Source organism: Copadichromis virginalis, linkage group LG3 (genome assembly GCF_057382275.1).
Source record: "Copadichromis virginalis isolate Kocher_CV1m ecotype Utaka linkage group LG3, C_Virginalis_male_GT1.1, whole genome shotgun sequence".
Classification (NCBI taxonomy): Eukaryota; Metazoa; Chordata; class Actinopteri; order Cichliformes; family Cichlidae; genus Copadichromis; species Copadichromis virginalis.
Genome location: NC_140620.1, coordinates 14,178,852 through 14,240,712, shown reverse-complemented (window position 1 = coordinate 14,240,712; position 61,861 = coordinate 14,178,852). Strand labels below are relative to the sequence as shown.

General features: G+C 42.9%; 2 protein-coding genes and 2 long non-coding RNA genes across 7 annotated transcripts; 2 read left to right on the top strand and 2 right to left on the bottom strand.

The window, feature by feature from the left end:
• Positions 1 to 2,525: 2,525 nt before the first annotated feature.
• Positions 2,526 to 12,792, top strand: LOC146712953 (uncharacterized). 3 transcript variants are annotated; one of them, XM_085445971.1, is made up of 3 exons: positions 2,529 to 2,949; positions 6,371 to 6,480; positions 9,098 to 12,792. In XM_085445971.1, the coding sequence occupies exons 2-3, from the start codon at positions 6,463 to 6,465 to the stop codon at positions 9,914 to 9,916; spliced, it is 837 nt and encodes a 278-aa protein (XP_085302097.1). In that variant the 5' UTR covers positions 2,529 to 2,949; positions 6,371 to 6,462; the 3' UTR covers positions 9,917 to 12,792. The 3 variants fall into 3 exon arrangements, 2 of the variants coding, with proteins under 2 accessions (XP_085302097.1, XP_085302106.1); XM_085445980.1 differs by lacking the exon at positions 2,529 to 2,949 and adding an exon at positions 5,803 to 5,952; XR_014917480.1 differs by lacking the exons at positions 6,371 to 6,480; positions 9,098 to 12,792 and adding an exon at positions 4,182 to 4,818 and having other exon boundaries at positions 2,526 to 2,949.
• Positions 12,793 to 16,452: 3,660 nt separating this feature from the next.
• LOC146712952 (uncharacterized) lies at positions 16,453 to 17,388 on the bottom strand. Its single transcript, XR_014917489.1, has 2 exons — positions 16,817 to 17,388; positions 16,453 to 16,723 (listed from the first exon to the last, which is right to left on the bottom strand). It is a non-coding gene; the product is annotated as an uncharacterized LOC146712952 (long non-coding RNA).
• A 5,366-nt stretch (positions 17,389 to 22,754) lies between these two features.
• Positions 22,755 to 26,354, bottom strand: LOC146712951 (uncharacterized). Of its 2 annotated transcripts, XR_014917469.1 has the most exons (9): positions 26,043 to 26,352; positions 25,828 to 25,917; positions 25,620 to 25,739; positions 25,394 to 25,543; positions 25,011 to 25,083; positions 24,636 to 24,747; positions 24,447 to 24,555; positions 24,291 to 24,361; positions 22,755 to 23,767 (listed from the first exon to the last, which is right to left on the bottom strand). It is a non-coding gene; the product is annotated as an uncharacterized LOC146712951 (long non-coding RNA). The 2 variants fall into 2 exon arrangements; XR_014917468.1 differs by having other exon boundaries at positions 25,011 to 25,543; positions 26,043 to 26,354.
• Positions 26,355 to 26,429: 75 nt separating this feature from the next.
• On the top strand, positions 26,430 to 56,746 carry LOC146712950 (uncharacterized). The gene is made up of 3 exons (XM_085445959.1): positions 26,430 to 26,690; positions 52,573 to 52,678; positions 53,806 to 56,746. Exons 2-3 carry the CDS (start codon positions 52,661 to 52,663, stop codon positions 54,628 to 54,630), a joined length of 843 nt encoding a protein of 280 aa, XP_085302085.1. The 5' UTR covers positions 26,430 to 26,690; positions 52,573 to 52,660; the 3' UTR covers positions 54,631 to 56,746.
• Positions 56,747 to 61,861: the final 5,115 nt, after the last annotated feature.

Here is a 61,861-nt window from a genome sequence, read left to right as displayed (position 1 = left end):
TGGCCACAGCTACCGTCAGCATGCTTGCGACTTGTAACGACTTGTAACGACTACACGTGGCTACTGCAGCATTAGCCATTTAATCCAACGATGATGGATTAAATCTATTACAAACGTTAGTGTTAAGACACCCAAATCGAGGGTTGATGGTGTCATCAGTGTGTGCCACTGCTCTCGCTCTCTCTCTCGCTCTGGGATTATGAGGACACGTGCCTTCACGCTCGTGCTTAACGAGGGACGGACTTATGTTTTCTTTTCCAGACCCTTTTTTTGTTTTGTTTGCAACGCTTGGGTTGTATGAACGCTGGGCATTTTGTTGTTGAGCCGCAGCCGTTCAGCCGGGCTTTTATATGGTTGCTGAAGAATGCGTATTAAAGAACCACCGTGGATTACTGATACCAGTGTGGGTGTGTATCCTTCCGCCTAGCCTGCTAGGTGTTTTGCCGCCTCTTCTCAACCACACAACACAACCCAACGTTACAGTACCTTAGGCGTCAGCATGAGAAGTTAAGGGACGTGACAAATCGTCATTATTTTACGCGTCGGGAGTGAGAACGGGTTGTATTGTCACTGCTACATTTCTGTAATGCTACCAGAGATTATTTCCACTAATTAATTACCGTTGAGCTCAAAGGTTATATTAATAAACGGTTAACGAATGTGTATTTATGACGACGATTTGTGAGACTGGTAAACTTACCTTTGTTCGTACGATGGTCTTTCGTTCTACACGGTGCATTTCAAGGTCCTGCACCCATCCGTCGGTAAACTGTACCTGGGCTTGTTACAGTGACCTGAAGTTACTAAACTTCATGAGTGTATGCACTCACTCCAAGAACCGTATAATTATAAATCTGAGCGTGGTGAAAGTTGGGCAGCACGCTAATGTCTTTTGTCCCTCTGTGTGCTCGTAAGGGTCTGACACTTTCACTCCTTTGATTTTTTTCCTCGTATCTTTTCTTTGTCTTTTCGTCGAGTCTGTCTTTGTACGGACCGGCATTGTTCTCCTTTTGTTTTGTACATTCCTTTTTTGTGCGGCAAAGAAAAAAAAAAGAAGGTATTGGAACCGGAGAATGAACATTTTGCGGCGCTGCAAACGCTTGCATTTGATGCGGTACTTGGATTGTTTTGCCACGAGTTCCCGGCATGCAATGCGCGAAAATCACGTGATTGCTAAACAAGGGGGAGGGTGCATCCGGCCTCCTCGGCTGTAATTGGTCCAGCCCAGAGTCGATCATGACCAATTGGCCAATCCAACACCTTTCATTATCTATACCCTTCCTAAAAATAAAAAAAATCCATCGGCCCATAAAGACAAAAAATCGCCAGCGGCCCACCGGGCAAATGCCCGGTATGTCCGATGGCCAATCCAGCTATGCACACAATGCACTCTGTTTAGACCCAGACCAAACAATATTTCGTCTTGATGCATTCTCAATCATCCAGCAAAGTAAATCTCCAAAAGTTGAATCTGTTCATCTGGACGTAGCGTTTTGTGGGTTTTCTATAATGTTACATCATATTCTATAAGGATGTTATGTGTTTGTAGACTTTCTGCCCAGTTTGACCCATTTAGCAGAAGTCAGCATGTTTAAGGCTCTGATATCTATTCTGTATGACTTAAAGCATTTATGACATGGTCTGATTTTCTCACCCAATAAAGGAATATTTCATATATCAGTCTACTCTTCATTTTATCAGAAACAGTTATCACAGCTCGTACATTTTCATTTTGCACATATATGTAAGCATTGAGCCAAATTTAGTAATGCCAACAAATTAAATGAACAATATTTGTCTCTTACATATGATACATCTATACGTATTTATACACTGTAAAAGATTCTTGTCTTTGAGTGAAGATTTATGGTGATGGGAAATATAAATAACTGAAACTTGAATCTTTACTGAAGCTCAGTGTTTGACACAGAGTTCACTCACATGTGCTGTACCAGTGTACCTGCACATGTGATGTGACAATAAAAGTGAATTGTTCACGTGAATTGTTCAAGTTCACTGCTGTAATAACTAATAATGATTAATATAATAACTATAATATTATATATATATGGCCATATCATATTTACACTGACTTTAGTCTCATAAACAACATTAGCTAATTGTTATTTACTAGCTAATCTTAAAATGACTGTTCAGTACAGAAATGAAGCCCAACAATCATGTTTTACAGTCATGTGGTCTCAGCCTCAGATACTTATTAAATCACACAAAGCTCGTGTAGAAACAAACGAACAAATGAACAAAATATGTTCTCCTTCATTTCTCTCAAACAAAGCTGTATGAAACGTTTACAGCGGTTAGTATCATGGTTGCTAGGCAACCTGGGCAGCGAGACGGAGCTCGACCGGCATTTCACAAGCCTCGCACTTCCGGCCTTAGCGGTCTTTGAGTACGCGGCCCTTTTGGACCGTTAAGGCTGCGTACTTTAGGGCTGCAGAACCTGAATTGGGATACAGCCTAAAGCTGTTCCAATTCTCAGCACCGGTCCTCTCTTTCCCTGAGTCCTTAGCAAATCTCCTTCCCACGATGACGTTTCCATCGAGGGCAAGAAAAAGAGCTTAGGAAAAGGAGATAGGCGCTACTTTTGAAATAACACCCCACATGGTTACGTTGGTCTGCTTAGTCACGTGACCGCACAGCAACAAATCACAGCAGAGCCGGAAAAGGAGGCGGAGCAAAGTGTGTGTGCAGGAGAGGAGTCGAGCAGAGAGAGCTGCTTTTTCATGAAACGGGAGTAAAGTAGTGAACTTACAGGAACATATACCACTGCCAACGTTGGGATTAATTTCTGCATCGATCTGCACACCCTTGTGTCCTGGATCGTAGCCGAGATCAGCGTGAACCACGTGGGTCTCTGCTCCCTGATCTGTTTCTTAAGACTTTCAGCTTCATCACGGAGTTTCTCTCGGTTTGTGGGCTCATATAAAGGTAAGCACCGAGCTAACTTTAATGTGGGTTCAGTTTATGTTGTTGCTGTTAAGAATAATAGATTGCTTGGTATACACTGGAGTTAGACAGACTGTAGAGTTTGTGATTGTCTGCAACATTATAATCTGGCGGTTGCTATGGGGTAAGAATACATACAGAAAAATAGTCTTTGAATATGAACAAAGGGCGCAGGGCAGGAGAAGAGCCATCCCTCAGGACAGGAAGCCACGGGTACAAGCGTGGGGGAGGGCAATCAGCCTTTAGGACTTCATAGGGCTTTGGAGTTGACGTCACGCCACAAAGCATTGTGGGAGCGCAGCGTCGTTTTCGGGGTCTACGAATCAAAACAAACACACTGTGTTGGAACGACGACTACAAGAAAGATGCTTAAAAGCAGCTTAAAAGAGAATGGACTGTATAGAGACCGATTGCGTCCAGAGGCGAAGCAGCGGTACTTGCAGAAAATAGCGTGCATTGGAAATGTGGACCCGTATGAAATACGGCCGTGGAGTAGAAACCCTGAAGACCAACCGCTACTGACGTAGCCTGACATATTTTCGGACCTTGTCTGTGGAGTCAGCGCGTACAAGTCGTCATTCAAACAAAGGTAAGTCAGCTCGAGTACTGCGAGTGAAATGCGTTTGATTTCCCTGCAAACATTCAGATTAGTGCAGCATAAATTCATTCATGAGGGGAAATTACAGTGAGAACATGTGGAGGCTGTTAGATGGATAACATAGTGAGTTCAGTGCATTGATGTGACATTGTCCTGAAGGATTGTTATTCTTTATGGTTAAAGAAATTGCACTATTCATATTTATTATAAATAATCCTAATTACACATCTTGCTTCCATGTTTGTATCCTGTGTCACTAAAAATACATTTTATTTTAGTTTTATACTTTGATCAATGACCTGCAGAATCTCCTTATCATATTAAGTGATTCATAATTGTCACTTTATGCTTTCTCCATCTCTAAAGTGATGACATCCTTGCATTACATACTTTAGGTTCATTTTCTGCAGGCAGGTTTCTGACAGAGAACAGGCAGATTTACACTATAACATGCAGCGTTCTATAGATGGACACATAAAGAAATGAAAAATCACATGTTTGTGCTAACTTTCTAAACACTTTGTTACATTTATGATAAAGTAGATTAAACACATTTACGTCGGCCTTGGCTCATTAGTTCTTGTCTTTAAATGAACTTTGTCTGTGTGTGTTTCAGGTCCTGCACTCTTAAAGACTGAATTGCAGCATCGCAGCCATGGGTCACTGTGAGCATCACAGGGAAGGTTGAAGCCGCCCACTGCAGCTGTATGGCCGGAGTCGCAGAGACCTGCAGCCATGTCGCTGCTCTTCTGTTTAATGTAGAAGCAGCAGTGTTGATCTGTGGCACAAGGACTGTTACAGATGAACCTGCATACTGGGTTTTGCTGGGTAATATGACCAAGATACAGCCAGAGGTTGGCCATAAGATGGACTTCTCTTTAGCTGCCCAAAAAAAGGCTCTTGATCAAAACATAAACAGACCATCTGTAGTGACAGGTAAAAGGAGCCGTCCTCAAAACAGAAAAATCCCACCTGCTACTGTGGAGGAGTTGTCACTGCTATTGGATACTTTGCTGGAACACAGTAAAGCTGTGGGTTGTGGGAATGACCCATAATGTTTTATCTAGGGGTCTAGATTTATGCCTGTAGTGCACTGCCGTGTAAATAATTTGCATTTACTGAATATATACTGACTGAGTCCCACTGTTCAAAAGTTGAATAAAGAAACAAACTAATTTTTGCCTCTTTTTTTAATTTTATTAAAACCACTTTATAGAACATCACATCAGTAACAGTGTAGAATCCATGTCCTTTATAGTTTACAAATGACAAAATGTTTACACAAAATCATGAGTGTTTACATGATATCATTCACTACTAACATTAGTTTATTTACTGTATCTTTTGAAAAAATACAGCAAATTTAACAGCACAAGACTTAAGAGTATTTAACAGGAGCGGGTTTTATTCTTCCCTGGTTTTATTATCACACTGTTCACCAAACGCAGCAAACCTTCACCATCTTATCCAGGAGGGTCACCTCTTCACCCTCACATGGAAGAAGTAATCTGATTGGCATGGTGGTATGTTGGAAGCAGGTCCCTTGAGTAGTGCTGGAACTCAGTCATGATGTTTCATCCATTTCATCGGCTGGTTTGCTGCAATAATGCCAAATAATTAGCAACTCTATAAATAGAAGGTAGTTCTGCAAAATCACTCAGTAGGATGTTTGTTCTAATTTGCTATGAGCTCAGAGCGCATAGAAAATAAAACTAATAGGCTATAAAGAGTGATATGAACATATTGCCTACTGGTGTTGGCCAGAGGGGCCGATGGCACGATATGGCAGCCTCGCTTCTGTCAGTCTGCCCCAGGGCAGCTGTGGCTACAACTGTAGCTGGCTACAACTGTAGCTGCCTCCACCAGTGTATGAATGTGAGAGTGAATGAATAGTGGTATTGTAAAGCGCTTTGGGTGCCTAGAAAAGCGCTATATAAATCCAATCCATTATTATTATTATTAGAACTTACCGGAATGAAAATGTCTGGAGCACCAACAGATATTTGGAGATGGAAGAGAACGTCAGCTCGTCTCACAGCTGCTCTCCAGGCTAGACGCCTGAGTTTTTTGCTAACATCGATACACGAGCTGCCTCGTGTTGCTTCCAGGTTGGGAAAGAATGAAAAGATAAACCATTTTCAAGCTTATTCTCTTGCCGGTTGTGTGATCGAACATTGCAGCTGACCACACAGCAAATACGAACCATGGCTGTTGTGTGTGACTTCGCTCCCTTTTCACTTGCGCTAGACTCCCAAAATGGCGGATCGGGCCAAAATCCTTTCCACGCCCACCCCCGTGACATCACGCTCCAAAGCCCAATAGAGATTGAAAATGTGACGTCACTCAGGGGTAAAACCGCAACGAATTCTGGGAACTCGTGGCAAGAGGTACTAGCGCATGCAGGCTTTCAATTGAAATCAGTTATACAGTGTTAGATTATAATATTATTTTATGCCATGTTATACCCCTAATTAAAGATTGTGAATTATTATGTAGTTTTAGTTTGCATCATTCTCCTGAATTAGAAGAAGCTGACAACTATTCCATTAGTTAAACTGATTTGCATTACATTAAACTGCTGACTTGTTGTGAATGAATGATATTGTTTTATGATGCAGTATACTGCTGAGTTATAAGAAATACTGTTTGCAGAAAGTCATTGCCTTATTATATATTAAATTATAAAAAGAAACAAAAAATGGCAAGAAGCTGTTGTACAGTATTTGTGTACATGACAGCATTGCTGTCCAGCATTGTGTTTATCAAAACTCTTTTTACAAATCCTGCTGTGCGTGTGTCCCCCAGGTGATTAACAGGAGGAGAAGAGTCTGGTGGTGCAACGGAGGAACAATTTCATCCATTTGGACTCAGCTCAGCCACTACAGAGGAAACAATCAATGACTTCAACACAAAAGGTGAGAAAAATATCACAGTTACAATTAGGGATGCACCGATACTGGTATCGGGGCCGATACTGTAAAATGTGTGTGTACTCATACTTGTAAAAGTTAAGCGATACCATGAACCGATAATAATGTAGCCCGGATGGGAATTTGGGAGTAGATACTCATAATTCCCATGGACTTAAACGCCACGGTAACATAAGGTGTTCACAGTTGATGTTATGTGATGTAACTGTACCCAGAATGTAATTTGCCCTGTAATATGTCACAAGGTAAATACAGGTAATTAGAGCAATCAAACTGTTATGTTAATCATAAAGTATTATTTTATGGTATGTAACTCTGAATGGAGTTTAAATATTGTTCAGAGTTCTAATTTTCTGGAGGCCCGTGAAGGTATCATAAAACGGGACCTGTGTATCTGTTGCAATGGAGGAGGAGAAGAGAACGGCATAGAGAGATGCACGAGGTTAGCTGAACCAAAGTGAGAGACTGGGCTAGTTTTACTGAGGTTAACTAGCACAAAAGAGTGTGTGACTAGAAAGCTAACCGTGTGAGAGCTTCGCAACAGAGTGTGGGTGAAGTGACTTTTTGTTTCAACGGTCGCACCACCGTGGAGTGGATTTAGTGTGGGACTGGTGAACGGTGACCTACCGAGCAACGGAACTGTAAGTCAGACTTTTGTGCTCTTACTGGGGAGAAGAGGATTTTTCTCCATCATCTGGCGTGAGCAGCAAACAGGCCTGCAACAAGTGTGAATGTGAGTGTGTGTGGGGCCCATGTGTGAATATTGTGTGTTTAGTGGATTTATATAACGTGTTTTGGAGTGTATATTAGTGAGTCACTTACCAAAAGGTGATAACATAAGTTGGGTTGTGTAATATAATTTGAAAGGGAATTATTTCATTTATACAGTACAGTGTATTTCATTTGGTTAAGGAATTGGAATATTATTTGAGTTTAAAAAAGGGAAGTGTTGTGATGTGTTCAGTAAACGTTTCGTTTGTGTTAAAGAGTTGTCTGGGGTCGTTTCTTTACTACTGGTTAAGTTTAACTTGTGTGTGGTAGAAGTATCGGTTTTTGTACTCAATATCTGCAAGTACTCAGATCCAAGTATCGGTATCGTATCGGTTTGGAAAAATGGGTGTCGTTGCATCCCTAGTTACAATATTACTGAAAGCTGGTGTGTTTTTAAAAACATGATAACAGCAGGTTTATCTTTTGCATCCTGGGCTCATCCATATATATGTCATCCAGGGAAGGACGGACGTTGTTTTGCTGTGCTGTATTTTAATGTGAAGTGTACATATTTATTTTTTATATTGCATGCATTGGTTATATTTTTGTGCAGTGTTTTATTTAGTTTGCATGTTTTAGTTGCCGGCAAATTGTCCTGGAGAGACTCCGCCTTTTCCCCCGTTTTTACTAATTGGACACACCTGAGAGAAAAGAAAAGGTAATTTACAGAGTGCTCAAGGACACATAAGAGGTTTGGAGCCGGTGTTCAACGAAAATGTAACACGGAGAATGCGAGACAGACAGAGGAAAGACACAGACGATCAGAGGGGAGAGCGAGAGACGATCAGAGAGTAGAGATGATCAGATGGAGCAGACGACCAGCGACTGGGAAGAGAGATTACCAGCGACTGGAAAGGGGAAACGATCAGAGGAAAAAAAGGCAGATGACCAGCGACTAGGGACGCGTAGCGGCAGTCTGGTGGCAATAACGACAAGAGCCAGCTCGTGCACTGCGGGAGAACAGAAGCAGTGAGACCGCGGTGCCGATTGCAGTTTGAGGAAGCGGCGGGCGGAGTTGAGAGCTCTGCCCACCCGGTTAAGTCTTTGACTTATCCTTTTTATAAAGTAAACTGCCAAAGGAATAGTGACTGCCGCTCCCTCCCTTTCTTCAGTGCACCAGGACGTGGAATGCGGGGAGGAAGGCGAGGACTCTGCTGGGTTTCCCTCTTTTAATACTACGCTGGACCTCTTAGTTTTCTGTGACTTTTAGGCCGTGGTGGATTCCACTGGACTTTTAATGTTGTGTGTTATTGATTTTTATTGTGTCTTCCCTTGGCCAAGGTTGTTTTAATTCATTTTATATTTTTAACTATTTAAACATAATAAATTATATTTTTAATTCTACAGTTTTGTTTCGTGTGCTTTTCCCTCGGCGGCTCCATTGCTCTGCCTGTTTTGAGGAAGGTTTCCTTCCTTTAAAAAACACAAATCACCTGTGGAAAGAAGATAAGAGAAAGATAAAACTCAGCCTTTCCGCACCGGTGTCACATATACAGAATCTACATTCGAATCAGAAATCACAGAAGTCACAAGAAAATACAAAGATCATATTTTATAAGCACACATTGAAACAACAATATCATCAGTTGAACTTGAAATTTCTTATGCGTAAAAGATTTTCTCTGCTGATCAATATTTCTTCAATAAGGTAATTTTCATTACAACTCTCATTGTAGCACATCATTGTAATGTCATACTGCCACCAGAAGGTGGTGGAAACACACCAACAATGTGTTTGTTGACATGTTTGATTCCACCAATGGAGGGAGTTTCAGTTTGTTCCACGACTGCATTTCACTCACTGCCGCTGTTTGTATCTCTGTCACTGCAGGACCAACATGGAGTGAGAAGTCAGCGCTCTCAGGAGGCCGACAAACCTCACAGAAGAAAAGGAGAGAAAACCTACAGCTGTGATGAGTGTGGGAAGTATTTTACCCGGGCTGGAGACTTAAAAACTCACCAACTCTTCCACAGTGGAGTTAAAGCGTACAGCTGTGACTTGTGTGGAAAGTATTTTACCCGGGCTGGATACTTAAAAACTCACCAACTCTTCCACAGTGGAGTTAAAGCGTACAGCTGTGACTTGTGTGGAAAGTCTTTTACCCGGGCTGGAGACTTAAAAAGACACCAAGTCATCCACAGTGGAGTTAAACCTTACAGCTGTGACTTGTGTGGAAAGTCTTTTACCCAGGCTGGAAACTTAAAAACACACCAACTCATCCACAGTGGAGTTAAAGCGTATAGCTGTGACTTGTGTGGAAAGTCTTTTACCGAGGCTGGAAGCTTGAAAACACACCAACTCATCCACAGTGGAGTTAAAGCGTACAGCTGTGACTTGTGTGGAAAGTCTTTTACCGGGGGTGGAAGCTTAAAAACACACCAACTCATCCACAGTGGATTTAAACCTTACAGCTGTGAGTTGTGTGGAAAGTTTTTTACCCAGGCTGGAAACTTAAAAAGACACCAACTCCTCCACAGTGGAGTTAAAGCGTACAGCTGTGACTTGTGTGGAAAGTCTTTTACCGAGGGTGGAAACTTAAAAATGCACCAACTCATCCACAGTGGATTTAAACCTTACAGCTGTGAGTTGTGTGGAAAGTCTTTTACCCAGTCTGGAACCTTAAAAAAACACCAACTGATCCACAGTTGATTTAAAGCACACAACTGTGAGTTGTGTGGTAAGGCTCTGGAATTAACGTGTACAGCTGCGACTTTTGTGGAAAAAGGTTCAGAGACAAACAGTACCGAAATATTCACTTACGGATTCACACTGGAATTGATGTTTCCTGCTGTGATCAGTGTGGGAAACTGTTTACAACAGATGCACAGTTACAACAACACATTGAGGAGAGACCTTATAAATGACCTGTGTGAGAAGACTTTTAAAGCTCCAAATCAGCTGAAAAAACACCAACAGATCCACTCCAGAAAGTAACTCTAGACGTGCAGTTACTGTGAGGATGTATTGATTTTTTATCTTGTAATTTTAACCTGATTGTTTGGAAAAATGAAGAAGTAACCCGAGTTTTATAGTTTAAACTGTAAAATTCAATTGGACGTTGGCAGAGATGCTTTTTATTTCAGGCGACGTTCAGGATAAAATTGTTGAAGGAATTCCCTGACATACAATGTCTTTGTTTAGGAGTGGAGCAAAGCACACTGATCCATTTCTCAACCCTGTCGTCACTGTGGTGGTGGGCAAGCGTTTCTCTTTAACCTTTGTGGAAAAACCTCCAATCACGAATGGGACCTAAAACCACATCAACGTAGCCACCCTGGAGACAAAATGAACTACTGCAAAGAATGTGGGAGAGGCTTCCACACACCAAGTACATTAAAACTACATGACCTCTTCCACAGTGGGGTCAAAAAGCACATCTGTGACCAGTGTGGGTCATCCTTCACCACTGCAGGAGCGACACCATACAAGTGCAGACACTGTGACAAAAGCTTCTCACAATCAGGTCATCGTAACAAACATGAACGTACACACATGGAAGTGAACTTCAGCTGTGACCAGTGTGACAAGAGCTTCAGGAATCTCAGTTCATACTCCGAACACAAACGATCCCACGCTGTAAATAAACTGTTTCACTGTTACCAATGTGCAAAAACCTTCACTTCATTGTCTGCTCTGTGCAAACATCAGCCTGATCATGCAGGACTGAAATCACTGGATCACAATGAATCTGAAGAGAGAGAAAGATCCTCTTCTGGTTTCAGGGTCAGACTTAAAAACCTTGAGATCAGGCTCCACAGAGTTCAGATGGAATCTCCTGTAAAGAGTGTCAGCTGATGCCACACTAGGATCTGATGAGTAGTGATGGGCAGATGATGCCTCATGAAGCACTGAAGCTTTTCATCCAATTGGTTCACCCCAACGCGAAGCTTCTTGAAGCTTCATTTGCTCTAGCAGGACACCTACTGGACGTAAAAATATTAGTTGGCATGAATTTGAAGCGTGTGGCCTTTTGCACACAGCCTGTAACTGTCAACAACAAATGGAGTGTGTAAAACATCTATATTGTAGTGATGGCAGTATACTGTGTATAGTTATGCTGGCAGTATGGAAAATGATTATTTGCGGCAAAGTTCGAACCGCTTCCTGAACCAGTCATGTGGTACAGCCGGGCAGCGAGGCTTCGGACGTCATCATTTTCAGCTCCTCCCATAAATGAAGCAAGCCTCGATACGCGCTTCGCGGAAACGCCCCCTCCATTACTCGACACACGCTTCGAAACCTCGATACAGAACGTCACATCACTACTGATGAGGTAGCTCTGATTTCTGGACCTGCAGTGAATAATTCTGAATGTTACATTTAGGAAGCTGCATGTATAGATATGCATATCAAGTTTATTTTTTTTCCTTTTAGGGGTTTTAATTCTCTAAAATGTTATCCTTGTTACATTTTATTCTTTGTTTCCTTAGGATACAGTAGTGTTTAGTAGTTGTATTCATTTTATGTGTTAGCTAAGTTAAATTTCAATCCTTCATTCATATTTAATCTTTTGCTGTTGTAAAATCTTCTCTTAAATCATTTTCTCCCCAAACTGCAAATGTTTTCAAAGCAGTTGCTCTTAAAACCTCCAAAATGAACTAAATCTGTCCACCAGCTTTGAAACAACACCTGCTGTGACTTTATGTCCAGAAAAAAGAAACTCAAGCTAAACTGGTTTTGGGCTGTACTTCCATGTAATGCCAGTTTGTACCAGAAGATGGAGCAGTGAGTCAGTGTAACCTTTATTCAATTAGGCAAAGACCACATTCGTATTCACAGTGGCAGCAAAGAAATGTTGAAAGTTATAAACAGCAGCACACATCAGGACCATTTTAAAGATCACAGGTGACTACTTTTACTTAATTCAAATTCCTTCAAATTTTGGCTCCTCCTTTCACTTTAGTGTATTTACTGTATCTTTGAAGTCCACATGTTGTTTTTTTAATGAATTCATTTTGATCCACATGTTCTGCAGCTCTTTCCCTGTTGATTTGAAGTTTGTATTATGAAATCCTGATAATATTAAAGTGTTAGTTATATTTGATGAACTCTGTGTAAAGTTTGTCTTATTAAACAGTTTGTTGTGAAAATGAAGAAATGGTCTCAGAACAAGTAGTTTGAGCCATGATTTCAGATTCAAACTAATTTAACTGTTTTCAGTGGTACATGTGGAGGTGTTACAGGAAAAATGATTCTATGTTTCTTTACCTTCTTTTAAATGTACAAAGATGCCTTTTGTCTGCCCTCTGCCTATGGTTAGATTAGTTTAGAATTATCTTTTTAGACTTTCCCAGCAAACACATCTTGTTTCTGGGACATATTGTTTTAGATTGTTTTATCTTCCCTAGCTCTCTGCTGACGAGACTAGCACCATATATGGAGTTGTTTTATTTTATCTGTTTATTATTTGTTATCCTGTTCTCACTGTCTCTGTGCTCTGTGCCTATAAAAATTACCAAGCCACTGTGCATGGTGTGAGTTGTTCTTAGCAGCTCACCCGTGTACACGTTTGATAAAGAAAGTAACTTTGTCTCATTGTGTCTTTATTTCTCCTGGGTTTTTTACAGAGTTTTCCCCCAACATTTCTTGGTCCTTCGGAGCCGGAGCGCCTCCATCGTGTCCCATCTCCGTGACCAGTCCACGTTGCTCGCCTGTCGACAGCTCACATACTAGGTGTGTGATAAAAGACCAAGAGCGTTAAATTCGAGTCTTGGCCAACGTTCTTAGAAAGCGACCTACGGTGGTGGGGCCCGATCGAGGTGGACCAGACCCGGCGACACTGACCAGGTAGATACAGACACACTGACACAATCTTGCGTAAAAGCGCATTTTGAATTCAGGGAATTTAAAATAGCGGAAGTAGCTTGTCGACTGGTAGCGTAGCTCGTCGACTGGAAGCTTTGGAAGCTCGTCGACTGGTAGCTTTGGAGCTCTGGGTAGCTCCCCCAGCTGGGTCTAGACTGGGTCTAGGGAGTAAGTAGCTCTGGGAGCTCCCCTTATTATAAGGGTTCCGGTCGCGCGCGTCGAAGCTGTGAATGTGTGTGTGTGTATTGTTTTAATTAATGGAGCAAGCTGAATTTTCACGGTCCAATAAGAGACTGAGCTGCTCCTACTGTGTTTTTCTTTTACTGCTATTCACTGACGTGCTGGTGAGTTGAGAGAACGGTCGAGTTCCGTCTCGTAAAGTTCACACCGCTTTTGGAAATAGTCCGAAAGTAGAAGGGCGTGTGAGCAACCACTCTCGTCTCTAATACCAGCGAAGGTGATAGCAGCTGTATCGTGTATATATTACTTAAACAAAAATAAGTAAATACATAAATAAGATGGGTAATCAAGCAAGTGAACTTAAAACTCATTCCTGCTGACGAGCAGTGGTGAGAAAAGAAAAGTCCAGACGCCGGACAAAAACAGTGTCTGTAAACTGAGAGATTTAAGAAAACAAAATATAAACAGTCAGAAGACCAGGGGCCCGTTCTTCGTACCTCGCTAAGTAGGTTAGCCGGATTAGATTGTTGACGATTTCGCGTGATCCTGGATCAGTCGGTTCCCCGAAGCTCATCCGGGACTTGCTGTCATAGCAACAGAGCCGTAAGCGTAAACCTGCTCGGGAGCAGGTTTACTTTATGTAAACAGGATTAGATCGCGGCCACGCAGGTATGTCCGCTTCATTTATACGAAAGCAACAGCGATATTTTTCCACTGTTTCACCATAAATAAATATTATCAATGTAACTAAAGATAATGCAGCACTTGATCCTTTTATTGATGTCACACAGATACATACAGGTCATTTCCTAAAAAAGGGAAATGTACTATTAACATTCTATTACATGTATGTGATTATTACAGATGTAATTCATATTTCAGAGTAGTAATTGTAAATTACTTCGTGTAATCAAGATGAGAGACCACGGCTATAAAAGCGAAGGTGGATTTGGGAAGCCTGTCGCAGCCATGTCCTGTCCGTATACGCGACCAACCCATTGCGGAAGGTGCAAGATTGATAAGGAGAGTCCTCAGAATTCAGCGTATATTGCGGAACAGACAGGATCCTTTAGCTCAGCGCGACAGTGTGCTCATAGAGAGATATCGATATTCCCGTGAGGGTATTATTTACTTAACCAACTTGTTGACGAGGGGGTGCAGGACCACCACCTGTCTTTTTTTGCTCTGCCCTTTTCTTGGTTGCTGTTATGAACAAACTAACAGAGTATTACAGGCCAGTATTACCTTGCCAAGAGACGCAAAGCAATCTAAGAGATAAATATTACCATTCTGTAGAATACTCCTGTATTCCACTTTTACTTGTTCCCATGTTCTTGTGGGTCCTGTTGTGGCTCTAATGTGAAAGGGGATATAATATAACATATTATAATATAATATAATGCCATATGATATTGGACAATATAGTGTCATATGATAGATCTACCCTACCGCCTACTGGTGTTGGCCAGAGGGGCCGATGGCGCGATATGGCAGCCTGGCTACAACCGTAGCTGCCTCCACCAGTGTGTGAATGTGGGAGTGAATGAATAGTGGTATCGTACAGCGCTTTGGGTGCCTTGGAAAGCGCTATATAAATCCAATCCATTATTATTATTATTATTAAATTACCTACGAGTTTGATTTGTCAGCAACTTTCTGCCAGCCCTCTCTCCTTGCTTTTGCAGCCTTTGCAGTGTTCCCTTGCGTTTTAATTAAACTCTGAAACTCCTGAAATCCCTCACTCATGAGTTCATGCTCTGCTGCCGGAAAATACCGAGCACGCCCCTTGGACATTTTCGCCGACCAATCAGCGGGTTGCCGATCAATGTTTCTACTATCGATGCGTAGCCCCTTTTACGACACCCAGTGATGTCACATTCCTGCGTCCAGCTGTAGTAATCGTCAACAGCAGGTGTGTTCGGGGAACCGGATTAGCGAGCTCACGGTTAGCGCGATGATTTGATCTTGGATGTGTCATTTGATCTTGGATGTAGTAAGCGACGTACGAAGAACGGGCCCCAGAACTCAACTGCCAGTTTAGTAAAACCAGAAGACGAGACACTGTGCAGTTCCCACAATCCTTTTAGTAAACCATCACTCATTCCTGCAGCCGCATCTGCAGCACCACCCATATCAGGAAGAACTTAATAATCCCTTATTAAGTGAAAACTAGAGATCACAGTAGTTTGAAGTAGTTTAAAAGGGTTGAAAACAGACCCCACTGAGTAGATATAAATATAAAAAGTACGAAATAAAGATGAACAAAGGGAAAGTTACAGTAGAAATTATCTTTAGAGTATTTGAAATTAATAATAGCAAGGATAACAATGAAACACAGTTGGCATGATGACCATGCCCAGCATGTATAAAATGAATATAAAGCAAATAATTCACACGAAAATATTTTAATAAAATAAATAAGGTATATTAAGGCTGTGTCACTGTTCAGCCAAGGACAGTGTGTGAAAAGGTAACTGTCTCCACCTTGGGAAAAGGATGATTCTGCAGGTCATCTGAAGCCCTTGATGGATACAAAATAAAATATAAATAATATATTATAATAGAACTGCCTGGTCCGCCATGCAACAGAGAGAACAAATGTGACCGCAGATTGGATGAATTCTAAATTATCTGTTTGCTGAATAAGATGATCCTAACTAACAAATTGGCTCAGTAGTAGTATAGTGGTACACGCTGATAAAATATTATAATATGCTATTGCTGTTATATAAGACAAAGAGGATAATATTAACAATGACATAATATTAATATGAAGAGGCACCTTAATCGGTTATGATGTGAGGTGGATAATTGTTAAGCAGTAGTCTGCATCAAGCTTAAGGTTTGCTGAAACTCAGTGTAATGACATGTGAGATGAAGACAATATGGAGAATAACTAAACTAATGAAGTGCATAGAGGCACTTGACCAGCTTGAAACCTATCATCCTAGAATGACACATTGCTGAGATATAGAGCACACCTATAATAACAACCAATAAGCAAAACCCTGTAGACAACAGCTAAAACTACAGGATTGAGAAGCTGAATTAAATATGTAGACACTGCTAAGCTGATGAGCATGTTACACATTTTCTTTTCTTTTTTGTTTCTTTAAGAGCAGAAGCTGCTGTAACACACCCAAAGAAAGACTCTAGGTCTGACCAACCGTCTCAGTCGTGGGCAAAAAGATGTCAGTCAATAAAATTCTAAAAGATAATTTATTGATGAAAAATATATCAAGAGATAAAAGATAAAACAGTCCAGTGTCCCACTTAAGAATTGTATAAAAACACACAGTCCCAAGGCCAGAGCCAGCTATGCCACACGGCCAAGTTGCACCCCACATGTTGCCTTTAACAGGGTTAGAAGTTGTCCTTGGAGACCCACCACCCTGCAAGCATATAGTCAGTGGTCACTCAAGCCTCTGCAACCCTGCTGCCTTTAGGCTGTGGCATATAATAGGCCCTGGCCTGCACAGAGAGACAAAACGACACACCTAATATAAAATTCATAGGGCAAAACCCGTCCATCCCAAACATATCTGATTTCATCACATTACATACCTGCACAGAGAGACAAAACAACACAGCAGTGTTTGTAGTGTGGGCTATAAGTAGACCGGTGTATCAGTGCAATCAAGTACACCTGCCTCTAATTAGTCCAACCTCATTCCAGCCATTGGCTCACCAAAAATGTGACACACACAAAACCACTCCCAACCCAGTGCAACTTCACACAATAATATGGAGCTGAATTAACACAGGCACATTAGTCTACCATGTTACAAGCTGCATGCTATTACAAGCCAACATATGCAGACTTCTGCCTTGTTCGGGTGGCAGCATTTTTCTTTTTTCTTTTGTGTCCTGACACGTTTTATGTTTTTTGTTTTTGTTTGATTATTTTGTTGGTTTTGGAAACGAATTTAAACGAACTTGTGACAATACTTGAGAGTCACAGTGACACATAGTGATTAGGCATATGATTGAAAAATGCCTAGGTTTAGAGCTGTGAGCTATGAGCTGTGAGCAATGCAAAGTTAAATATATATATGTATAAATGGGAAACAACCCTAACTTGAAAGTTTGAAATGTGTGAGATCCATGCATTGTTTGAAGAACTAGAAATTATCTAAAACTGCCTTAAGTGAAAATGTAGTGTTGCATCTTTTCTCCCAAACCAAGACGAACAAAAAAGAAGAAGCTTTCTGTAACTTCAAAATAAGGCTGACTGTTGACAATAGACTAAAACACAAATCCACAGGTGGCTATCAGGAACAGAGAGGCGAGCAAAGTCACAAACACCAAGGCTGCAGACAGCCACGCAGAAACAGCAGATAACATTGAGACAACGCCTGCTAGAACCGTGGAGAGGAAGGTCACTTCCCACGAGATTGTAGGAGTAGAGGACAAATTAGTTGTAAAGTCAGCTTCAGGCCACACAACTGTACAACAATTAACTGCCCTTTTAGAACTAGTACACACAGCAAGTGGCCGCAGGTGCTTTATTAAATGCATATATGACCCGTTGTGTCCAGTAAATTTGCTAGGTAGAGACGCTCTGACAAAACTTAAGATAGCAGTCATGCCATTCTTTTCTGGTATTACACCTGAGTGCCAGAAACCGACCGAGTATCACAACATTCTGAGATTTAAACAAACTCCAGGCCCAGATCCACCTTATGATCAGCAAGTGTGGAAGCTAGGAGAACAGCATTTGACCTTACAGCACAGGCCGAAATTGTGTAGGTTACGCAGTAACCACAGATAGTAAAATAATAGAAGCAAAACCACTTTCTTCTTCATGTCCTGCACAGAGCGCTGAGCTGATAGCTGTGATACGCGAAAGCTAAATACACAAAGACAAACTAATAAACATACATACAGACAGCCAGTATGTTTTCTCTGCTGTGCATCATTTTGCAAAAAATTTGGCATAACAGAGGAATGATTACACCAACTGACAAACCAGCATGCCAACCTCTTACAACGCCTACTGACTCTTTCATTACTACAGGCAACAATTTTGCTGACAGAGCAGCAAAATAGGCGGCACAACAGGCAAACATCACATTGATGGCAGTGAACACACATCAGATTCCACTGGATGTGTTGAAAAATGAACAAAAAGCAGCAAGCACAGCAGAGCAGGCAAAATGGCTAACACACGGTGCAGTTCTGACAAACGACTTAATGATGTGTTATGGCAAGCCAGTGCTGCCAAAATCGCTCCACAAAATGGCGGCATTAGTGACTCATGGCTGTACGCATTTGTCAACGGGGGGACTGACCAGTATTGTCAACTCTCTTTTCTACACTGTAAATTCTACACTGTAAATTTTGAAACCTCAGCAAAACAATTTGTCAGAACATGCATGACGTGTCAAAAATATAATGCTCAGGGAAACCTGAGACCACACAATCCATATGGACTTTATTGAGCTAAATGAATGCCAAGGGTAAAAATACACCCTAGTGGTTATAGATGTATTCTCAAAGTGGCCAGAAATCTACCCAGTGAAAAAGGCAGATACAATTTCAGTAGCAAAATGTATGTCTAAGTTGTAGGAAAATAAAGAGATGATTGTAAATGACGAAGAATGTAATGATGTCTATCAAGTGTCTTGCAGATCACAGCCCGGTGACTGGGTTCTGATCAAGGTGCTCCAAAGGAAAAACTGGAGCACACCCAGGTGGGAGGGGCCATACCAAGTCCTCCTCACTACACCGACCGCTTGCAAAATTGCGGAACGACCATCCTGGATCCATCAGAGTCACTGCAGGCGAGTCAGTGAAGCCATCTAAACACAGCTGACGGCAGGCTTGCCCACTTGTTGTGATCTCGCCCGGTGGAGGGGTCAGCTTTCCTGGCCGGGGGGTCTACTCGCGACAGGAGGGTGTGTCCCGTCGTCATGAGGTGGTGGCTCTTAACAACTGCAGCGGCCCTGACCATGGCCGGGCTCCTCATCTTTGCTTCCGTGAGGGACAATAAGTCACGCTATATGAAGAAAAGGCAGACACTGTATGACAAAGGAAAGTACACCAAGTTTCCCCATGGCTATGCCACTAATTTCTGGTGGCAGTTTATGAACACTACAGCTTACTTGAATAATAAAACTGACTGCTATGCAAATACATATACACTTTCTGCCCACCAAGGAACGAGAGGAAGTGTATGGACTGTTCACTCAACGAAACCTGTGCCAGTAACGCGACACTGATGAGCCTCAACTGTCGCTCCAACTACAGCTACCGAATGATACTACAAACAAAGACTCATTACCAGACAGGATGTGCACGGACGGCACCAAGCAGTAAAGGAACCAGAGTTTCGCATCTGAGGAGGAGTGAAATTCTTACAGAGCTTGATCCCCGGCATTGGAGTTGCCGAGGTGCGGGATCACGTGGAAATCAACCGATATGCTCTGCTACGACACATCAACTTAACTAAGGCCCTGGGAACGGCCTTAGCAGGAGAACAGCAGGCCATCAGAACGACGGTGCTGCAGAACAGACTGACACTAGACCTGCTAACAGCATCACAAGGAGGAGTTTGCAAGCTGATCGGGGAAACATGTTGCACTTTTATCCCTGATGGATACGAAACTGGAGGAGACATTTATGAAGCTTTGCAGAATTTGACCGCTCTGCAAAAATATGTCACTGACCACACACCTGGAGCAGCTACAGCACAAGGCTGGCTGGACTGGCTGTTCAGCGGTTCATGGCTGGCTGCTGTAGCAAAGCCATTTTTCCTTCTAGGTCTCATCATGATAGCACTGCTCATATTAGTGTTGTGTGTGTTGCCATGTCTAAGAGTAATGATTTCACAGATGATAACAACTACAATGACTGCTTATGTTGCCGTGCCTCAAGAAGACCAGCATCCCGTTGCAATTCTGTTAGAGGAGAACTTGTAATAACTGCTAATGAATGACGTGGTGATTAAAAATGACTTGTCAAGTGATCATGCACTGATTAAAACATTAGTAGGTTATGCAGGTTTTCATCCTTTTATTTTTTGAAGTTTTCATTTTAAATATGAAGTTTTCATCATTTTTCATATAAAGTTTTCAATTTAAGGTTTGCATCATTTTAAATATAAGGTTTTCATCCTTGTATTTTTTGAAGTTCTCATTTTACATATTAGGTTTTCATCATTTTTAAATACAAAGTTTTCATTTTAGTTTTCATCCTTTTATTTTTTGTAGTTTTCGTTTTAAAATATAAGGTTTTTATCTTTTATTTTTTGTAGTTGTATTATTTTTTCTTGTTTATTCCACTTGTTATTTCATTTACTATGATTTTCATTTACTATGTTTTTCTTTTTATTATTTTCTTTTGTTTTATTCTTTAGACCAGATGACTTCCATTTCTGCTATGCTGACATTTTGAAAATTAAAAAATTGCTTAAGATACTTAATAAATAACCTTCACAGACAATTGTTGTATACATTTAAAATAAGTTAAAACAGGAGGGAATGTTACAGGAAAAATGATTCTATGTTTCTTTACCTTCTTTTAAATGTACAAAGATGCCTTTTGTCTGCCCTCTGCCTATGGTTAGATTAGTTTAGAATGATCTTTTTAGACTTTCCCAGCAAACACATCTTGTTTCTGGGACATATTGTTTTAGATTGTTTTATCTTCCCTAGCTCTCTGCTGACGAGACTAGCACCATATATGGAGTTGTTTTATTTTATCTGTTTATTATTTGTTATCCTGTTCTCACTGTCTCTGTGCTCTGTGCCTATAAAAATTACCAAGCCACTGTGCATGGTGTGAGTTGTTCTTAGCAGCTCACCCGTGTACACGTTTGATAAAGAAAGTAACTTTGTCTCATTGTGTCTTTATTTCTCCTGGGTCTTTTACAGAGTTTTCCCCCAACAGGAGGTTTATCAGAGGAGGCGACTTGGCTGTTCTCCACTCACACAGAACAGGGTTCCTGTAGTTCATTAAAAACTCTGAAATGATCTTCAAGGACCAAAATATTTGATTTTTCTCAAAAACCTGCTGTGGGCATGACGTTTTTAGAGAGTGTGCATTGTGATTAACATCTCACACATTCCAATAAAGCAGATGTTCCTGCATTGCAACAGCGCTTTGCAGATGTGTTCTCCCCCCTACCCGTGTGCACGACTCTCATGGAGCACCACTTTGAAACGCAGCTGATTGGCAGATTCCCTTGTCTGCAGAGTCCAAAGACAAAAACCGCCTCCTCCACTCTGTGTGGTTCGTACCAATTCGTCACACTTCCGTTTGGCTTGTTTGAAGCCCCGCCATTTTTCAGAACCTCCTGTAGTGATAGCTGAGTCCTCACACTGCATATGCTGTTTCCTACCTGGATGATGTTGTCATTCATAGTGATACCTCAGTGGAGCATGTGCAGTGGTTGGTCACAGTCCCGGATTCCCTGAGGCAGGCAGGGCTGATGGCAAAACCGAAGAAGTGTGTGGTTGGATGGAGGGAGGTACAGAGTTTTTGGTACAATTTTGAGACCCCATTTGGAGGCTGATTACACCACAGCGACGTGATGAAGGCTGTCCCAATTCCAAATGCGGCCGGAAATGCGCACTTCATTTCCCCGGACTTGAAGGATGAGTCAGGTGTATCATTTGTGGCACAACATATCCCAGAATTCATAGCGCAGCCTTTACTGTGGCTAATTTTTTTTTTTTTTAAAAATAAGAAAACGGCAGATGGCAGAAGAGTAAACTTTTAAATGTAAGTATTGAATTTTCAGACCTCATCAGTTAACGCTGTCCATGCAGATATTATAGATTTGTAAATGATTACCTAACAATCTTGTCAACACAAAGTTCTTTATTGACAGGCAGTGGGGAGAGGGGACACTTGGGCAGTGCATTTACTGCATATAATGTGTTATCAGCCTTTTCATCTTTTCTCATTACCCACAGCTGCATCCACTTCTGTTGGGCTTAGGCTACTCACTAGGGCTGGGTATCATCACTGATTTCTATAATTGATTTGATTAAATTCAATTTTGACTCAGTAACTGTTTCAAAGTAACTGAGGATAAAACACAGACAAACAGCAAGCTAAGCGCTTTTAAATTTGGCATAATTTAAAAAAAAATGTATTAAACAGCAAAAATGAAGCTTTCTTTTTGCCGGAGAGGAACAAAAGCTGCAGCTCAGAATCAGTGAGATGTTGACTTTCTGCCCCGACGGCGTGTCTGTCAAGTTTCAGTGCTTCGTTTAAACTGTATGATACTTATGTATTTAATTTTATATGTGATAGAAGTGACAGATTTATAAAGCGAGGCAAATTATTGTGATGTCACAATTGCAGGATGATCTACTAACAGTGTGTTTTATATCTCTCTAAGAAGAAGCCACTTCAGTTCAGTAAAAATCAGCTTTCTGCTGAGAGCAGCACCAATTAGTGGCTCAACAATACAGAGTAAGCTCGTGATTCATGCAAGTGTTTCTCACTATCACAACCACAGCAAGAACAAGACAGGATTCTGTGGTAGATTTTGTACGTTACATTTGTGTCACTCGTTTAAATCTTCTTCTCCTGGAAGTAAAACTCTTACAAACACATATGTCATAACTTCAGTCACAAACTGACACTAAGTCTCTTCAGTAAATCCAGCAGCTTTTTAACATCAAAAGATGTCTTTGAGCTGCTGCAGATGTTAGTAAATCTGACCCTAAATGTTCCTTCTTCTTTAAAATTCAAACTTTGTAATGAAAGGATATTTTGAAAAGGCTGTTCTCGTTTATATGACCTCCATAAAACAACAGGGTTAGAACACATTGTGACGAAGTAAGATGTTTGTTTTGTAGTCCATCTTCTGCACAATGTAGTTTCAACAGGCGGACATCCGGTGTTCTGACAAACCATCCTACTTTGGCAAACCGTCCTACCAGTAGGATAATTTTACGCTGCCATATGACAAACTGCCCTACTTTGGCAAAATGTCCTACTGTATGTAATTTATGCACATTTCTGCTGCCAAACAATAATTCCAGCACAAATTTAAGTAGGTATGACGGTTTGCCACTTAACTTTGCCCATCAGAGTATGTTTGTAGCTGATATTCATAAAGCCAGTTCGGTTTGACACTTCTTTTTACCCATTAAAGTGTGCTTGTAGGTCACATTCACAAAGGTAGCATGTTTTGGCACGTAATTCTTCCCATCAGAATTATGCTTCTAGTTTATAATAACAACAGTAGCATGGTTTGGCACTTGTTTGTAGAAGCAGTCTGCATGCCAAGGTGCTTAAGTTATACAGCTGTCACCACTGAAGTGATTGGAACACCTGACTATATAAACTTTGACAATGAACTCACTCCATTATAGTTACAGTATATATTTACAGATACATATATTTCACATTTATAGATCCAACAGAACACAGGGAGAAAGAACTGAAAAAGAAACAGTGTACAAATTATGTACATTTGTTGCACAGGTACTTGACCAGGCTGCTCTCATATTGAACACATCCAAAATGTGACCATCTGGAACAAAACTCGCACTGCACCTGAAGAGGGAGAGGGGGGGGGGGGGGGGGGGGGTGTAAGTGTGTTAACCAACATTATGAATTTGATGAGAAAATAATTACTACAGTGGCTTGCAAAAGTTTCGGCCCCCGTGAACTTTTCCACATTTTGTCAGATTGCATTCACAAACATGAATCAATTTTATTGGAATTCCACGTGAAAGACCAATGTCTCTACCAGTCTCTAGCTGGTAGAGACACACCCTAAAAGACTGGCAGCTGTAATTGCAGATAAAGGTGGTTCTACAAAGTATTGACTCAGGGGGCTGAATAATTACGCACACCCCACTTTTCAGTTATTCATTTGTAAAAATTGCTTGGAATCATGTATGATTGTTGTTCCACTTCTCACGTGTACACCACTTTGTATTGGTCTTTCACGTGGAATTCCAATTAAAATTGATTTGTGTTTGTGGCTGTAATGTGACAAAATGTGGAAAAGTTCAAGGGGGCCGAATACTATTGCAAGCCACTGTATATTGCATTTGTGGTTTATTTGTTTTACCATTTAAATCATACTGGACTCAGGATCGGCTTCCAGCATGGAACAAACCACACAGTAGTCATCAGCATTACCTAGAAACACACTGACATTAAACCTAACAGTTTTAAACAAAACTGAAAGTGCTATTGCAATACAAAAGCACATGACTCAACTTACTTTGATGTTCTAGCAGTTCGCAAGCAATTTCAGTGCGGTGCAGCCCAATGGCTTCTGGAGTGGACAGCACCCTAGTAACCTCTCCACTCAGAAGGTAGTGTTTGGCAAACTGTAAAATATGTTACAGTAATTGCAATTGATTAACTTAATTCTAGTTAAATACGTTAAATACAATTGCTTATTAAATACCTTCAACACTAAAACTCCACAACTGCTGGAGTCCATCTGCTTGTTATGTGGCAGAGTCTCCATTTTCCAATCCACTCAGGACTCTTCCTTTCCTTTCATCTTCAGAAAATTCCTAATAAAAACAAAACAAGTTTTTAAAATGTAGCCAGCATTTTGCTCTAAATAAAAAGAAAAAAAAAACCCACAAACCAAACAACCTAAAACAGATAATTAATGAATGATGAATACCTCCAGTTACGCATAACTTTCCTTTCATAACAACCTTCATTTCCAAGAGGGTCTAACAGCAGTACAGATTGTGAGGAGATTTTGACTACCTAAAATAAAAATGAGCTACAAGCATAGTTTGATGGGTAAACGGGGCATAATATTTACCTGAATACACTGCAACGGTTGCACAGCAGTCAGTGGTTTCCCCAACTTTTTGACACTGGTCACATTCCTGAATCTTTAAGGTAAAAATATTTATGGAGTTCACGTAAATGTTCAACATTCTCATTTGTAAAAAACAAAAACACTTAATGACATATTCTCTAACGAACAAACTATTTAGCAACAATAGTTTGTGTGTGTGTCTTCAAATCTCTGCCAGGCCTACAGGTTATTACTGTAATATCACTAATTAACCATATTTATATATTTTGCAAGTGTACAGTTTCTCTTTTAACTGATATCAAAAAATTTGCTTATTTTAAACGCTATTTAACAACAGTACAAACAGTTAATACATAACCATGTTTTATGGTCAACTGTCATACCAAACCAGTAAAATCTGGAACACACTGCATTTAGCGTTTTGTGTGTGCCAGTGTGTCCTCCAATTGGAGATGAATGAAACTCATGAAATATCTTCCTGGCATCATCCATGGTTTTTACTACTCTTCTGGTTCCAACAAAGAGTTCTCCATCTGCAGTAAAACAATATATATTTAGAAATTAATTTAACCACATATGAGTTGTTAGTATTAACAATAAATTACTGACCCTTTTGTTTGAATTTTGAGGCATATCTTCTGAGGTTTTGCCTCTGAGCCTTGTCATATCCTGAAGGGTAGAAGCCCGCAGAAATGAACGCGTAAATCTCTTCCCACTTCTTCTCCATATCTACGAATGTCAGTAAACATTTTCTTATGAGCTTCAATATGTGCAGTTGACAATGCAAATAATTTAACTTATTAAACAACGAGATTACCGAAACAGCCTTAAAACACCGAAGCTGCGGACTCAAAAGTGTTGTGCAAATACCACGCGTCCAGTAACTTGACAGCGGACTTCACCGAATCTGCAAATTCGACAGTTTTGTGCAGAAAGCAGATAGCGACTTCACTTTAATATTGACAAACAATCACAAAGGCTTAAAAAATCAAGTATCAACGTCTATAAAAAGTACTAATACTTACTACTTACCTATTCTCCTGCAAATATGACAATTGAGTAGCGTGAAATCACAGCCGGATGCGCTTAGCTTCCCTTTTTGTGTTGTGCGCATGCGCGTACATGCTCAGGAACAACGGGTAGGACGGTTTACGGGGTAGGAGAAATTCCCAGAACACCGGTGTCACATTGTTACAGAGTGTAAGGCTGTTCCAATTCTCAGCATCGCTCCTCTCTTTCCCTGAGTCCTTATCAAATCTCCTTCCCACGATGACGTTTTCATCGAGGCCAAGGAAAAGTTTAGGAAAAGGAGATAGGCGCTACTTTTGAAATAACACCCCACGTGGTTACCTTGTGAAGCTCGGTCACGTGACCGCGCAGCAACAAATCACAGCAGAGCCGGAAAAGGAGGCGGAGCAAAGTGTCTGTGCAGGAGAGGAGAGTCGAACAGAGAGAGCTGCTTTTTCATGAAACGGGAGTAAAGTAGTGAACTTACAGGAACATATACCACTACCAACGTTTGGATCGATGTCTGCATCGATCTGCACACCCTTGTCTCCTGGATCGTAGCTGAGATCAGCGTGAACCACGTGGGTCTCTGCTCCCTCATCTGTTTCCTGTGTTTGGAAAGAGTTCCAGCTTCATCACGGAGTTTCTCTCGGTTTGTGGGCTCATCTAAAGGTAAGCACCGAGCTAACTTTAATGTGGGTTCAGTTTATGTTGAGTTTAGCTCTGTTGAGAATAATAGATTGTTTGGTATACACTGGAGTTAAACAGACTGTAGAGTTTGTGATTGCTTGCAACATTATGAAATGGCGGTTGCTAGGGAGTAAGAATACATATAGAAAAATAGTCTTGGAGTATGAACAAAAGGATGGGCTGCAGGCAGGGCTCTAGAGTGCGACCAAATTGGTCGCTAATGCGACCAAATTTTTCAATGGTGCGACTAAAAAAAATCTTTGGTCGCACTACAACAACAAAAAAAAATCTCCGCAACTCTCCGTGTGGTCAACAACAGACACACGTTATGCCCCTATCGTGGACTAAACCAATCAGAGATAGTCAGGGGCGGGACCTCTCTGATTGGTCGTGGTCCAGTTGAAAGTGCAGGTGGAGAGAGGGAGGTGAGTAGTTTGAATAAAGCGATATCGAATCATTAAATCCTGAATTGACTTTTAAATATAACGTTGTTTTGCCAGAAACGCCAGATTCTCAGATTAAACTATTTCAACATCCACCAAACATTAAGTGAGAGCAGGTACACGGATTCCACACAAAGACGTAAACACACACCCGACGCATCATCAATCAGTTTTGTCTCTTCGATCAAAGGAGCTTGCAAAGAAAAGCGTCTGGACTCCTATAAGTTGCTTGAAGACGTCTCACCTCTCATCCGAGAAGCTTCTTCAGTTCTTTGTCTTTCTCGCCTTTCTCACCTGACACGGCAGACGGACTGTCGGAGCTCAGTGATTCTGCTGCGTCGGGTCAGCTCTGTGTTTACGTCTCCAACCAAAATTGACCGAGGCAGCAGCAAAAGAAGCAGCAAACTAACTTCACATTTGATAAATGTCATCATGAATTCCCTCTGACATTTGCTGTTTTGCTTCCACCACGATAAAAATCACACTTCATGCACAGCTCTCTCTCTCTCTCTCTCTGTCAAGGGCATAGATTTGGCATGGACGGAAGGGACATGTCCCCACCAATATCCAGCGATTATTGAATTGTCCCCACCAATAATTTGATCTCTTTGAGTAAAGAAAAACAAACCTGATAGGAAAAAAAAAAAAAAAAAGATCTGTCATTGTCTCATTCACCCAGCGGTGCAGAAAAAGTTAAATTATGCTCTCTACTGGAGTGTAACAGGTATTACAATTAAATAACATGAGATATGCATTAAATTATTGTCTTGACAACTTTGGACCAGTATCAGAAAGTTCCAGGTAAGACCAGAGATGGGCAGTAACGCGTTACAATTAGCGTCCATCGTGCATGGGAAGAAAACTTCTTTTTACAGTGAAAAAAACCCCTAAACTTCCAAGCAAGCACCGAGTGCGCAACGACGTAATGGGAAATTCACAGAGAAACTCGCGGATTCTTCAACTGACCGCAGCACACCTGCACCAGGGTAAACCGCCGCCTACCGCAGTCCTGCTTTACAGGTGAAAATAGAGTAACAGGACCGCTGAGTTTTTGACTTTATTTATTTTCTGCTGTGTTTTACGTGCATCTATTTGAAAGAGTGAGTGTAAACACAAAAAATATTTTATTTTATGTGCTGGAATGTGCAGAAAATAGGTTTAAATGTTAAACTAATTTATTCAAGTCAGAGAATGTTGCATATAATTAAATCTTTGCTTGATGCATGAAGTTAAAAGATTAAAACTGATAAAACAAGTTAAAAAAAAGAGACTTTTCCATTTGATTACATTTTGTATGAAGGATTATGTAGAAAAAGTAGAATTGGGCTGAAAGATCTATCGCTTTATCACCTCTTCAGGTTGTAAATCGTGTTTTTAAAAAGTAACTAAGTAATTAATTACTTTTGAAAATAAGTAATCAGTAAAGTAACGGGATTACTTTTTGGGGGAAGTAATCAGTAATTAGTTACTGATTACTTTTTTCAAGTAACTTGACCAACACTGGGTAAAACTATGGAGCCTTGAAAGGATCAGCAGAGAAGGAACCACTCAATGATAGATAAGATGTGATTTGAATAGAAACTGTATTGAAAGTTGTAAAGTTTACAAACCCTGCCTGTCTAAAGCCGGCATCCTACAGTGCACAAACGCACATTAAAGGGCTTAAAAATAAAATCAAAACCAACATCCTCTTCAAGGAAATTCTCCAAAGAGTTTCAATTAAAGAGCTTCTGCTCCTGTTGCTCAGTGCACTTCTCTTTGGAAAGAGAAATTAGAGTTCCTTGTGTGTGTGTGTGTGTGTGTGTGTGTGTGTGTGTGTTTCTGTCCATTGGTTCTAACGCTACCCGGGTAGATGTTTAAAGTGTTAGTCTTATCTGTGTCAAGAAATGTAGTAATAGTCCTGAGGTTCGCGGAAGATGGATCCCACGGCTGGCCACACCGCACCCGGGTCCGTCAACAGTCACTCTCTTGGGATTGGCTCGCCACTTAACCCACAGGGTTCAGATCTCGAATGATCCTGTCCTGGTCAAAAACCAATCTATGCACACAGTTCAGAGTGCATACATTACTATTTTATCTATGCTTCTTCCATCACTCATCTTTTAGCCAAGTATTGCTCAAGTATAACAAATTATTTTAGTTATACAGCGTCTCAACCATCATGAAATAACTTGAGTTACATCACACAAGGTCTTAGTGCAACAGAAAATATACCTTATATTTACCATTTTTAAGAATAAATAAACTTGTAAGACTCTCCCATATTTATCCTTTTAACAGCTCGCTTTTAACTGTTCTTCTTTTTAAGATATTTCAACTTGAATTATTTCTCAGAAAAATATATCAACTTCTTTAAACATTAATACGTTCAACAGAGTAATGAGATCCCTCACATTTTATAATCACATTTTATGAACTTTTTGCATCTTTATCAAATGAGTTAACTTTTAAGTCAACAAAACTAAAAGCTGTGCATTTAAGCACTACATGACGATATTACTGCTTCTCCAACATTTTGGAAAGCTAACTAAATCAACTGAATCACAGTAATGTTAGAACACACAGAAATACACAGAAATCACTAAGCAGTAGCTTAATACTAGCGGTTAGCTGGGCACATTTTAATATATTCTTTAGCACTTAAAATTAAACATCTGTACATCAGTGATGTTACAGTACTTTAAACATAAATATCACAACTCCGATTGGTTGTTTTTAAACAGGAAATATATTAACAGCAGTCAACTACATGTCTTCATGGCGCTTACATTCATGTAGCATCCCTATCTAGTGGTGAGATAGCTCGCCCGGCTGACGCAGCTTCCCACGACCGTATTTCACAGATTTCAGATCCTAATAAATAGCCATCTGTTAACAGCTAGTATGTGAAGATAAATTGCGAATTTAACTTTTATTTCAGCTTTTCTTACCAGGATCTTCCAGCTAATTTGGCAGTTGCCTCTTGAGTAATGGCTTCCACAATAGGAAATGTTGACTAACAGAAAGTCATCTCAAGGCATACTCGCCTCCTAGCGGCGGGGAGGGAAAATTACACCTCCAACCTTATGCAGCAGCACAATCCACAAATCTGATGTGGGTTACAGGAGTCCTACCTCATGTGACAAATATGGCCAATGCGATTGGCTGTGCCTTTCAGGGAGCTTTGTTTAGTTTTAGCAGCGGCAAGCCTGCGCTGCGAGGACCTGCAAAAAGGACAGGACGGCAGCAACAAGGAAGAACCTGGATATACACTCAACAAAAATATAAACGCAACACCTTTGTTACTGCTCCCATTCCCCATGGGATGGACGTAGAGACCTAAAATTCATTCCAGATACACAATATAACCATCCCTCCCAAACAGTGGTCACAAATCAGTCCAAATGTGTGGTAGTGGGCACATCTGCTATATTGAGATAATCCATCCCACCTCACAGGTGTGCCACATCAGGATGCTGATCTGACATCATGAGTAGTGCACACCTCAGACTGCCCACAACAAAAGGCCACCCTGGAATGTGCAGTTTTGTCTCACAGCAAAATGCCACAGATGCCACAAGCAATGAGGGAGCGTGCAATTGGCATGCTGACAGCAGGAATGTCAACCAGATCTGTCGCCCGTGCATTGAATGTTCATTTCTCAACCATAAGCCGTCTCCACAGGCGTTTCAGAGAATATGGCAGCACATCCAACCGGCCTCACAACCGCAGACCTCGTGTAACCACACCAGCCCAGGACCTCCACATCCAGCAGGTTCACCTCCAAGATCGTCTGAGACCAGCCACCCAGACAGCTGCTGGAACAATTGGTTTGCACAACCAAACAATTTCTGCACAAACTGTCAGAAACCGTCTCAGGGACGCTCAACTGCATGCCCGTCGTCCTCATCTGGGTCTTGACCTGACTCCAGCTCGTCGCCGTAATAGACTTGTGTGGGCAAATGCTCACATTCGATGGCGTCTGGCACGTTGGAGAGGTGTGCACTTCACGGATGAATCATGGTTCACATTGTTCAGGGCAGATGGCAGCTGAGAATGTCCCAGTTCTTGCATGGCCAGCATACTCACCGGACATGTCACCCATTGAGCATGTTCGGGATGTGCTTGACCGGCGTATACGACAGCGTGTACCAGTTCCCACGAATATCCAACAACCTCGCACAGCCATTGAAGTGGAGTGGACCAACATTCCACAGGCCACAATTGACAATCTGATAGACTCCATGCGATGATGTGTTGCACTGCATGAGGCAAATGGTGGTCACACCAGATACTGACCGGTTCTGGGTCCCCAGACCCCCAATAGCTCAAAAAACTGCACATTCCAGGGTGGCCTTTTGTTGTGGGCAGTCTGAGGTACACCTGTGCACTACAATTGTTCCAGCAGCTGTCTGGGTGGCTGGTCTCAGACGATCTTGGAGGTGAACCTGCTGGATGTGGAGGTCCTGGGCTGGTGTGGTTACACGAGGTCTGCGGTTGTGAGGCCGGTTGGATGTGCTGCCATATTCTCTGAAACGCCTGTGGAGACGGCTTATGGTTGAGAAATGAACATTCAATGCACGGGCGACAGATCTGGTTGACATTCCTGCTGTCAGCATGCCAATTGCACGCTCCCTCATTGCTTGTGGCATCTGTGGCATTTTGCTGTGAGACAAAACTGCACATTCCAGGGTGGCCTTTTGTTGTGGGCAGTCTGAGGCACACCTGTGCACTACTCATGATGTCAGATCAGCATCCTGATGTGGCACACCTGTGAGGTGGGATGGATTATCTCAATATAGCAGATGTGCCCACTACCACACATTTGGACTGATTTGTGACCACTGTTTGGGAGTGATGGTTATATTGTGTATCTGGAATGAATTTTAGGTCTCTACGTCCATCCCATGGGGAATGGGAGCAGTAACAAAGGTGTTGCGTTTATATTTTTGTTGAGTGTAAGAAAGTATTTTTCAAAGAAACCTGTAAGTCACTTAAAGCCAAGTTCACTCATAAAATGTGTCTGTCATAATAACTTTACAGGCTATGCTAGGCTTTGGCCAGCATCAGTCTAAAATTGTATGTAACCACGAATAACGTGTTTTGGAAACTAACTGCACAACAGGCAGCACTATTAGTTCTCTCAGTCTCAGAGCAGCATTTCTAATTTTGATTGAAACTGTCAGAGAAAACGGCAGCTTCGAGCAAGCCAGGATATTAGTTTACTTAGGCTGTTAAAATTGTATGTCTAACGTTAAAATGTTGGTGACACAATAATTTCATCCTATGGCACTGACATATTCATACGGTTAATTTTTGAGACAAATATCTTGAGGTAGTCATGATTTTGCAACTATTCCACCTTGTAGTGCAGTTTGCACAAATTGTTTTAAAAATGCACTCACCCTGCAAACATTACTGATGAGTCACGATCTGCACAAATTGACAGAAACACTGAAGCAGCTACCCGTTTTATTCTTATTGTCATGTATGTCCTAATTGTCAGGTAACAGTGCAGCTCTGCCATGCTGTAGCTCGGACAGAGGTGAAGAGGCCAGGTCACGGGTGACTGAGTGATGATTTGGTGCTATAGATTAACTAGTATTTATCATCATAACAATTGTTAGGCTGCTGATGTAAATTGATTCATTAGTGTATATTTGACAAATAATCTGAATTGACAGGTCTCACTTTTTATATGGCACGAATCAATGTGTTATTTTATCAGGTGGCACGGCGGGGGAAAAGTCACTCGGGTCAGAACATGGGGTGCCACCATCATCCCCTGCCCCGGCGTCTGCCGGAGCGAGCGGTCGGTACGGTGAGAGCCCTTTCCCGGTGCAACACCACCATGCGCCCCGGGCCCGGCATGCGGATACGGTACACCACGTCTGTTAGCTGCTCCACGACCTCCGCCGGCCCTTGCCAGTGACTGCAGAGTTTGGGGGACACTCCTCTCTTGCGAACCAGGCAATACACCCAAACCTTGTCGCCAGGCATGAAAACCCCCCCTCGGCACTTGGTGTCGTAGGCTCTTTTCTGTCGTACTCCGGCGCTGGCCTGGGCCTGGCGGGTGTAGTCATGAACCATCTGCAGCCGCTCCCTCAGCCTCCTGTAGTAGTCCATCTCTGGCCCACCATCAATCTCCAGCTCGGGGGGGGGGCGAACACCAGATCCACAGGCGTCCGGAGCTCCCGTCCAAACATCAGAGCGGCAGGTGTGCACTGGCTGGACTCCTGCACCGCAATCCGATACGACCAAAGGACCAGGGGCAGATGTCGGTTACAATCTCGCTGGTGAGAATGGCGAGCTGGGTGGCCAGCGTGCGGTTGAAGCGCTCAACCAAGCCATCGCTTTGTGGGTGGAGCGGTGTGGTTCTCGTCTTCTCCACCCCCAGTTGCCAGCAGATCTCCCCGAAGACCTTCAATTCGAAGTTACGCCCCTGGTCACTGTGGAGCTCAGCTGGGACCCCAAAACGGGTGAACATCTCCTCCACCATCTTCTCGGCCGTCGTCGTTGAGCTCTGGTCCAGCACCGCGTAGGCCTCTGGTCACTTCGTGAAATAGTCCATAGCTACCAACACATACCGGTTCCCTGACTCGGTGACGGGGAAAGGCCCTAGGACTTCCACTCCCACTCTTTCCATTGGGGCCCCCACCAGGTACTGCTGAAGGGGGCAGTGGAGCGTTGAGTTGGGCCCTTCTGTGCCGTGCAGGTGTCACAGCAGTGCACATGAAGTTCCACATCCCATTGACAGCCAGGCCAGTAGAACCGTCCCCTGAGGCTGCGGAGAGTTTTGGCGTTCCCATAGTGTCCTGCCCCCACCGAGCCGTGGACCAGCTCAAGCACCTGCGACCGCAGCGACCGAGGCACCAACAGCTGCAGGACATCTCTGCCCTGACCGGGGGCCCGCCATCTCCGGTACAGGACGCTGTCGTGCGTCTCCAGATTGTTGTGCTGGGAGTAGTAGGCCTTCACCTCGGGCTCCTGTCCCGACACCCCTGTCCAGGCGGGGCATTGCGCCGCCTCGAGCCAGGCCCCCACCTGAACCAACGTCGCGTCGGCCTCCTGCTCCCGCTTCAGCTGCTGCGTTGTCAATGGGAGCCACCCCCCTCCGCTGGCTGTGGCCTGAGCAGTAGCCACCCCCAGCACCTCCTGGGCCCGCTCCTCCTGTCGCAGGCAGTAGCGGCACTCCACGGCTACGCAGGGCCGTCTGGAGAGGGCATCAGTGTTGCCATGCTGTCGACCTGCCCGATGCTGGATCTCGAAGTCATAGCCCTGAAGGACCTCCAGCCAGCAGGCCACCTGCCCTTCTGGGTGTTTGAAGTTCAGGAGCCAAGTCAGAGATGCATGGTCAGTGCGCAGGAGGAACCGGCAGCCGTGCAGATATGGCTGGAAGTGCTGCACCGCTAGCACTACGGCCAGCAGCTCCCACCGGGTCACGCCGTAGTTCCTCTTGTCTCGCCCCAAGGCACGACTGAAGTACGCCACCACCCGTTCTCCAGCCTCGTCCTGCTGGGAAAGGACCACCCTGACTCCTACACTGCTAGCGTCAGTGTCCACAATGAAAGGTTGCCGGGTGTCGGGGTAGGCCAGGACTGGGGTTCTGGTGAGGGCCTCCTTCAGCTGTGCAAAAGCCGCAGCACAGGCCTCCTCCCAGCCAAACAGCTGTCCCTTGTCAGTCAGACGGTGGAGGGGGTTGGCCATCGTCGCGAACCCCTTGATGAACCGACGTTAGTAGGAGGATATGCCCAGGAAGCTCCGCAGTTCTTTGACGTTCGAGGGAGTCGGCCAGTCCCGGACCGCAGCCACTTTTGCGGGGCCAGTGGCAACACCTCGAGCGCTGATCACATGGCCCAAGAACGTGGTCTCTCTCGCCAACAGCCGGCATTTCGCGGGGTTGAGCTGCAGCCCAGCTCGTCGGATGGCACTCAAGACCTCGCTCAGGTGAGACAATCCAATGTCCAATGGTGAATGCAGTCTTAGGCCTTGCGTCGGGGGCTAGCTCCACCTGCCAGTAACCGCTGCGTAGGTCGAGGGAGCTGAACCAACTGGAGCCGGTAACATAATCTAGGGCCTCGTCGATCCGCAGCAGCGGGTACGAGTCCTTCTTGGTGACTGCATTGAGACGGCGAAAGTCCACGCAGAACCTCGGGCTGCCATCCTTCTTACCCACCAGAACCACGGGTGCCGCCCATGGGCTATTGGATGGCTTGATCACCCCAGCCGCAGCCATCTCACGGATCTTCTCTTCTGCTACCTGCCATTTTGAGAGGGGCAGCCGGTGTGGGCGCAGACGGATGGGCTGAGCAGAGCCGGTGTCGATGGTGTGCTGGACCAGACTCGTCTGCCTACAGACTTTGTCACTGGTGGCAAAGATGTCCACATTCTTGTCCAGGAGGCACCTCAACCGCTGGCGCTGGTCAACGTTGAGGCCTACGCTGCTGCGCTGCCAAAGGTCATCAACAGCCTCGATGGTCTCGGTCGAAGGAGGTTTGTCAGGCTGAGAGGCTGAGGCGAGTGGAGATGACCCACAGCCACCGGCATCCGAAATCTGCTGAGCGGCAGCTGCCCGATGCCTGTCTCGTCTGGTCCCCGCTCCCTGCTTTTGGCCGCGCTGGAGAGCAAAAGTCTCTGCGCCAAGAGTGATAGCCAGCTTCGCGGTGTCAACGCAGGCCCCCCAGCGGCTCAGCAGATCCAGGCCAATGATGCACTGGTCTTGAATGTTGGCGAGCCAGAAGTCGTGCACCAGCTCTAGATCCTTCACTCGGATCCGCAACGGTTTCTTCCCCCGCATAACAGTTTTCTCCCCCGTCACTGTCATCAGCTGGGTGTCTGTGGGCAACCAACCCTTCACCAGTGGCCCGGATGTTTCAGGGAGCACGCCAGGTCGTATCAGGGAAATGGTAGACCCCGTGTCCACCAGGGCCTGGCATAGCTGGTCCTCAACACAGCAGCTCAGGTAGAGTCCCTTGAGGTGCCACCACTGTGCATCGTCCTTGGAGGGGAACAGGAAGCTGGACCGGTGGTCCCCTCGCTACACCGCTCCCTCCTCATTTCCCTGAGGCTGCATAGTTCTGGTCTTCGGGGCTGGTGCTGGGCAGTCACGCGCCACGTGGCCAGACTCATTGCACTGGTAGCAGCGGTCGGTCGGTCGACGAGGACGCCTCCGGGGCACCGAGGGTTGCAGCTGGGACATCTCGGCGACACCCCCCCCCCCTCCCCGTCGCAGTCTGCGGCTCTGATTTGGGGGTAGTTTGGTGGGGCGGCGCCTGCTGGTTAGGTCGCGAGGTGAGCTTCGGCTCGGCCCTTTCAGCCTCAAGGAGCGCCTCACGGAGGGTCTGAGGCATGGCCAGGCGGACGTGTTGGCGTAGTCGCTCTGGGAAAAGTCCTTGCAGAAAAGCATGCAGGCTAAGCTCCTCACAGGCTGCCGCTGGAAACTCCGGGTAGCCACGACGAGCATACAGCAACACGTCTGCTGCAAAGGTGCCCAGGCTCTCCCCCGATCGACGGCTCCGGTTGGTTAGCTGCTCTCTGCTCTGATCAGTGGAGTGCCGCTGCCCGAATCGCCTTTCGAGTGCACGTTGAGGGCCTGGAGCTCATGCTGCTCTGCCGGGGCTAGGTCAAGGAGTATCTGCAGTGCATCTCCCTCTAATGCTAGCACTAGGTGTGTAGCAGTCTCCTCTTCACTCCAGCCACTATGTCTGGCAGCCAGCCGCACTTGTGAGAGGTAGGGCTCTAGCGGGGTTAGCCCGTTGTATTTCGGTACCTTAACTGGTGTGGTAGGCATGACTGCTCGCGGTTGGGGGCTCGGCGTGTAGGTCGACAGGTCGCGGTGCGCTCGCGCCATCGGGACCCGTCGGGGGACTGACATGGCCATTATATTAATCCTCCCACTGAGGGAAAGGGATAATAAGTTCTAGCAGGTGATGTCCTTTTTCAGACTCTTCAACATTGGCAGGTAGTTTATTTTATAAAGATCTTTGTAACAGCCGGAGATCCAGATTTCGAGGAATTTAAACTTTTTATTATTTATTTTGAATGGTATTAGATTAAATGGGATATTTTTTGCAGCTGCATTGATTGGGATGAATTCACTTTTCTGACGATTTATTTTGTAGGCAGACATTGAACCGAATCTTTGTAGAGTGCTTAGTAGTTTCGAGGTGTTTAGGGTGGGGTCAGTTATAAAAAGCAATATATCGTCTGCGTAAAGAGAAACTTTGTATTCTTGGCCTCCTTTAACGACTCCTGTGATACTGGTTCTTGCCGTATGGCATTGTTAATGCTGTATGAAACAGAAATGAAGGAGAAAATGTTTTGTTCATCTGTTTTTATATAAGCTTTGTTTGATTTGTTGAGTATCTGAGGCTGAGACCACGGGACTGTAAAAACATGATTGCCAGGCTTCATTTCTGTACTGAACAGTCATTTTAAGATTAGCTAGTAAATAACCATTAGCTAATGTTTTTCATGAGACTAAAGTCATCTCACTTTGGTAATGTAAATATAATATGGGAAATATTAAAGTTATTTTTATATTAATCATTATTAGTTATTACAGCAGTGAACTTGAACTTTGTCAAATACTGAGCTTCAGTAAAGATTCAAGTTGCATTTATTTATATTTCCTATCACCTTAAATCGTCACTCAAAGACAATTATCTTTGACAGTGTATATATAGATGTATTATATATAAGATATAAATATTGTTATTTCATTTTGTTGGCATTACTAAATTAGTCTCAATTCTTATACATATGTGTAACAAGAAAATGTCAGAGCTGTGATAACTGTTTCTGATAGAATGAAGAGTAGACTGATATATTAAATATTCCTTTATTGGGTGAGAAAATCAGACCATGTCATAACTGCTTTAAGTCATACAGAATAGATATCAGAGCCTTAAACAGGCTGACTTCTGCTAAATGGGTCAAACTGGGCAAAAAGTATACAAACACATAACATCATTATAGAATATGATGTAACACTATAGATCAACTTACCTCAGAATATATAAAGCATATAAACAATTACAGCAATGCGATGCAACAAACGCAGCAGTACTACTAATCCACAATATTCAAAGCTTCATATAACTGAAACAAACATGGGCACTTATTTTCAGGTCAATTCTGCTGCTGATACATACTTTAGGTTTCTGAATATTCTAAACATCACACACACTCCTTTGTGCCTTTTGCTTTGCCCTGTCCAGATGTTTACCATAAAGGACAGTGACTATATTAGAACTTATAGGTAAATGAATACCACAAACATAAACTAACTTCAATGTTAGTGCTTTCAAAGTCTGGGGTAAAACCCAGATGTGGCCATGTAGAGCCAACATATATCAAACACTTCTGAGCTAAATTTTTACAACAGACTGATAGATCTTTCCTCTATATCTATGCAGTGTACTGTACTCTTTACTATTGTAGGGCAATAGACCCATTTAAACAGTGTAAACCCTCTCAAAGGAATTTACAATCATCTTTACTTTGCCCACATCAGTGATTGGGGAAACCAAAACAATCACATTAAACACTGGAAGAACTACCTCATTCTTTAGGTGCTTCAGGCATATTTGAGGCCAATCAAAAATCCCTCAATGAAATGTGACGAACCCAAAATCTTACCTATACCTCCTCCCTCACAGAGAGAATTATTATGACCTTGTTTTCTGCTTGATCGTCACCTAAGGATTTACATCCCTGATAAGGAGGAGTCCCACTGTGTGTTCAATGTCTCCCATTACAATGGCCTCACTGTGTTAACATTCCACATGCATGCAAACTGGTGACAGGAGTGCTCTTACTATAGTAAAGTGAGAAAGTGATATTACTTTAACTAATGTGATATGATTAAATATGTGATTAATACATGAGAAGAAAAATCTGCCTCCACAACACCTACAGGCCAGTGGACACTCTTTCACTGATGAGGATGTACACATCCTGGACAGGGAGGAACGCCGGTTTGCGTGTGGAGTCGAGGAGGCCATCTACATGAGAAGGGAAAGACCATCTCTGAATCGAGCAGGGGGCCTAAGGGGACATCTTTCGCCATCTTACAATGCTGTGATTGCAGCCATTCTCCAACTCTCTGTGAATGGTACTCATGGCCATTGATCAGTGGTCATGAGAATTTACATAATTATGATGAAGGAACTGACCTACCAGCCCATTGTTCCTTCAGTGGTTCTAGTTACTGTTTACAAGATTGGGGAAACCTGCAGTCAGCTGAGACTGAAGAAGTCACTTGGATGAGTGACGAAACGTTTCTCCCACTGAAAACACTACGTCCTGATGAACAGAATCAACTTTTCGAGATTTACTTACCTGGATGATTGAGCATGCATCAAGAAGAATTTCGAATGGATTACCTTGCTGAATCCTTTTAGATAAGGGACTTAGGACTTACTATCTAATCGTGTCCCACATAGGTGATGTTCTCCAGTGCCCATTGTAATGCGGAGAAGCTCACTTTACGATTGTTGTATAGTTAGTTCCAATCATGCAAAAATAAAAAATGTAATCCGATCCATTAAATATCACGAAATCACCTCACAAAACTTGCAACACGCCGTAACTCACCTCAGAACGTTAGCACGTCGAGCAGTATGCATCACGTGATAGAGCAGCTGTGGCATGCGGGACCTGTCCTGGTCTGGATAGCCTGTGGAGCTTCACTAGCAACCCGGCATTTCATCTCCGACAAAGTTATCCCAGAGAGAAGTAAAGCAAGTGTGTAAGTCCATCTCTGAATGTTTGTAAAGCATTCCCACGTTAAGCTTAACAAGCGACTGCCTCTCGCTCTCCGGCTGCTACTTCAATCGTGAAACTGATCAATGATCAGCTGATCGGCTTTTCTGTCGCGAGTCCGTCTCTCTTGTTTGTTTTTGGCCCACTTTGCACCAGAAAGAGGAAACCAGCGGCTGAACAACAGCAGCACGTTTAAGCTTGATAAGCTGTTGTTAGAATTTATTTAATATTACTTTCTACACCAGGATCTTTTTCTACGTAGCTGACGGCTGGTAACTGTGCAGGGGCGGATCTAGCAAAGTCTAGCCAGGGGGTCCGATAGGGCATGAACAGGGAAAAGGGGGCACAAAGACATACTTTTCTTTCTTATTCTCATTTAAAATGTCGAGCTTTTAATAAATAATTATCTGACACCCAAAGTTTTAATTTGATGTAAAAGGAATAGAAGTCAATTACTGTATATAGTGACTATTAAGTCTAATATGTATACCCTAGTAAGCTATAGTACTTTTTACTTTGGGAAGGTACCATCTGTGCAGTCTGCAATTTTGTTGAAGAAAGATGTTGAATCTATTTAATATTTCTTGAAAAATAATTGATTTCTGTGCATTTTTTTTCACACTGCATCAAATTAAGGTTGATTACGTCGATTAAGCATCATGAGGTGGCACGTGAGGGGTGGTTCCCTATTTTTTATTTATTTATTTTTGTTGTTGCTGGGAGTTGGAACCCTATTAGTTAGGTTGCTTAATATTTACGCTAAGTACTCTTTAAAATACCAGAATAGGGAGGATGGTGTAGGTTTAAGTTTATTAGATTGATCAGTATTGCTGAACTATGAAATTTTTTTTTGTATACAGGTATAACAGAATAGCTTTAGTGTAGTTGTTGTTTTAAACTTGAGTATGAACTTGCAGAGTTGCAAAATGCAGCAAGATATTTTAAAAAACAGTTTTGTTGATTAAAAAACACTATATCGGATTCATATCGGTATCGGCAGATATCCAAATTTATGGTATCGGTATCGGACATAAAAAAGTGGTATCGTGCCATCTCTAATAAGTTTATTCCCATGTAACCAGGTGTATGTCATGGTAAAGCAGCCCTCACACATTTGAATTTGAATGTATTTATTTAAAAGGCACAGTGCAGTTTGACATAGTCCAAGTACAAAACATGAAACTGATGTAACGGACATAAGTTTATAGCTATTGCAAATTTTCAACAATTGTCACTTGTTGGGCTTACAATCAAAATAAATACATTTTACCATAAAACATACATTTTCATAAAGCCAAAATACATCGTAAATACAACTACAATTAATAGACAATAAATAAAAATAATAACATTAGTTAAAATGAAAACATCTCTGATTTCCCTTTAACCAAACTTTAACCTTCAATGGAAAGGATCTGATGTCTGTAATCAATTTGATTTTGGTTGGAAGTGGGTTACACAGATTACAAGCCTTTATGGAAAATGCCGACTGACCAAATTTAGATCTGCGATATGATATCTTGCAGTTTCCGTTCACCATGCTTCTAGTAATACAATTACTATCTTGTCTCTGGATGTATCTATTAAGACACTCTGGGGCCATCCTATATATACCTTTAAAGACTAATTTAAGAAAACACAAATGATTAAAACTCTTAAAACTAAGTAAATTATATTTCTCTAAAATGTGACAATGATGCCAGGGCTGCACGATTTTGCATAATATGAGAATCACGATTTTTTTTGCTTAGAATTGAGATCACGATTCTCTCATGATTTTCTTTTCCAATATAAATATTTATTGCACTTATTAACTGCACATCAACTTTGTAACAGTTGAGACTGAACATAAAAACAATGTCTCAATTGTCTACTCTTACTAACAAAACCTTAAAATACTTTTAAGAATAACATTTTGAACAGTATTCTTTCCGTGTGTAAGCTGATGAGAGAGGTACGTATTAGGTGTTTTCTTAAAATGTAAACCACAACTATTACCAAAATATAACACTTAGTTTGGCTGGACCATAAGTCTGTCATTGCCGTGAAATGTTGTACTGCTTGTAATTCGATCTCCACACTTGCCCGACACTGCGTGTATAGAGCAGGTAGTGCAACATTTGAAAAATAGTTGCAGGACGGAACTGTGTAGTGTTTGGGTGTTGATCATTTTCCTAAATCCCTCGTTTTGCACAGTGTTGATGGGAGCCATATCTTTAGCCAGGTGATAACTGATTCATTGCGGGTCATAGAGGAGATTTGTTTAAGAACCTGGCTTCTGAAGCTTGCTTCTGTATCACGTGGTATAAGGCTCTGCCCTTGTCATTTGTTTTTTTTTTGTTGGTTTTTTTTGCCTGTCCCATTTGGTTCTTTAGAATTGTTCTTGAGAATTTAGAATTGCCGTCAGAATTGTTGTCTGAAGACCAACAAGGATACCCAATGGATTTATTTTGCCAAATGGATCATCGTGGCATTGCCGTATTGGTCCATTTGATCGACCTTTGTTTTTATTATTTATTTTATTTTATTTTCAGTTGTTACAGACGGGACAGACATGAGTGAGGGATAGGAAAGGGAGAAAGAAAGAGGAAGGAAAAGAAAAACAGAAGGGGAGAGGGACAGTGAGAAAGGGGAAAAAATAATAATAAAATCTCCTGGATCACCTGTTGAGAGAGAAAGAATAGAAAACAAGCAAAAAAAAACCCCAAATCAACATACTAAACACAACACCATCGCATTAATCTAGCTAAGTGTAAACAGCAGTAAATACTAAATATTCAATGTTGTTGTGCAGCACGCAGGTCAGACAGCGCACAATGTGCTTTAAAGTAGCAGCCAAGAAAGGTGTAATTTAAGTCTACGAACAGTGAACACCCGTGTGCACACCTGTGTGGATCAGCGTGCTTGTATTCAAATGGTTTCCACATGTAATGGTCTGCAAGAGGATGTAGAGACCCATAGCCCTGTCCCCCAGGGCATGAAGCAGGCATGGAGGAGATCCAGGCCCCAGACATCCACAGGCCCCAGAGTGTGAGAGCCCAAGGAGGACCACCGGAGGGACATCCGTGCCACCCTCATGGGAAGGGCTGAGGATCCCCAGACGAGGCGTCACCCAGTAGCCACCGAGCAGAAGCTAGAGGGGGCAGCACCGGCGTGCCCGCCAGCTCTGCCGGCAGCCAGGTATGCCAGAGTGAACCAAGCTGCAGGCCCAGAGGCCGGAGGCCTGAGAGTCCCCTGCACCCCTGAGGAGGCCTGACCGAGCAACAGGCACCAGGCCCCGCCAAGTAGCCACCGGGAGTGAGCTGGTACATACCTGAGCGCCCAGCCCTGGACACCAAGAAGCACCAATGCACCGACCCCTGAGGGCATCGGTCACGGCAGGGAGTGTGGTGAGGGGAGATAGGCCTTGGAGGGCCTGGGAGTTCCCAGAGAGGTGGAGTCTAAGACCCGACCTGACATATTGACATATAGACACAGACAAACAGGCACACACAGACACAAACATGCATTCCCACCCTCATGCACACATATACAAACACTCAGCACTCACCCAATGTCAGGATTGACATAAATGGACATGTACACATAATCCCACTCCCCAAACATACTCTATACCCCGGGTCCAGGTACCCTCGCCCCCAGAGGGGGAAACAGAACCCAGACCCAAGAGATGTTACCCTTCCCCCGAGGGTGGAGGCAAGCAGACCGTCCCAGGCTCCGCAGCAGCAGGGAGGCCAATCGGACCTTCTATATCCCACGATTCATTGTGGGTCATAGAGGAGATTTGTTTGAGAACCTGGCTTCTGAAGCTTGCTTCTGTATCACGTGGTATAAGGCTCTGCCCTTGTCATTTGTTTTTTTTTTGTTGGTTTTTTTTGCCTGTCCCATTTGGTTCTTTAGAATTGTTCTTGAGAATTTAGAATTGCCGTCAGAATTGTTGTCTGAAGACCAACAAGGATACCCAATGGATTTATTTTGCCAAATGGATCATCGTGGCATTGCCGTATTGGTCCATTTGATCGACCTTTGTTTTTATTATTTATTTTATTTTATTTTCAGTTGTTACAGACGGGACAGACATGAGTGAGGGATAGGAAAGGGAGAAAGAAAGAGGAAGGAAAAGAAAAACAGAAGGGGAGAGGGACAGTGAGAAAGGGGAAAAAATAATAATAAAATCTCCTGGATCACCTGTTGAGAGAGAAAGAATAGAAAACAAGCAAAAAAAAACCCCAAATCAACATACTAAACACAACACCATCGCATTAATCTAGCTAAGTGTAAACAGCAGTAAATACTAAATATTCAATGTTGTTGTGCAGCACGCAGGTCAGACAGCGCACAATGTGCTTTAAAGTAGCAGCCAAGAAAGGTGTAATTTAAGTCTACGAACAGTGAACACCCGTGTGCACACCTGTGTGGATCAGCGTGCTTGTATTCAAATGGTTTCCACATGTAATGGTCTGCAAGAGGATGTAGAGACCCATAGCCCTGTCCCCCAGGGCATGAAGCAGGCATGGAGGAGATCCAGGCCCCAGACATCCACAGGCCCCAGAGTGTGAGAGCCCAAGGAGGACCACCGGAGGGACATCCGTGCCACCCTCATGGGAAGGGCTGAGGATCCCCAGACGAGGCGTCACCCAGTAGCCACCGAGCAGAAGCTAGAGGGGGCAGCACCGGCGTGCCCGCCAGCTCTGCCGGCAGCCAGGTATGCCAGAGTGAACCAAGCTGCAGGCCCAGAGGCCGGAGGCCTGAGAGTCCCCTGCACCCCTGAGGAGGCCTGACCGAGCAACAGGCACCAGGCCCCGCCAAGTAGCCACCGGGAGTGAGCTGGTACATACCTGAGCGCCCAGCCCTGGACACCAAGAAGCACCAATGCACCGACCCCTGAGGGCATCGGTCACGGCAGGGAGTGTGGTGAGGGGAGATAGGCCTTGGAGGGCCTGGGAGTTCCCAGAGAGGTGGAGTCTAAGACCCGACCTGACATATTGACATATAGACACAGACAAACAGGCACACACAGACACAAACATGCATTCCCACCCTCATGCACACATATACAAACACTCAGCACTCACCCAATGTCAGGATTGACATAAATGGACATGTACACATAATCCCACTCCCCAAACATACTCTATACCCCGGGTCCAGGTACCCTCGCCCCCAGAGGGGGAAACAGAACCCAGACCCAAGAGATGTTACCCTTCCCCCGAGGGTGGAGGCAAGCAGACCGTCCCAGGCTCCGCAGCAGCAGGGAGGCCAATCGGACCTTCTATATCCCACGATTCATTGTGGGTCATAGAGGAGATTTGTTTGAGAACCTGGCTTCTGAAGCTTGCTTCTGTATCACGTGGTATAAGGCTCTTCCTTTGTCATTTGTTGAGCAGGAAGAGTGAGCGTTTGTTTTCATTCAGATTATGTCCCGGATCAAAATGCGGTACAATCGTCATCTTTTTTTTACCTTTTTTCTTTTTTTTCTTAAATCGTTGTCATTTGGATATGAGATCACACATAAGTATGAATTGAGATTGCGATTTTCTAGCATTTAATTGTGCAGCCCTAAATGATGCCATCGAACAGATTTGACATACCACACAGACGTTCAAAATGAAACAGGAGACATGAGACGCAGACATGACAATACAAACTTGATAACATAAGACACGCAGCATGAAACACAAAGGGTGAGGGAAACTTAAATACAGGGGAAGAAAATAAAAGAGAAATCTATACTCAACAAAAATATAAACGCAACACCTTTGTTACTGCTCCCATTCCCCATGGGATGGACGTAGAGACCTAAAATTCATTCCAGATACACAATATAACCATCCCTCCCAAACAGTGGTCACAAATCAGTCCAAATGTGTGGTAGTGGGCACATCTGCTATATTGAGATAATCCATCCCACCTCACAGGTGTGCCACATCAGGATGCTGATCTGACATCATGAGTAGTGCACAGGTGTACCTCAGACTGCCCACAACAAAAGGCCACCCTGGAATGTGCAGTTTTTTGCGCTATTGGGGGTCTGGGGACCCAGAACCGGTCAGTATCTGGTGTGACCACCATTTGCCTCATGCAGTGCAACACATCGTCTTCGCATGGAGTTTATCAGATTGTCAATTGTGGCCTGTGGAATGTTGGTCCACTCCACTTCAATGGTTGTGCGAGGTTGTTGGATATTCGTGGGAACTGGTACACGCTGTCGTATACGCCGGTCAAGCACATCCCGAACATGCTCAATGGGTGACATGTCCGGTGAGTATGCTGGCCATGCAAGAACTGGGACATTCTCAGCTGCCATCTGCCCTGAACAATGTGAACCATGATTCATCCGTGAAGCGCACACCTCTCCAACGTGCCAGACGCCATCGAATGTGAGCATTTGCCCACACAAGTCTGTTACGGCGACGAGCTGGAGTCAGGTCAAGACCCAGATGAGGACGACGGGCATGCAGTTGAGCGTCCCTGAGACGGTTTCTGACAGTTTGTGCAGAAATTGTTTGGTTGTGCAAACCAATTGTTCCAGCAGCTGTCTGGGTGGCTGGTCTCAGACGATCTTGGAGGTGAACCTGCTGGATGTGGAGGTCCTGGGCTGGTGTGGTTACACGAGGTCTGCGGTTGTGAGGCCGGTTGGATGTGCTGCCATATTCTCTGAAACGCCTGTGGAGACGGCTTATGGTTGAGAAATGAACATTCAATGCACGGGCGACAGATCTGGTTGACATTCCTGCTGTCAGCATGCCAATTGCACGCTCCCTCATTGCTTGTGGCATCTGTGGCATTTTGCTGTGAGACAAAACTGCACATTCCAGGGTGGCCTTTTGTTGTGGGCAGTCTGAGGCACACCTGTGCACTACTCATGATGTCAGATCAGCATCCTGATGTGGCACACCTGTGAGGTGGGATGGATTATCTCAATATAGCAGATGTGCCCACTACCACACATTTGGACTGATTTGTGACCACTGTTTGGGAGTGATGGTTATATTGTGTATCTGGAATGAATTTTAGGTCTCTACGTCCATCCCATGGGGAATGGGAGCAGTAACAAAGGTGTTGCGTTTATATTTTTGTTGAGTGTAATAACCAATTGAACTTCACTGACCTAAAGAACTTAAACATAAACCATTGTAATTTAGCGCCCAGCTATCTTTCTGAACTACTCCATTCATACAATCCCAACACAGCACTTAGATCATCAATCACAGGCTCCTAGCACAACCTAGGACTCGAATGAAGTCGAGAGGTGACCGGGCCTTTGCATCCGTGGCACCTAGACTCTGGAATAACCTCCCCGTTCATATTCATACTGCCGAGTCTATCCAGTCTTTTAAATCACGTCTTAAAACTTATTTTTTTACTTTGGCTTTTGATTCTGTTTAGTTGGCTGGTCTAGCTTGTTGTGTTGTTACCTATTGTTTGTTGTCCTCTTCTATTGTTTGTTTTAACTGTCTCGTGCTTTTACTGACTGTGAAGCACTATGGTCAACACTGTTGTTTTAATATGTGCTATATAAATAAATTTTGATTTGATTTGATAAACATCAAAAATGAACTAGAACTAAAAACAATGGCTCAAAAGACCCAGGAACGTGACAAATGCATAAATAACTGAGCTGCTAAAGTAGGTATATACAGGGAGTGCAGAATTATTAGGCAAATGAGTATTTTGTCCACATCATCCTCTTCATGCATGTTGTCTTACTCCAAGCTGTATAGGCTCGAAAGCCTACTACCAATTAAGCATATTAGGTGATGTGCATCTCTGTAATGAGAAGGGGTGTGGTCTAATGACATCAACACTCTATATCAGGTGTGCATAATTATTAGGCAACTACCTTTCCTTTGGCAAAATGGGTCAAAAGAAGGACTTGACAGGCTCAGAAAAGTCAAAAATAGTGAGATATCTTGCAGAGGGATTCAGCAGTCTCAAAATTGCAAAGCTTCTGAAGCGTGATCATCGAACAATCAAGCGTTTCATTCAAAATAGTCAACAGGGTCGCAAGAAGCGTGTGGAAAAACCAAGGCGCAAAATAACTGCCCATGAACTGAGAAAAGTCAAGCGTGCAGCTGCCAAGATGCCACTTGCCACCAGTTTGGCCATATTTCAGAGCTGCAACATCACTGGAGTGCCCAAAAGCACAAGGTGTGCAATACTCAGAGACATGGCCAAGGTAAGAAAGGCTGAAAGACGACCACCACTGAACAAGTAACACAAGCTAGGGCTGCTCAATTAATCGAATTTTAATCACGATTACGATCTGGAATTTCAACGATCATTAAAAATGACTGAGCCGATTATTAGCCCCTCCCTCATTTATCCGCGACACCTTAAAGGCCGGTCCGTGAAAATATTGTCGGGCATAAACCGTCCGTGGCGCAAAAAAGGTTGGAGACCGCTGATTAAGAGGACCCGAGGGAAGCTCGGAAAGCTAAGCAGAAGTTATTTGGAGAGGAGAGTGACTGCTGTTGGTTGAAAAGAGAGGTAAAAAAAACTTCAGTGGTGTTGCACACTATTTTATATTATTTTTTAAAGTCATTGTTAACCCTTTAAAGCCGGTCAGAGCAGCACGCTCCGTGTTGTGTAACTATTTTTAAATCCCTGTAGAACCGGAACCGTGTAAGCTAGCGCAATAATTTGTTTTGCATATGAAACCGGAGGAGTCTGATGCCATCAGCTTGTCCTCGGTCACGGTTTCCTTCCACATATAGCTTTGCAAAAACTGCATAAAAAGCGCTTGCAGGAACAAAAACATAATACTCCAGAAACAGGCTTTGCCGATCCATCAGCTGTTCGTAACACTTCCCACAGTGAAATGATGCACCTGCTGTTTTCTTTGCAAATTTGCATCATAGGATTGTTTTTTGTTTTTCCTGCAGTATATAAAAACTGTATCTCCAAAATAAAACTATGAAGACACTCAAAATAAATTTCCTCTTGTTGTAAACTATTTTTTGCAACTTTATTGTATTTAAAGTTTTGAGGGATAAACCTCTTAAATTTCTCCAAGTAGAAATATATGTAAACAAAACAAAAGCGATTTTCAATATTTTTTGTAGTTTATTGCACTTTTTTGCAATGTATGTAATTACTATGGACTTAATGCATACATATTATTAAAATATGGGCTATAACAGTTGTATTGATGTATAGCAACTTGAAATGCTCCCACAAATGGCACTACAGCATGTAAAAAAAATAATATAAGCTCTGGTGGACTTGGTTCTATAGTACCCGTTGCCTACTGGTGGTGGTCAGAGGGCCCGGTGGCGCCAGTGTCAGGCAGCCTCGCCTCTGTCAGTGCGCCCCAGGGTGGCTGTGGCTACAATGTAGCTTGCCATCACCAGTGTGTGAATGTGTGTGTGTGAATGGGTGGATGACTGGATATGTAAAGCGCTTTGGGGTCCTTAGGGACTAGTAAAGCGCTATATAAATACAGGCCATTTACCATTTACCATTTAGGTCTTAAAGGGTTAAATAAATATCGTCAAATAATCGTGATCTCAATTTCAGTGAAAATAATCGTGATTATCATTTTTGCCATAATCGAGCAGCCCTAACACAAGCTGAAACGTCAAGACTGGGCCAAGAAATATCTCAAGACTGATTTTTCTAAGGTTTTATGGACTGATGAAATGAGAGTGAGTCTTGATGGGCCAGATGGATGGGCCCGTGGCTGGATTGGTAAAGGGCAGAGAGATCCAGTCCGACTCAGACGCCAGCAAGGTGGAGGTGGAGTACTGGTTTGGGCTGGTATCATCAAAGATGAGCTTGTGGGGCCTTTTCGGGTTGAGAATGGTGTCAAGCTCAACTCCCAGTCCTACTGCCAGTTTCTGGAAGACACCTTCTTCAAGCAGTGGTACAGGAAGAAGTCTGCATCCTTCAAGAAAAAACATGATTTTCATGCAGGACAATGCTCCATCACACGCGTCCAAGTACTCCACAGCGTGGCTGGCAAGAAAGGGCATAAAAGAAGAAAAACTAATGACATGGCCTTCTTGTTCACCTGATCTGAACCCCATTGAGAACCTGTGGTCCATCATCAAATGTGAGATTTACAAGGAGGGAAAACAGTACACCTCTCTGAACAGTGTCTGGGAGGCTGTGGTTGCTGCTGCACGCAATGTTTTTTTTTTTTTTTTTTTTTTTTAATAAATAGGACAGGGGGAATGAATGAGAGAAAGAGGGGGAGAGAAAGAAAGAAAACCAAAGGGGAGAAGAGACGGTGAGAAGGGGGGGGAAGAGAGAGAAAAAAAAAAAAAGAACTCCTGGGTCACCTGTATGGAGAAAAAAAAAAACAAACAAAAAAAAACAAACAGAGGAGACAGCAAACAACAAAGAGCAACATAATAATAGAGAAAACAAAGCACCATCACAATAAACTAGCTAGCCATAGATATCAATATTTACTAAATAATAAACGATATTGTGCAGCACGCAAGATAGACAGCGCACAGTGTGCTTTGAGGTAGCAGCCAAGAAAGCTTTAGTCCGCGTCTGTGAATACCCATGTGTGCATACCTGTGTGGATCAGCATGCTTGCATTCCAAAGGTTTCTCCATGTAATGATCTGCTAGGGAGTGTGGGGGGGCCACAGCCCCGTCCTCCAGGGTGTGAAGCGGGTATGGAGGAGATCAAAACTCCAGACATCCAGAGGCCCCCAGAACACAAGAGACCATGGAAGACCAACACGCAATGCACGCAATGTTGATGGTGAACAGATCAAAACACTGACAGAATCCATGGATGGCAGGCTTTTGAGTGTCCTTGCAAAGAAAGGTGGCTATATTGGTCGCTGATTTGTTTTTGTTTTGTTTTTGAATGTCAGAAATTTATATTTGTGAATGTGGAGATATTATATTGGTTTCACTGGTAAAAATAAATAATTGAAATGGGTATATATTTGTTTTTTGTTAAGTTGCCTAATAATTATGCACAGTAATAGTCACCTGCACACACACATATCCCCCTAAAATAGCTAAAACTGAAAACAAACTAAAAACTACTTCCAAAAACATTCAGCTTTGATATTAATGAGTTTTTTGGGTTCATTGAGAACATGGTTGTTGTTCAATAATAAAATTATTCCTCAAAAATACAACTTGCCTAATAATTCTGCACTCCCTGTAGTTCTGACTTAACACAAAACAATTCAGATTCGCCTTGACCGTCTTAGCAATCTTCTTTACATGCTTGTCCAATTTAAGACGTAAATCAAAAATTATTTCTAAAAACTCAAAATATTTGGCCTTCTTCGTTCCTTACCTGGATTTTAAACTCATCATTTATCTGATCATCAGGAACAAGAAACTAAGAATCTGTTAGTCTCACTCATTTAAACCCTCTGCTGCATTCTGTTCACCCCTGCTATCATTCAATCATCTTTCCTAATATAATATTAGTCCACTAGTTCATATATCATGGTGGCACGGTGGTTAGCACTGTTGCCGCACAGCAAGAAGGTCCTGAGTTCAATTCCAACATCAGGCCGGGGTCTTTCTGTGTGGAGTTTGCATGTTCTCCCCGTGTTTGCGTGGGTTCCCTCCGGGTACTCCGGCTTCCTCCCACCGTCCAAAGACATGCAGTTTGTGGGGATAGGTTAATTGGAAAATCCAAATTGTCACTAGGTGTGAATGTGCGAATGAATGTGAGTGCGAATGGTTGTCTGTCCCTTTGTGTTGGCCCTGCGACAGACTGGCGACCTGTCCAGGGTGTACCCCGCCTCTCGCCCTATGACAGCTGGGATAGGCTCCAGTGCCCCCCGCGACCCTGAAAAGGATAAGCGGCAGCAAATGGATGGATGGATGGATGGATGGATAGTTCATATATCGCTTCTCATCTTAGTAAGTGAACCGAACAAGATGATAAAATCAGAAACACAGGTTTAAAATACCATCTGGTATTCATGAGCTTCATTGCATGTGTGTGTATGTGTTAGTGGGATTAAAATATTCTGTGCTTATGTATGTCGTTTTAATTACTTTCCCCTTTTTCTGAAACAAATCTGTTTACTACACCTTCTTGTTTCAGAAACATCTAAAGAAGAAAGTCTCTATTGTAGTCAGGCACAGCTAAATTCTGCTTGTGAGTTAACCTAGCCAACCACACTGTGTGTGATTGTAAATGTACCCCCTCGTGATGTGTGCCACTTCATCTATGTCCTCTATTTGTACCACCATATGGAGAACCACAATAGCCACACACACATCGAAATACAGAATTCTTAGATGCTTAGATGATAAATTGTAGAATAAATTCTCCATTTGTAAAATAAATTTAGAATTCCACATTAACAAAGTGAGTTTCAAAATGTTTTGAAATTACCATCCTAGGGGAGCTAGGATGGTAATGAGGTGCTTGAAATGTTGTAGGTGGCTGAGTTTATACTGCTACCAATGAGACTGATCGGGACTCCGTCTTTGTGGATCTATGGAAGTCCATATATACAGGGTGTAGCATCCCCTGGGTAAAGGTGGTGATATGCAGGGGGTCAGGGGTTTTTCCCTTTCAAGTTCTTGTAGGCAACTGATGACTTTCTTTTTGTAGTTGCTTCTGGGGTTTCACCTTGAAGCTTAATAGGTATTGTTGTCACTGAGGAGTTTAGTCATGTTTATTTGCTCTGCTTCTTTTTGTCAGGGATAAAATACAAATATATACTTTTTGTGTCCCAGCTGAGTAACAGGAGGAGAAGAGTCTGGTGGTGCAGCAGAGGAACAATTTCAGCCATTTGGACTCAGCTCAGCCACTACAGAGGAAACAATGACTTCAACACAAAAGGTGAGAAAAACATCACAATTACACTGTTATTGAAACTGTGTGCACAGCTGGTCTGTTTTTAAAAACCTGTTAACAACAGATTTATCTTTTCCATCCTGGGCTCCTCCATATATACAGGGAGTGCAGAATTATTAGGCAAATGAGTATTTTGTCCACATCAACCTCTTCATGCATGTTGTCTTACTCCAAGCTGTACAGGCTCGAAAGCCTACTACCAATTAAGCATATCAGGTGATGTGCATCACTGTAATGAGAAGGGGTGTGGTCTAATGACATCAACACCCTATATCAGGTGTGCATAGTTATTAGGCAACGTCCTTTCCTTTGGCAAAATGGGTCAAAAGGAGGACTTGACAGGCTCAGAAAAGTCAAAAATAGTGAGATATCTTGCAGAGGGATGCAGCAGTCTCAAAATTGCAAAGCTTCTGAAGCGTGATCATCGAACAATCAAGCGTTTCATTCAAAATAGTCAACAGGGTCGCAAGAAGCGTGTGGAAAAACCAAGGCGCAAAATAACTGCCCATGAACTGAGAAAAGTCAAGCGTGCAGCTGCCAAGATGCCACTTGCCACCAGTTTGGCCATATTTCAGAGCTGCAACATCACTGGAGTGCCCAAAAGCACAAGGTGTGCAATACTCAGAGACATGGCCAAGGTAAGAAAGGCTGAAAGACGACCACCACTGAACAAGTCACAATACAAAAATACAACTTGCCTAATAATTCTGCACTCCCTGTACAGAATCTACTGCTGTTAACAGCAGCTTTATCTTTTCCATCCTGGACTCCTCAATATATACAGAATCTACATTCACAACCAAAAACCACAGAAGTTACAAGAAAATACAAAGATCATATTTTCTCTACACACATTGAAACAATAATATCATCACTTTAATTTTTTCTGAAGTAAAAGAGTTTCTCTGCTGATTGATATTTTTTCAATAATGTCATTTTCATTACAACTCTCATTGTAGCACATCATTGTAATGTGATACTATTACCAGAAGGCGGTGGAAACACACCAACAATGTGTTTGTTGACATGTTTGATTCCACCAATGGAGGGAGTTACAGTTTGTTCCACGACTGCATTTCACTCACTGCCTGTGTTTGTATCTGTCACTGCAGGACCAACATGGAGCGAGAAGTCAGCGCTCTCAGGAGGCCGACAAACCTCACAGAAGAAAAGGAGAGAAAACCTACAGCTGTGATGAGTGTGGGAAGGATTTTACCCTGGCTGGAAGCCTAAAAACACACCAAGTCATCCACAGTGGAGTTAAAGCATACAGCTGTGAGTTGTGTGGAAAGTCTTTTACCCAGGCTGGAGTCTTAAAAAGACACCAAATCATCCACAGTGGAGTTAAAATTTACACCTGTGACTTGTGTGGAAAGTCTTTTACCCATGCTCAAAGCCTAAAAACACACCAACTCATTCACAGTGGAGTTAAACCTTACAGCTGTGATGAGTGTGGAAAGTCTTTTACCCAGGCTGGAGTCTTAAAAAGACACCAACTCATCCACAGTGGAGTTAAACCTTACAGCTGTGATGAGTGTGGAAAGTCTTTTACCCAGGCTGGAAACTTAAAAACTCACCAACTCATCCACAGTGGAGTTAAAGCGTACAGATGTAACTTGTGTGGAAAGTCTTTTACCCTGGCTGGGGACTTAAAAACACACAAACTCTTTCACAGTGGAGTTAAACCTTACAGCTGTGAGTTGTGTGGAAAGTCTTTTACCCAGGCTGGAACCTTAAAAACACACAAACTCATCCACAGTGGAGTTAAATCTTACAGCTGTGAGTTGTGTGGAAAATCTTTTACCCAGGCTGGAAGCTTAAAAACACACCAAGTCATCCACGGTGGAGTTAAAGCGTACAACTGTCACTTGTGTGGAAAGTCTTTTAAATATCCTCATCAGCTGAAAAAACACCAACAGATCCACACCAGAAAGTAACTCTACAAGTGCAGTTACTGTGAGGATGTATTTACCTTTTTATCCTGTATTTTTAACCTGATTGTTTGGAATAAATATGATCAGTAAACTTATGGAGTTATACTGAATGAACTGTTTGGAAAAATGAAGACTCATCACTGTGGTGGTGGGAAAGAGTTTCTCTGTGATCTTTGTGGAGACAAAATGAACTACTGCAAAGAATGTGGGAGAGGCTTCCACACACCAAGTACATTAAAAATACATGAACTGTTCCACAGTGGGGTCAAAAAGCACATCTGTGACCAGTGTGGGTCATCCTTCACCACTGGACATGAGCTCAATGACAAAGCATAAGGGAATCCACACAGGAGAGACACCATACAAGTGCAGACACTGTGACAAAAGCTTCTCACAATCAGGTCATCGTAACAAACATGAACGTACACACATGGAAGTGAACTTCAGCTGTGACCAGTGTGACAAGAGCTTCAGGAATCTCAGTTCATACTCCGAACACAAACGATCCCACGCTGTAAATAAACTGTTTCACTGTTACCTGTTAAGTCTAATTGTTGAATGTTGCCATTGTGTTTCTTAAATTTGTACAGTCTTAGTTTAAGCAGTAGGATCAAAGCCATCTCTTTGATCCTGACCACCTCTCCAGCCACTCTGTGCCGGGGAGGTTTTATTGTAGATACATCCTATCTGAAAGATCTGTTTCTTTTGATGAAAGCTTCCTGGGGTTTATGACCCTTTGGTCAGCAGGAGGACACACACACACACACACACACACACTCACATTCTCACATACCACACACACACACACACACACACACACACACACACACACACACACACATTCTCACATAACACACACACACACACACACTCAGTGTATACATTTACATACAGTGCCTTGTCTTTGTAACCAAAGGGGGGTTGCAAGGGGAGGTGTTTTGTAAACTATTGTTTGAAGTTTGTCAATAAAAGGCAGCGAGAGGAGGCCACCATTTGGGGTTCATTGTCATGCTGGACACAGATGAGGGCTTCCCTTGCGCAAGAAATCAATCGAACATTGTTGCCTTGCTTTTCTTTCATGGGAATAAGTTCTGGATACAGCGGGGTCTGAGTTTAGACCCAACATTACCAATGTGGAAAAACCTTCACTTCATTATCTGCTCCGTGCAAACATCAGCCTGATCATGCAGGACTGAAATCACTGGATCACAATGAATCTGAAGAGAGAGAAAGATCCTCTTCTGGTTTCAGGGTCAGACTTACAAACCTTGAGATCAGGCTCCACAGAGTTCAGATGGAATCTCCTGTAAAGAGTGTCAGCTGATGCCACACTTGGATCTGATGAGGTAGCTCTGATTTCTGGACCTGCAGTGAATAATCCTGAATGTTACATTTAGGAAGCTGCATGTATAGATATGCATATCAAGTTTATTATTTTTCCTTTGAGGGATTTAATTCTCTAAAATGTTATCCCTGTTACATTTTAGTCCTTGTTTCCTTAGGACACAGTAGTGTTTAGTAGTTGTATTCATTTTATGTGTTACCTAAGTTAAATTTCAATCCTTCCTTCATATTTAATCTTTTGCTGAGGTAAAATCTTCTCTTAAATCATTTTCTCCCAAAACTACAAATGTTTTCACAGCAGTTGCTCTTAAAACCTCCAAAATGAACTAAATCTGTCCACCAGCTTTGAAACAACACCTGCTGTGACTTTATGTCCAGAAAAAAGAAACTCAAGCTGAACTGGTTTTGGGCTGTACTTCAATGTAATGCCAGTTTGTACCAGAAGATGAAGCAGTGAGTCAGTGTAACCTTTATTCAATTAGGCAAAGACCACATTCATATTCACAGTGGCAGCAAAGAAATGTTGAAAGTTAAAAACAGCAGCACACATCAGGACCAATTTAAAGATCACAGGTGACTACTTTTACTTAATTCAAATTCCTTCAAATTTTGGCTCCTCCTTTCACTTTAGTGTATTTACTGTATCCTTGAAGTCCACATGTTGTTTTTTAATGAATTCATTTTGATCCACATGTTCTGCAGCTGTTTCCCTGTTGATTTGATGTTTGTATTATGAAATCTTGATAATATTAAAGTGTTAGTTATATTTGATGAACTCTGTGTAAAGTTTGTCTTATTAAACAGTTTGTTGTGAAAATGAAGAAATGGTCTCAGAACAACTAGTTTGAGCCATGATTTCAGATTCAAACTAATTTAACTGTTTTCAGTGGTACATGTGGAGGTTTATCAGAGGAGGCGACTTGGCTGTTCTCCACTCACACAGAACAGGGTTCCTGCAGCTCATTAAAAACTCTAAAATGATCTTCAAGGACTAAAATATTTGATTTTTCTCAAAAACCTGCTGTGGGCATGACGTTTTTAGAGAGTGTATTTAAGATGCATTGTGATTAACATCTCACACATTCCAATAAAGCAGATGTTCCTGCATTGCAACAGCGCTTTGCAGATGTGTTCTCCCCCTTGCCCGTGTGCACGACTCTCATGGAGCACCACTTTGAAACGCAGCTGATTGGCAGATTCCCTTGTCTGCAGAGTCCAAAGACAAAAACGGCCTCCTCCACTCTGTGTGGTTCGTACCAATTCGTCACACTTCCGTTTGGCTTGTTGGAAGCCCCGGCCAGTTTTCAGCACTTCCTGTAGCGATAGCTGCGTCCTCACACTGCATATGCTGTTTCTTACCTGGATGATGTCATCATTCATAGTGATACCTCAGTGGAGCATGTGCAGTGGTTGGTCACGGTCCTGGATTCCCTGAGGCAGGCAGTGCTGATGGCAAACCCGAAGAAGTGTGTGGTTAGAGGGAGGTACAGAGTTTTTTGGTACAATTTTGAGACCCCATTTGTAGGCTGATTACACCACAGCGATGTGATGAAGGCTGTCCCAATTCCAAATGCGGCCGGAAATGCGCACTTCATTTCCCCGGACTTGAAGGAGTCAGGTGTATCATTCGTGGACTACAGGAGGAATGCTGACCCACATCCACCCATCCACATTAAGGGGATGGCTGTGGAGCGTGTGAGCAGCTTCAAGTTCCTGGGAGTCCACATCTCCGAGGATCTCACCTGGACGACCAACTGCTCCAAGCTGGTCAAGAAGGCTCACCAGCGCCTCTTCTTCTTGAGGACTCTGAGGAAGAACCACCTGTCCTCAGACATCCTGGTGAACTTCTATCGCTGCACCATCGAGAGCATCCTGACCAACTGTATAACAGTCTGGTATGGGAACTGCTCTGCCTCAGACCGGAAGGCGTTGCAGAGGGTCGTGAAAACTGCCCAGCGCATCGCCGGAGCACCACTTCCTGCCATAAAAGACATCTACAGGAAGCGGTGTCTGAAAAGGGCTGGGAAAATCATCAAAGACCCCAGTCACCCATCACATGGACTCTTCACCCTCCTGCCCTCTGGGAGGCGCTACAGGAGCCTCCGGACTAAGACCACCAGGTACCGGAACAGCTTCTTCCCCACAGCTGTCAGACTCCTGAACTCTGCCTCCTGACATCTGACCCACGTTAACACATGGACTGAACATACACACACACAATGGACAACTGTACCCTCAAACACACAATAATAACATGGAGTGAACCACTACTCACAACCACTAGCACTTTATATAGCCTCTGTAGAAATTATATCTCACTTATCTTAACTGCACTACTGTATAGCTCTGTGTAAATAATCATTCTGTACATTCGATAATTTTTAACCCTACAACTGTTTGCAGCTTGCATAGTTCCCATTTCTGTATAGCTGTATATCTCAGATTTCTGTAAAGTTGTTTATTTCATATTCTGTATAGTTTTTCATATTTATATCCTGTTCATAGCCTGTACATAGCTTGTACTCACTACAGCCTGTACATACTTAGTTATAGAATATTCACAACATACTTCATACCGTGTACATTATAACATACCATAATAGACCCATTTCTGTAATATACTCACATATCTATAAAGTTGAATTCTATTCATTCGTGGCGCAACATATCCCAGAATTCATAGCGCAGCCTTTACTGTGGCTAATAAAAAAAAGGCAGATGGCAGAAGCGTGGTGGCTGAAGAGTAAACTTTCGAGTATTGAATTTTTCAACCTCATCAGTTAATGCTGTCCATGCAGATATTATAGATTTGTAAATGATTAGCTAACAATCTTGTCAACACAAAGTTCTTTATTGACAGGCAGTGGGGAGAGGGGACACCTGGGCAGTGTATTTACTGCATATAATGTGTTATCAACCTTTTCATCTTTTCTCATTACCCACAGCTGCCTCCACTTCTGTTGGGCTTAGGCTACTCACTAGGGCTGGGTATCATCACTGATTTCTATAATTGATTTGATTAAATTCAATTTTGACTCAGTAAGTGTTTCAAAGTAACTGAGGATAAAACACAAAACAACAGCAAGCTAATCATTTTTCAATTTGGCATAATTTTAAAAAAAAAAGTATTAAGCAGAAAAAATATAGCTTTCTTTAGGCCGGAGAGGAACAAAAGCTGCAGCTCAGAATCAGTTAGATGTTGACTTTCTGCCCCGACGGCGTGTCTGTCCGTGTTCATGTCGCCGGGTGAGAAACACGACATGTCACTGATGCATTGGGTCCGCGCTTTGTGTTCATGTCTTTGTGTGGAATCTGTTCACTTGCTCTCATTTATTGTTTGTTTGGTGGTCATTGTAATAGTTTTGTGAGTGCCTGGCGTTTCTGGCAAAATACATAGAATAAATGACTGAATGAATAAATGGAGCTGCTGCAGAAAAAGCACGATCTCCTCTAAGTTTATGCTCAGTCCTGGGTACATTCAGGAACAGCTGATCAGCTGATCTGAGAGACGTGGGCGCTTCATAGATACAGAGAAAAACCCAACAATCATATGACCCCCTATGAGCAAGCACTTTGGCGACAGTGGGAAGGAAAAACTCCTTTTCGACAGGAAGAAACCTCCGGCAGAACCAGGCTCAGGGAGGGGCGGGGCCATCTGCTGCGACCGGTTGGGGTGAGAGAAGGAAGGCAGGATAAAAGACATGCTGTGGAAGAGAGACAGAGGTTAATAACAGATATGATTCAATGCAGAGAGGTCTATTAACAAATAGTGAGTGAGAAAGGTGACTGGAAAGGAAAAACTCATCATCATGGGAATCCCCGGCAGCGTACATCTATTGAAGCATAACTAAGGGAGGATTCAGGGTCACCTGGTCCAGCCCTAACTATATGCTTTAGCAAAAAGGAAAGTTTTAAGCCTAATCTTAAAAGTAGAGATAGTGTCTGTCTCCCAAATCCAAACTGGAAGCTGGTTCCACAGAAGAGAGGCCTGAACACTGAAGGCTCTGCCTCCCACCAGTGTGTGAATGTGTGTGTGAATGGGTGGATGACTGGATATGTAAAGTGCTTTGGGGTCCTTAGGGACTAGTAAAGCGCTATATAAATACAGGCCATTTACCATTTACCATTCTACTTTTAAATACTCTAGGAAAAACAAGTAGTTCTGCAGAGCGAGAGCGAAGTGCTCTAATAGGGTGATATGGTACTACAAGGTCATTAAGATAAGATGGGGCCTGATTATTTAAGACCTTGTATGTGAGGAGCAGGATTTTGAATTCAATTCTGGATTTAACAGGAAGGCAATGAAGGGAAGCCAAAACAGAAGAAATCTCTCTCTTTCTAGTCCCTGTCAGGACTCTTGCTGCAGCATTTTGGATTAGTTGAAGGCTTTTCAGTGAGTTTTTTGGACATCCTTATAATAATGAATTCTAGTAGTCCAGCCTGGAAGTAATAAATGCATGAACTAGTTTTTCAGCATCACTCTGAGACAGGATATTTCTAATTTTAGAGATGTTGCGCAAATGGAAGAAAGCAGTCTTACATATTTGTTTAATATGTGCGTTGAAGGACATGTCCTGGTCAAAAGTGACTCCAAGGTTCATCACAATGTTACTGGAGGCCAAGGTAATGCCATCCAGCGTAAGAATCTGTGTTGTGGCCATTTTTGTTGAATGCTTTTGGAAAGTGATTGGTTTATTAGTTTATGGACCCTCCCATTAATTAAGAGATTAAGAGCACCCGGGATGGGTGTGGTAAAGAGGTTTTTGTTTTGTTTGCCAAATGTCAGATGGGAGGACGGGAGAGTTAAAAAATGATTTTTTGACCACTTTTGAATTGTTAAAGAAAATTAAGTTAACTTTCGTTTAAGTTTTAAGAAGTTATTTGGCTGATTTCTGTTTGTATTTTTTTTTCCTGAAATAAACGGCATATGATTTTTAAACAATGAGTCAGAAGTGCGTTCCAAAACAAACCTCCCGTTGCTGAGCTGCAACATGAAACATTTGTATTAAACAATTATCTTTTGGACCTTGTGAAACGAATTTTCTGGTTAAAATGGAGGAACAAGAAAGAGAGCTTTTTAATTTAATTAAAAAACGCAGAGCGAAGCTTGGCGTTCTGACAAGAAAACGAAATGACATTAATGCTCTCATTGATGCTGGAGAATCAAAAGCCTCCATAGATGAACACATGAGAACATTTAATGATTATTTGGGAGAGTTTATGGACTCACAGACTTCAGTTCAAAAATTGCTGAATGATGATGAAAAAGAAACAGATCACAGCGATTGGTATGAACCTAAGCTGATCAGTTTTAAAGACTTTCTGCATGAAATCGACACTTGGTGAACTGCAGACCCTGATCCACAAAAGGATGAAGTTGCAGCCTCTAATGTTGAATCAAAGGTAGCATCTCATGACAGTGACATTGCGCCGCATGATAGTGTCTCACAAGTAGCGCAAGAAGCGAGCGACATGATTTCTGAACGAGTTGCTAAACCTGGCAGCAAGGGCTCTAGTAAAGCGCCCAGTAATGTTACTGCAGCCTTAAGTTTAAGGAGTAAAAGCTCGCGTGCGGCTTCAATTGCGCTGATGGAAGCTGAAGTGGAAAGAGCTGCTTTAAAAGCGGAGGTGGACGCACTGCAAGAAAAACATGCACTCGAACTGGAAGAAGTTCAATTAAAAGCAAGAAAAGAAGCATTGGCTCTAAGAACTAAGTTGATTAAGGCTGATGCAAAAAGGCAAATTCTCACCTCTGCTCAGGATCGGCAGAGCCTTGCATCCAGGGCTGAGGTTGAATCAGAAGGCGGGATTACAGCGCCTTCTGGAACATCTACAGAGTTCATACCTGCTGCTACAGCTCGAAAGGCTCCAAGACCAAAGAAAACCCCTT